Consider the following 72,089-nt stretch of genomic DNA (forward strand, 5'->3'; position numbering starts at 1 on the left):
CTAGGGAAACCTACCAAACCCACGCATTTCTGAAAACTAGACACCCGGCGGCTTCCAGGGAGGTATGGCTTGCGTGGATCCCTCAACGTTTCCTTACCCAGAATCCCCTGCAAACCTCAATTGTTGCTGAAAAAAATCACTTTTTTCACACATTTTGGGGTGGGGAAGTTGTGGCATCACCGGGCTCACACAAATTTACCACCACCCAGCGTTCCCCCAGGTCTCTCAGTAAAAATGGTGCCTCACTTGTGTGGGAGGCCCAAGTACCCGCGGCAGGCAAGGGCCCAAAACGTAGTGAGATGACATCAAAATGGGCCATCGCAAAACCACCTGGTTTTGCAAGGGTGGTCACTTTGGTTTTTGACCCGGTGCTCGGCGGCCATCTAGGGAAACCTACCAAACCCACGCATTTCTGAAAACTAGACACCCGGCGGCTTCCAGGGAGGTATGGCTTGCATGGATCCCCCAACGTTTTCTTACCCAGAATCCCCTGCAAGCCTCAATTTTAGCAGAAAAAATCACTTTTTTCACACATTTTGGGGTGGGAAAGTTGTGGCATCACCGGGCTCACACAAATTTACCACCACCCAGCGTTCCCCCAGGTCTCCCGGTAAAAATGGTGCCTCACTTGTGTGGGAGGCCCAAGTACCCGCGGCAGGCAAGGGCCCAAAACGTAGTGAGGTGACATCAAAATGGCCTATCTCAAAACCACCTAGTTTTGCAAGGGGGGTCAATTTGGTTTTTGACCCGGTGCTCGGCGGCCATCTAGGGAAACCTATCAAACCCACGCATTTCTGAAAACTAGACACCCGGCGGCTTCCAGGGAGGTATGGCTTGCGTGGATCCCCCAACGTTTCCTTACCCAGAATCCCCTGCAAACCTCAATTTTAGCTGAAAAAATCACTTTTTCACACATTTTGGGGTGGGAAAGTTGTGGCATCACCGGGCTCACACAAATGTACCACCACCCAGCGTTCCCCCAGGTCTCCCGGTAAAAATGGTGCCTCACTTGTGTGGGAGGCCCAAGTACCCGCGGCAGGCAAGTGCCCAAAACGTAGTGAGGCGACATCAAAATGGCCTATCGCAAAACCACCTAGTTTTGCAAGGGGGGTCACTTTGGTTTTTGACCCGGTGCTCGGTGGCCATCTAGGGAAACCTACCAAACCCACGTATTTCTGAAAACTAGACACCCGGCGGCTTCCAGGGAGGTGTGGCTTGCGTGGATCCCCCAACGTTTCCTTACCCAGAATCCCCTGCAAACCTCAATTTTAGCTGAAAAAATCACTTTTTTCACACATTTTGGGGTGGGAAAGTTGTGGCATCACTGGGCTCACACAAATTTACCACCACCCAGCGTTCCCCCAGGTCTCCCGGTAAAAATGGTGCCTCACTTGTGTCGGAGGCCCAAGTACCCGCGGCAGGCAAGGGCCCAAAACGTAGTGAGGCGACATCAAAATGGCTAACGCAAAACCACCTGGTTTTGCAAGGGGGGTCACTTTGGTTTTTGACCCGGTGCTCGGCGGCCATCTAGGGAAACCTACCAAACCCACGCATTTCTGAAAACTAGACACCCGGCGGCTTCCAGGGAGGTATGGTTTGCGTGGATCCCCCAACGTTTCCTTACCCAGAATCCCCTGCAAACCTCAATTTTAGCTGAAAACATCACTTTTTTCACACATTTTGGGGTGGGAAAGTTGTGGCATCACCGGGCTCACACAAATTCACCACCACCCAGCGTTCCCCCAGGTCTCCAGGTAAAAATGGTGCCTCACTTGTTGGGAGGCCCAAGTACCCGCGGCAGGCAAGGGCCCAAAACTTAGTGAGGCGACATCAAAATGGCTAACGCAAAACCACCTGGTTTTGCAAGGGGGGTCACTTTGGTTTTTGACCCGGTGCTCGGCGGCCATCTAGGGAAACCTACCAAACCCACGCATTTCTGAAAACTAGACACCCGGCGGCTTCCAGGGAGGTATGGCTTGCGTGGATCCCTCAACGTTTCCTTACCCAGAATCCCCTGAAAACCTCAATTGTTGCTGAAAAAATCACTTTTTTCACACATTTTGGGGTGGGGAAGTTGTGGCATCACCGGGCTCACACAAATTTACCACCACCCAGCGTTCCCAAGGTCTCCCGGTAAAAATGGTTCCTCACTTGTGTGGGAGGCCCAAGTACCCGCGGCAGGCAAGGGCCCAAAACGTAGTGCGATGACATCAAAATGGCCTATCGCAAAACCCCCTGGTTTTGCAAGGGGGGTCACTTTGGTTTTTGACCCGGTGCTCGGCGGCCATCTAGGAAAACCTACCAAACCCACGCATTTCTTAAACTAGACACCCGGCGGCTTCCAGGGAGGTATGGCTTGCGTGGATCCCTCAACGTTTCCTTACCCAGAATCCCCTGCAAACCTCAATTTTTGCTGAAAAAATCATTTTTTTCACACATTTTGGGGTGGTAAAGTTGTGGCATCACCGGGCTCACACAAATTTACCACCACCCAGCGTTCCCCCAGGTCTCCCGGTAAAAATGGTGCCTCACTTGTGTGGGAGGCCCAAGTACCCGCGGCAGGCAAGGGCCCAAAACGTAGTGAGATGACATCAAAATGGCCTATCGCAAAACCACCTGGTTTTGCAAGGGGGGTCACTTTGGTTTTTGACCCGGTGCTCGGCGGCCATCTAGGGAAACCTACCAAACCCACGCATTTCTGAAAACTAGACACCCGGCGGCTTCCAGGGAGGTATGGTTTGCGTGGATCCCCCAACGTTTCCTTACCCAGAATCCCCTGCAAACCTCAATTTTAGCTGAAAACATCACTTTTTTCACACATTTTGGGGTGGGAAAGTTGTGGCATCACCGGGCTCACACAAATTTACCACCACCCAGCGTTCCCCCAGGTCTCCCGGTAAAAATGGTGCCTCACTTGTTGGGAGGCCCAAGTACCCGCGGCAGGCAAGGGCCCAAAACGTAGTGAGATGACATCAAAATGGCCTATCGCAAAACCACCTGGTTTTGCAAGGGGGGTCACTTTGGTTTTTGACCCGGTGCTCGGCGGCCATCTAGGAAAACCTACCAATCCCACACATTTCTGAAAACTAGACACCCGGCGGCTTCCAGGGAGGTATGGCTTGCGTGGATCCCTCAAAGTTTCCTTACCCAGAATCCCCTGCAAACCTGAATTTTTGCTGAAAAAATCAGTTTTTTCACACATTTTGGGGTGGGAAAGTTGTGGCATCACCAGGCTCACACAAATTTACCACCACCCAGCGTTCCCCCAGGTCTCCAGGTAAAAATGGTGCCTCACTTGTGTGGGAGGCCCAAGTACCCGCGGCAGGCAAGGGCCCAAAACGTAGTGAGGCGACATCAAAATGGCTAACGCAAAACCACCTGGTTTTGCAAGGGGGGTCACTTTGGTTTTTGACCCGGTGCTCGGCGGCCATCTAGGGAAACCTACCAAACCCACGCATTTCTGAAAACTAGACACCCGGCGGCTTCCAGGAAGGTATGGTTTGCGTGGATCCCCCAACGTTTCCTTACCCAGAATCCCCTGCAAACCTCAATTTTAGCTGAAAACATCACTTTTTTCACACATTTTGGGGTGGGGAAGTTGTGGCATCACCGGGCTCACACAAATTTACCACCACCCAGCGTTCCCCCAGGTCTCCCGGTAAAAATGGTTCCTCACTTGTGTGGGAGGCCCAAGTACCCGCGGCAGGCAAGGGCCCAAAACGTAGTGAGATGACATCAAAATGGCCTATCGCAAAACCCCCTGGTTTTGCAAGGGGGATCACTTTGGTTTTTGACCCGGTGCTCGGCGGCCATCTAGGAAAACCTACCAAACCCACGCATTTCTTAAACTAGACACCCGACGGCTTCCAGGGAGGTATGGCTTGCGTGGATCCCTCAACGTTTCCTTACCCAGAATCCCCTGCAAACCTCAATTTTTGCTGAAAAAATCACTTTTTTCACACATTTTGGGGTGGTAAAGTTGTGGCATCACCGGGCTCACACAAATTTACCACCACCCAGCGTTCCCCCAGGTCTCCCGGTAAAAATGGTGCCTCACTTGTGTGGGAGGCCCAAGTACCCGCGGCAGGCAAGGGCCCAAAACGTAGTGAGATGACATCAAAATGGCCTATCGCAAAACCACCTGGTTTTGCAAGGGGGGTCACTTTGGTTTTTGACCCGGTGCTCGGCGGCCATCTAGGAAAACCTACCAAACCCACGCATTTCTGAAAACTAGACACCCGGCGGCTTCCAGGGAGGTATGGCTTCCGTGGATCCCCCAACGTTTTCTTACCCAGAATCCCCTGCAAACCTCAATTTTAGCAGAAAAAATCACTTTTTTCACACTATTTTGGGGTGGGAAAGTTGTGGCATCACCGGGCTCACACAGATTTACCACCACCCAGCGTTCCCCCAGGTCTCCCGGTAAAAATGGTGCCTCACTTGTGTGGGAGGCCCAAGTACCCGCGGCAGGCAAGGGCCCAAAACGTAGTGAGGTGACATCAAAATGGCCTATCGCAAAACCACCTAGTTTTGCAAGGGGGGTCACTTTGGTTTTTGACCCGGTGCTCGGCAGCCATCTAGGGAAACCTACCAAACCCACGCATTTCTGAAAACTAGACACCCGGCGGCTTCCAGGGAGGTATGGCTTGCGTGGATCCCCCAACGTTTCCTTACCCAGAATCCCCTGCAAACTTCAATTTTAGCTGAAAAAATCACTTTTTCACACATTTTGGGGTGGGAAAGTTGTGGCATCACCGGGCTCACACAAATTTACCACCACCCAGCGTTCCCCCAGGTCTCCCGGTAAAAATGGTGCCTCACTTGTGTGGGAGGCCCAAGTACCCGCGGCAGGCAAGGGCCCAAAACGTAGTGAGGCGACATCAAAATGGCCTATCGCAAAACCACCTAGTTTTGCAAGGGGGGTCACTTTGGTTTTTGACCCGGTGCTCGGCGGCCATCTTGGGAAACCTACCAAACCCACGCATTTCTGAAAACTAGACACCTGGCGGCTTCCAGGAAGGTATGGCTTGCGTGGATCCCTCAACGTTTCCTTACCCAGAATCCCCTGCAAACCTCAATTTTTTCTGAAAAAATCACTTTTTTCACACATTTTGGGGTGGGAAAGTTGTGGCATTACCGGGCTCACACAAATTTACCACCACCCAGCGTTCCCCCAGGTCTCCCGGTAAAAATGGTGCCTCACTTGTGTGGGAGGCCCAAGTACCCGCGGCAGGCAAGGGCCCAAAACGTAGTGAGGCGACATCAAAATGGCTAACGCAAAACCACCTGGTTTTGCAAGGGGGGTCACTTTGGTTTTTGACCCGGTGCTCGGCGGCCATCTAGGGAAACCTACCAAACCCATGCATTTCTGAAAACTAGACACCCGGCGGCTTCCAGGGAGGTATGGTTTGCGTGGATCCCCCAACGTTTCCTTACCCAGAATCCCCTGCAAACCTCAATTTTAGCTGAAAACATCACTTTTTTCACACATTTTGGGGTGGGAAAGTTGTGGCATCACCGGGCTCACACAAATTTACCACCACCCAGCGTTCCCCCAGGTCTCCCGGTAACAATGGTGCCTCACTTGTTGGGAGGCCCAAGTACCCGCGGCAGGCAAGTGCCCAAAACGTAGTGAGGCGACATCAAAATGGCTAACGCAAAACCACCTGGTTTTGCAAGGGGGGTCACTTTGGTTTTTGACCCGGTGCTCGGCGGCCATCTAGGGAAACCTACCAAACCCACGCATTTCTGAAAACTAGACACCCGGCGGCTTCCAGGGAGGTATGGCTTGCGTGGATCCCTCAACGTTTCCTTACCCAGAATCCCCTGCAAACCTCAATTATTGCTGAAAAAATCACTTTTTTCACACATTTTGGGGTGGGGAAGTTGTGGCATCACCGGGCTCACACAAATTTACCACCACCCAGCGTTCCCCCAGGTCTCCCGGTAAAAATGGTGCCTCACTTGTGTGGGAGGCCCAAGTACCCGCGGCAGGCAAGGGCCCAAAACGTAGTGAGGCGACATCAAAATGGCTAACGCAAAACCACCTGGTTTTGCAAGGGGGGTCACTTTGGTTTTTGACCCGGTGCTCGGCGGCCATCTAGGGAAACCTACCAAACCCACGCATTTCTGAAAACTAGACACCCGGCGGCTTCCAGGGAGGTATGGTTTGCATGGATCCCCCAACGTTTCCTTACCCAGAATCCCCTGCAAACCTCAATTTTAGCTGAAAAAATCACTTTTTTCACACATTTTGGGGTGGGAAAGTTGTGGCATCACCGGGCTCACACAAATTTACCACCACCCAGCGTTCCCCCAGGTCTCCCGGTAAAAATGGTGCCTCACTTGTGTGGGAGGCCCAAGTACCCGCGGCAGGCAAGGGCCCAAAACGTAGTGAGGCGACATCAAAATGGCTAACGCAAAACCACCAGGTTTTGCAAGGGGGGTCACTTTGGTTTTTGACCCGGTGCTCGGCGGCCATCTAGGGAAACCTACCAAACCCATGCATTTCTGAAAACTAGACACCCGGCGGCTTCCAGGGAGGTATGGCTTGCGTGGATCCCCCAATGTTTCCTTACCCAGAATCCCCTGCAAACCTCAATTTTAGCTGAAAAAATCACTTTTTTCACACATTTTGGGGTGGGAAAGTTGTGGCATCACCGGGCTCACACAAATTTACCACCACCCAGCGTTCCCCCAGGTCTCCCGGTAAAAATGGTGCCTCACTTGTTGGGAGGCCCAAGTACCCGCGGCAGGCAAGGGCCCAAAACGTAGTGAGGCGACATCAAAATGGCTAACGCAAAACCACCTGGTTTTGCAAGGGGGGTCACTTTGGTTTTTGACCCGGTGCTCGGCGGCCATCTAGGGAAACCTACCAAACCCATGCATTTCTGAAAACTAGACACCCGGCGGCTTCCAGGGAGGTATGGCTTGCGTGGATCCCTCAACGTTTCCTTACCCAGAATCCCCTGCAAACCTCAATTATTGCCGAAAAAATCACTTTTTTCACACATTTTGGGGTGGGGAAGTTGTGGCATCACTGGGCTCACACAAATTTACCACCACCCAGCGTTCCCCCAGGTCTCCCGGTAAAAATGGTTCCTCACTTGTGTGGGAGGCCCAAGTACCCGCGGCAGGCAAGGGCCCAAAACGTAGTGAGATGACATCAAAATGGCCTATCGCAAAACCACCTGGTTTTGCAAGGGGGGTCACTTTGGTTTTGTACCCGGTGCTCGGCGGCCATCTAGGAAAACCTACCAAACCCACGCATTTCTTAAACTAGACACCCGGCGGCTTCCAGGCAGGTATGGCTTGCGTGGATCCCTCAACGTTTCCTTACCCAGAATCCCCTGCAAACCTCAATTTTTGCTGAAAAAATCACTTTTTTCACACATTTTGGGGTGGTAAAGTTGTGGCATCACCGGGCTCACACAAATTTACCACCACCCAGCGTTCCCCCAGGTCTCCCGGTAAAAATGGTGCCTCACTTGTGTGGGAGGCCCAAGTACCCGCGGCAGGCAAGGGCCCAAAACGTAGTGAGGCGACATCAAAATGGCTAACGCAAAACCACCTGGTTTTGCAAGGGGGGTCACTTTGGTTTTTGACCCGGTGCTCGGCGGCCATCTAGGGAAACCTACCAAACCCACGCATTTCTGAAAACTAGACACCCGGCGGCTTCCAGGGAGGTATGGTTTGCATGGATCCCCCAACGTTTCCTTACCCAGAATCCCCTGCAAACCTCAATTTTAGCTGAAAAAATCACTTTTTTCACACATTTTAGGGTGGGAAAGTTGTGGCATCACCGGGCTCACACAAATTTACCACCACCCAGCGTTCCCCCAGGTCTCCCGGTAAAAATGGTGCCTCACTTGTGTGGGAGGCCCAAGTACCCGCGGCAGGCAAGGGCCCAAAACGTAGTGAGGCGACATCAAAATGGCTAACGCAAAACCACCTGGTTTTGCAAGGGGGGTCACTTTGGTTTTTGACCCGGTGCTCGGCGGCCATCTAGGGAAACCTACCAAACCCACGCATTTCTGAAAACTAGACACCCGGCGGCTTCCAGGGAGGTATGGCTTGCGTGGATCCCCCAATGTTTCCTTACCCAGAATCCCCTGCAAACCTCAATTTTAGCTGAAAAAATCACTTTTTTCACACATTTTGGGGTGGGAAAGTTGTGGCATCACCGGGCTCACACAAATTTACCACCACCCAGCGTTCCCCCAGGTCTCCCGGTAAAAATGGTGCCTCACTTGTTGGGAGGCCCAAGTACCCGCGGCAGGCAAGGGCCCAAAACGTAGTGAGGCGACATCAAAATGGCTAACGCAAAACCACCTGGTTTTGCAAGGGGGGTCACTTTGGTTTTTGACCCGGTGCTCGGCGGCCATCTAGGGAAACCTACCAAACCCACGCATTTCTGAAAACTAGACACCCGGCGGCTTCCAGGGAGGTATGGCTTGCGTGGATCCCTCAACGTTTCCTTACCCAGAATCCCCTGCAAACCTCAATTATTGCCGAAAAAATCACTTTTTTCACACATTTTGGGGTGGGGAAGTTGTGGCATCACCGGGCTCACACAAATTTACCACCACCCAGCATTCCCAAGTTCTCCCGGTAAAAATGGTTCCTCACTTGTGTGGGAGGCCCAAGTACCCGCGGCAGGCAAGGGCCCAAAACGTAGTGCGATGACATCAAAATGGCCTATCGCAAAACCCCCTGGTTTTGCAAGGGGGGTCACTTTGGTTTTTGACCCGGTGCTCGGCGGCCATCTAGGAAAACCTACCAAACCCACGCATTTCTTAAACTAGACACCCGGCGGCTTCCAGGGAGGTATGGTTTGCGTGGATCCCCCAACGTTTCCTTACCCAGAATCCCCTGCAAACCTCAATTTTAGCTGAAAACATCACTTTTTTCACACATTTTGGGGTGGGAAAGTTGTGGCATCACCGGGCTCACACAAATTTACCACCACCCAGCGTTCCCCCAGGTCTCCCGGTAAAAATGGTGCCTCACTTGTTGGGAGGCCCAAGTACCCGCGGCAGGCAAGGGCCCAAAACGTAGTGAGATGACATCAAAATGGCCTATCGCAAAACCACCTGGTTTTGCAAGGGGGGTCACTTTGGTTTTCGACCCGGTGCTCGGCGGCCATCTAGGGAAACCTACCAAACCCACGCATTTCTGAAAACTAGACACCCGGCGGCTTCCAGGGAGGTATGGTTTGCGTGGATCCCCCAACGTTTCCTTACCCAGAATCCCCTGCAAACCTCAATTTTAGCTGAAAACATCACTTTTTTCACACATTTTGGGGTGGGAAAGTTGTGGCATCACCGGGCTCACACAAATTTACCACCACCCAGCGTTCCCCCAGGTCTCCCGGTAAAAATGGTGCCTCACTTGTTGGGAGGCCCAAGTACCCGCGGCAGGCAAGGGCCCAAAACGTAGTGAGGCGACATCAAAATGGCTAACGCAAAACCACCTGGTTTTGCAAGGGGGGTCACTTTGGTTTTTGACCCGGTGCTCGGCGGCCATCTAGGGAAACCTACCAAACCCACGCATTTCTGAAAACTAGACACCCGGCGGCTTCCAGGGAGGTATGGCTTGCGTGGATCCCTCAACGTTTCCTTACCCAGAATCCCCTGCAAACCTCAATTATTGCTGAAAAAATAACTTTTTTCACACATTTTGGGGTGGGGAAGTTGTGGCATCACCGGGCTCACACAAATTTACCACCACCCAGCGTTCCCCCAGGTCTCCCGGTAAAAATGGTTCCTCACTTGTGTGGGAGGCCCAAGTACCCGCGGCAGGCAAGGGCCCAAAACGTAGTGAGATGACATCAAAATGGCCTATCGCAAAACCACCTGGTTTTGCAAGGGGGGTCACTTTGGTTTTTGACCCGGTGCTCGGCGGCCATCTAGGAAAACCTACCAAACCCACGCATTTCTTAAACTAGACACCCGGCGGCTTCCAGGGAGGTATGGCTTGCGTGGATCCCTCAACGTTTCCTTACCCAGAATCCCCTGCAAACCTCAATTTTTGCTGAAAAAATCACTTTTTTCACACATTTTGGGGTGGTAAAGTTGTGGCATCACCGGGCTCACACAAATTTACCACCACCCAGCGTTCCCCCAGGTCTCCCGGTAAAAATGGTGCCTCACTTGTGTGGGAGGCCCAAGTACCCGCGGCAGGCAAGGGCCCAAAACGTAGTGAGGCGACATCAAAATGGCTAACGCAAAACCACCTGGTTTTGCAAGGGGGGTCACTTTGGTTTTTGACCCGGTGCTCGGCGGCCATCTAGGGAAACCTACCAAACCCACGCATTTCTGAAAACTAGACACCCGGCGGCTTCCAGGGAGGTATGGCTTGCGTGGATCCCCCAATGTTTCCTTACCCAGAATCCCCTGCAAACCTCAATTTTAGCTGAAAAAATCACTTTTTTCACACATTTTGGGGTGGGAAAGTTGTGGCATCACCGGGCTCACACAAATTTACCACCACCCAGCGTTCCCCCAGGTCTCCCGGTAAAAATGGTGCCTCACTTGTTGGGAGGCCCAAGTACCCGCGGCAGGCAAGGGCCCAAAACGTAGTGAGGCGACATCAAAATGGCTAACGCAAAACCACCTGGTTTTGCAAGGGGGGTCACTTTGGTTTTTGACCCGGTGCTCGGCGGCCATCTAGGGAAACCTACCAAACCCACGCATTTCTGAAAACTAGACACCCGGCGGCTTCCAGGGAGGTATGGCTTGCGTGGATCCCTCAACGTTTCCTTACCCAGAATCCCCTGCAAACCTCAATTATTGCCGAAAAAATCACTTTTTTCACACATTTTGGGGTGGGGAAGTTGTGGCATCACCGGGCTCACACAAATTTACCACCACCCAGCGTTCCCCCAGGTCTCCCGGTAAAAATGGTTCCTCACTTGTGTGGGAGGCCCAAGTACCCGCGGCAGGCAAGGGCCCAAAACGTAGTGAGATGACATCAAAATGGCCTATCGCAAAACCACCTGGTTTTGCAAGGGGGGTCACTTTGGTTTTTGACCCGGTGCTCGGCGGCCATCTAGGAAAACCTACCAAACCCACGCATTTCTTAAACTAGACACCCGGCGGCTTCCAGGGAGGTATGGCTTGCGTGGATCCCTCAACGTTTCCTTACCCAGAATCCCCTGCAAACCTCAATTTTTGCTGAAAAAATCACTTTTTTCACACATTTTGGGGTGGTAAAGTTGTGGCATCATCGGGCTCACACAAATTTACCACCACCCAGCGTTCCCCCAGGTCTCCCGGTAAAAATGGTGCCTCACTTGTGTGGGAGGCCCAAGTACCCGCGGCAGGCAAGGGCCCAAAACGTAGTGAGGCGACATCAAAATGGCTAACGCAAAACCACCTGGTTTTGCAAGGGGGGTCACTTTGGTTTTTGACCCGGTGCTCGGCGGCCATCTAGGGAAACCTACCAAACCCACGCATTTCTGAAAACTAGACACCCGGCGGCTTCCAGGGAGGTATGGTTTGCATGGATCCCCCAACGTTTCCTTACCCAGAATCCCCTGCAAACCTCAATTTTAGCTGAAAAAATCACTTTTTTCACACATTTTAGGGTGGGAAAGTTGTGGCATCACCGGGCTCACACAAATTTACCACCACCCAGCGTTCCCCCAGGTCTCCCGGTAAAAATGGTGCCTCACTTGTGTGGGAGGCCCAAGTACCCGCGGCAGGCAAGGGCCCAAAACGTAGTGAGGCGACATCAAAATGGCTAACGCAAAACCACCTGGTTTTGCAAGGGGGGTCACTTTGGTTTTTGACCCGGTGCTCGGCGGCCATCTAGGGAAACCTACCAAACCCACGCATTTCTGAAAACTAGACACCCGGCGGCTTCCAGGGAGGTATGGCTTGCGTGGATCCCCCAATGTTTCCTTACCCAGAATCCCCTGCAAACCTCAATTTTAGCTGAAAAAATCACTTTTTTCACACATTTTGGGGTGGGAAAGTTGTGGCATCACCGGGCTCACACAAATTTACCACCACCCAGCGTTCCCCCAGGTCTCCCGGTAAAAATGGTGCCTCACTTGTTGGGAGGCCCAAGTACCCGCGGCAGGCAAGGGCCCAAAACGTAGTGAGGCGACATCAAAATGGCTAACGCAAAACCACCTGGTTTTGCAAGGGGGGTCACTTTGGTTTTTGACCCGGTGCTCGGCGGCCATCTAGGGAAACCTACCAAACCCACGCATTTCTGAAAACTAGACACCCGGCGGCTTCCAGGGAGGTATGGCTTGCGTGGATCCCTCAACGTTTCCTTACCCAGAATCCCCTGCAAACCTCAATTATTGCCGAAAAAATCACTTTTTTCACACATTTTGGGGTGGGGAAGTTGTGGCATCACCGGGCTCACACAAATTTACCACCACCCAGCGTTCCCCCAGGTCTCCCGGTAAAAATGGTTCCTCACTTGTGTGGGAGGCCCAAGTACCCGCGGCAGGCAAGGGCCCAAAACGTAGTGAGATGACATCAAAATGGCCTATCGCAAAACCACCTGGTTTTGCAAGGGGGGTCACTTTGGTTTTTGACCCGGTGCTCGGCGGCCATCTAGGAAAACCTACCAAACCCACGCATTTCTTAAACTAGACACCCGGCGGCTTCCAGGGAGGTATGGCTTGCGTGGATCCCTCAACGTTTCCTTACCCAGAATCCCCTGCAAACCTCAATTTTTGCTGAAAAAATCACTTTTTTCACACATTTTGGGGTGGTAAAGTTGTGGCATCACCGGGCTCACACAAATTTACCACCACCCAGCGTTCCCCCAGGTCTCCCGGTAAAAATGGTGCCTCACTTGTGTGGGAGGCCCAAGTACCCGCGGCAGGCAAGGGCCCAAAACGTAGTGAGGCGACATCAAAATGGCTAACGCAAAACCACCTGGTTTTGCAAGGGGGGTCACTTTGGTTTTTGACCCGGTGCTCGGCGGCCATCTAGGGAAACCTACCAAACCCACGCATTTCTGAAAACTAGACACCCGGCGGCTTCCAGGGAGGTATGGTTTGCATGGATCCCCCAACGTTTCCTTACCCAGAATCCCCTGCAAACCTCAATTTTAGCTGAAAAAATCACTTTTTTCACACATTTTGGGGTGGGAAAGTTGTGGCATCACCGGGCTCACACAAATTTACCACCACCCAGCGTTCCCCCAGGTCTCCCGGTAAAAATGGTGCCTCACTTGTGTGGGAGGCCCAAGTACCCGCGGCAGGCAAGGGCCCAAAACGTAGTGAGGCGACATCAAAATGGCTAACGCAAAACCACCTGGTTTTGCAAGGGGGGGTCACTTTGGTTTTTGACCCGGTGCTCGGCGGCCATCTAGGGAAACCTACCAAACCCACGCATTTCTGAAAACTAGACACCCGGCGGCTTCCAGGGAGGTATGGCTTGCGTGGATCCCCCAATGTTTCCTTACCCAGAATCCCCTGCAAACCTCAATTTTAGCTGAAAAAATCACTTTTTTCACACATTTTGGGGTGGGAAAGTTGTGGCATCACCGGGCTCACACAAATTTACCACCACCCAGCGTTCCCCCAGGTCTCCCGGTAAAAATGGTGCCTCACTTGTGTGGGAGGCCCAAGTACCCGCGGCAGGCAAGGGCCCAAAACGTAGTGAGATGACATCAAAATGGCCTATCGCAAAACCACCTGGTTTTGCAAGGGGGGTCACTTTGGTTTTCGACCCGGTGCTCGGCGGCCATCTAGGAAAACCTACCAAACCCATGCATTTCTGAAAACTAGACACCCGGCGGCTTCCAGGGAGGTATGGCTTGCGTGGATCCCTCAACGTTTCCTTACCCAGAATCCCCTGCACACCTCAATTTTTGCTGAAAAAAATCACTTTTTTCACACATTTTGGGGTGGGAAAGTTGTGGCATCACCGGGCTCACACAAATTTACCACCACCCAGCGTTCCCCCAGGTCTCCCGGTAAAAATGGTGCCTCACTTGTGTGGGAGGCCCAAGTACCCGCGGCAGGCAAGGGCCCAAAACGTAGTGAGATGACATCAAAATGGCCTATCGCAAAACCACCTGGTTTTGCAAGGGGGGTCACTTTGGTTTTTGACCCGGTGCTCGGCGGCTATCTATGGAAACCTACCAAACCCACGCATTTCTGAAAACTAGACACCCGGCGGCTTCCAGGGAGGCCTCACGTGTGTGGGAGGCCCAAGTACCCGCGGCAGGCAAGGGCCCAAAACGTAGTGAGGCAATCAGCATTCCTTCCATCATTTGTTTGCTGTAACACTTTTCGCCCTAAGTGGGATGGGTATGCCCACACATGGGTCCCTTGCTCACTGTGCCACTGGATTCAAGCTAGCCTGGCTGAAGAAGGGTGACATACCCTGAAACCAGTTCCGTGATGCTTTTTTCCAGTCCAGGGAGGACCTGGCCTGGCAGTTTGGTTTGGACTGTTCCCATGGGGCACAGGGTCAAGACTGATTTGCATATGGCTGGATCCAAACTGGGGTGGCGAAGTGGGCAAAAGAACGATGGATTCAACCCAGAACTTTTGACTGGGGGAGAATGTTTGCATTGTCAGCATTCCGTCCATCATTTCTTTGCTGTAACACTTTTTGTGCCAACTGGCATGGGTATGCCCAGACGTGGGTCCGGTGCTCACTGTGCCACTGGATTCAAGCTAGCCTGGCTTAAGAAGGGTGACATTCCCTTAAACCGGTCCCAGGATGCTTGTTTCCGGTCCAGGGAGAACCTGGCCTGGCAGTTTGGTCTGGGAGGCCCAAGTACCCGCGACAGGCAAGGGCCCAAAACATTTTTTGATAAGCAATGTTGATGTCCCCTCACTACGTTTTGGGCCCTTGCCTGTCTCGGGTACTTGGGCCTCCCACACAAGAGAGGCACCATTTTTATCGGGAGACCTGGGGGAATGCTGGGTGGTGGTAAATTTGTGTGAGCCCGGTGATGCCACAACTTTCCCACCCCAAAATGTGTGAAAAAAGTGATTTTTTCAGCTAAAATTGAGGTTTGCAGGGGATTCTGGGTAAGGAAACGTTGGGGGATCCACGCAAGCCATACCTCCCTGGAAGCCGCCGGGTGTCTAGTTTTTAGAAATGCCTGGGTTTGGTAGGTTTCCCTAGATGGCCGCCGAGCACCGGGTCAAAAACCAAAGTGACCCCCCTTGCAAAACCAGGTGGTTTTGCGATAGGCCATTTTGATGTCGCCTCACTACGTTTTGGGCCCTTGCCTGCCGCGGGTACTTGGGCCTCCCACACAAGTGAGGCACCATTTTTACCGGGAGACCTGGGGGAACGCTGGGTGGTGGTAAATTTGTGTGAGCCCGGTGATGCCACAACTTTCCCACCCCAAAATGTGTGAAAAAAGTGATTTTTTCAGCTAAAATTGAGGTTTGCAGGGGATTCTGGGTAAGGAAACGTTGGGGGATCCACGCAAGCCATACCTCCCTGGAAGCCGCCGGGTGTCTAGTTTTCAGAAATGCGTGGGTTTGGTAGGTTTCCCTAGATGGCCGCCGAGCACTGGGACAAAAACCAAAGTGACCCCCCTTGCAAAACCAGGTGATTTTGCGATAGGCCATTTTGATGTCACCTCACTACGTTTTGGGCCCTTGCCTGCCGCGGGTACTTGGGCCTCCCACACAAGTGAGGCAGCATTTTTACCGGGAGACCTGGGGGAACGCTGGGTGGTGGTAAATTTGTGTGAGCCCGGTGATGCCACAACTTTCCCACCCCAAAATGTGTGAAAAAAGTGATTTTTTCAGCTAAAATTGAGGTTTGCAGGGGATTCTGGGTAAGGAAATGTTGGGGGATCCACGCAAGCCATACCTCCCTGGAAGCTGCCGGGTGTCTAGTTTTCAGAAATGTGTGGGTTTGGTAGGTTTCCCTAGATGGCCGCCGAGCACCGGGTCAAAAACCAAAGTGACCCCCCTTGCAAAACCAGGTGATTTTGCGATAGGCCTTTTTGATGTCGCCTCACTACGTTTTGGGCCCTTGCCTGCCGCGGGTACTTGGGCCTCCCACACAAGTGAGGCACCATTTTTACCGGGAGACCTGGGGGAACGCTGGGTGGTGGTAAATTTGTGTGAGCCCGGTGATGCCACAACTTTCCCACCCCAAAATGTGTGAAAAAAGTGATTTTTTCTGCTAAAATTGAGGTTTGCAGGGGATTCTGGGTAAGGAAACGTTGGGGGATCCACGCAAGCCATACCTCCCTGGAAGCCGCCGGGTGTCTAGTTTTCAGAAATGCGTGGGTTTGGTAGGTTTCACTAGATGGCCGCCGAGCACCGGGTCAAAAACCAAAGTGACCCCCCTTGCAAAACCAGATTAACTATTGTTCCAACAGCGTGAGAATTTTGGAGTAAAATTGCAAAGAAAATGTGGCAGACATTTTGAGGTTTGCAGGACATTGGGGATAAAAATATTTTTTTGAATTCACAAGAGAGACATCAACATGAACTCCCATGGGTTTTAGACAATATCTACAGTTGGTGGGTTATTCTTACATGGAAAGTGTACCTTGGCAGAGAAACTAAAGACAAAGATTGCTGCACAACCATCTATTCCTCAAACACACACACATACTGGTTGGATTTGGCACGAGGGCGAGTCATGGTTCAGTGTATTAAATTTTATTAACTAGAGATTTCACAAAAATGAAATGCACTGTCAATAATTAAATTCACAAAAAACAAAACCAATGACTCGCAGCTCGTGAGCTGTAAAGCCACGTCAAGGCACCAACCACTTTACAGGCCATTCACACACCTTTCATACGTGATACAAACAAGACCATTCGCACCACCAGGTACAAAAGCAACACAGTACAAAATTCACCAAAAAGGGACAAGGTACACCCTGCCTCAGAAAGACAAATATTACTGCACAGCCATCTAATCCGCAAGCACACACACATACTGGTTGGATTTGGCACGAGGGTGAGTGATGGTTCAGAAGATACAATTGTATTACCAAGTGATTTCACTAAACATGAAATGCACTGGTAATAATTGAAAGGGCGAGAAACTGAACCATTGACTCACAGCTCGTGAGCTGTAAAGCCACGACAAGGCACCAACCTCTTTACAGGCCATTCATACACCTTTCATACGTGTGAGACATACAAAACCATTCACACCGCCAGCCGCGAGCCCATCACATAACAAAACTCACACCAGCACACAGCGCCATTCAAGGGCCCATCACTTTCACACGCCCACAATCCAGACACAGCAACTACACATGCTGATGGATTGCGTGGAGTGGCACTCAGCTAGCAGTGTGTGTAGTGACCAGCAGAAAGTCACTACTCACACACAGCCAGCCGAGCTTCAGTCCACACACACCGCTAGCAGAGCGCCAGTCCACACACACCGCTAGCAGAGCGCCAGTCCACGCACACCGCTAGCCAAGCGCCAGTCCAGGCACACCGCCAGCCAAGTGCCAGTCCAGGCACACCGCCAGCCAATTGCCAGTCCAGGCACACCGGCAGCCAATCGCCAATCCACGCACACCGCCAGCCAAGCTTCAGTCCACTGACACCTCCAGCCAAGCACCAGTCCGCACACACCACCAGTCCACGCACACCGCCAGCCAAGTACCAGTCCACGCACACCGCCAGCCAAGCACCATTCCACGCACACCGCCTGCCAAGCTCCAGTCCACGCACACCACCAGCCAAGCTCCAGTCCACGGACACCACCAGCCAAGCAACAGTCCGCACACACCACCAGCCAAGCACCAGTCCCCACACACCACCAGTCCACACACACCACCAGCCAAGTACCAGTCCACGCACACCGCCAGCCAAGCACCATTCCACGCACACCGCCAGCCAAGCTCCAGTCCACGCACACCACCAGCCACGCACCAGTCCACTAACACCGCCAGTCCATGCACACCGCCAGTCCACGCTCACCGCCAGCCAAGCACCATTCCACGCACACCACCAACCAAGTGCCAGTCCACACACACCAACAGCCAAGCGCAAGCCTACACACACCGCCATCACATTTAGGATTTTTTTAGAAAAAACAAATCGCAAATAGATACAAATCTTCTAACAGAAAATCAGCAACTAAATACATTGCACTAACACCAACCTTGAAACAGAATCAAATTATCCAAAGAATACAGACCAGGCAGTTCACTTTACCACTCATGAATGCTCCCAATAATTCTTTCGCGTGTGGTACACTCTAAAACAAGCAGGAAGACACAGTGCAGGATGAGAAGGACAGTCGGGGCAGTACATACGACTCTCCTTCCGCGTACCTCTTCGCCAACAGACTCTACATCTCCTACTGGGAAAATCTTTTGAGGGTGTGGGAGGAATGTGATCTGGAAAGTGGCGATCTTTCAATCTAGCAACATCCTCCACCATTCCAACTCTAGGAACACTTGCCTGTTCCGCTACAACAAGGCTGCCTATTACAGACTCCTGGAACTTAGCAAAAGTCATCTTTGACTCAGGGCAAGAATCCTGGAACACAACAAAAGCATTAAACATTGCCAAGTGGAAAAGATGGATAGCCAACTTCTTGTACCAAATGTAAGCCTTACGAAGAGCAGTGTAAGGTTCCAACCTTTGATCTACTCTGTCAACACCACCCATGTGCCTATTATAGTCTAAAATGCACACAGGTTTGCGCGCTTCAGCGACCTGACCCCAAACAGTCACAGGTGCAGTGCTTTCATCATGGATGGTAGTCAGCATGTAGACATCTCTCCTGTCTGAAAACTTCACAGCAAGAAGCTCCTGGCAACGCAACACACTGCACTGTCCCCGCACAAGCTTTTGACAAACAAGTTCTTTCGGTTAGAGCGGATTGTGCCACAAGCAAAAGTGTCCACTTTGGCCAATTCCCTGAACAACCGCACACCAGTGTAGAAGTTATCTACATATAAATGGTGGCCTTTGTTGAAAACTCCTCTACCAAGTTCCCAAACATTTTCTCAGTCACTCCAAAAGTGGACGGACAACCAGGGAGGTTAATCCTAGATTCCTTACCGGTGTACACCCTGAAATTAGACACATATCCAGTCCTACTGTCACACAGCATATACAGCTTTATTCCATAGCGTGCCCTCTTACTAGGAATGTATTGCCTAAAAACCAAGCGGCCCTTGAACAACACCAAAGACTCATCCACTGCAATTTCTTTCCCAGGGGCATAAATCTCAGAAAATCGATCCACAAAGTGATCAAGGACAGGCCTAATCTTAAAAAGACGGTCACAATCAGGGTGATCTCGTGGCAACGCTAAACCATTATCAACAAAATGCATCATCCGAAGCAGAAGCAAATACCTGTCACGACTCATGACTGCCGGAAAAATAGACGTTGCCATCAAGGGACTGCTAGACCAATATGAAGACATTGATGGCTTCCTTAGCAAGCCCATCAGAAAAGTTAAACCCAAGAACTTCTTCATCTCTTCAACATTTGTGGGAGTCCACCGGGTAGCTCTAGAGTAGGGCCTAAGTCTGGCACTGTTGTCCCTCAAAAGTGTTCGGCATACAAATTAGTCTGCTCAACAATCTCTGCCAAAAACACATCGTCCATAAACAACTGAAAAAAATTTACCGGCAAAAAGTTTTCAGTATTCACTCTAGACCCTTGAACACCAGTAAACTCTGGCAATGCCGGCTGCACCATGCCAGGGGCAACCCAGAGGTCATCACTTTCAAGGGGAAGCCTTGCAGCCCCAGCCTGCAGCCCAGATGCCTCTTGCCGCACTACACCAATGGGAAGCCTTGCAGCCCCAGGCTGCAGCCCAGATGCCTCTTGCCGCACTATCGGCACATCAGTCTCCTCCTCTAACACAGGCACTTCATCCGCACTAAGAGTATCTTCATCATCCGATGACTCCATATGGAGAGACAACTCACTGCCAGAATCGTCCCCTGCCTCCTTTCCCTCAGATGCAGAGTCAGTCTCTGAACCATGGTCAGAGGAAAACTCAAACAGCAAACCAACAACCTGCTGAGCAGTAATCCTGCAGCTAGCCATTATACTTACTAAGATAGAAGACTGCACAAACAAGTCAACAACAACCAACAATGTGCAAACCAAGTAAGTAAAGAAATGTGTACCTTTATCACAAAGATCAAAGTACTCAAAAACTATACAATCCAATTACAAGAGACAGCTGCACTCACCAGAAACCAACTCTGCAGTGACACAGCAAAAACCAACGATATGCAACTAGAAAGAAGAAAAAAAAGCAAATTACTCACAGGACAACAAAATACACATCGAGCACCAATGCAAAAAGTTTTTGACTCTCAAAAACCTAACATACTACTATTATTACACCATTTGCAAAAAAAAAACAGGCAGAGAAATCAAACACATTTACATGGTACAAAAAAAAGTCTCTTAACAAACAAATCAAACAGCAGAACAAAACGGCAAACTGAAAAGAGCAAAAGCCTTCACCTAGAACAAAAAAGTAAAAAAAAAAAACATTACAATTTCAATTCACAAAAAATATAACAATAAACATTATAACATGCTATGTCACTACCCAAATGGTCAATCGGGTTGTGTGCCAGGTGGGGCAGAAAACAGCAGGATAAAAAAGGTTACTCAGTCCCGGGGCGGGTGAGCCAAATACATATTATAAAAAATTGCACCCTGGAAGCGAGGGGTCACTTCTATTTTTATTTCAACTAATTCCCTGGTGTCTAGTGGGCTTTTCTGCCCCCCTGGGAGCAGAAACTGCAAAAAAATTAAACCGATCTGCCCCCAGAGGGGGCAGAAAAGTCTTCAGGAAAAATTGGGGGCCCAGGAAGCGACCCTTTCCCAAGGGGTCGCTTCCTACAATAATAATCAGATCCCTGGTGTCTAGTGGGCTTTTCTGCCCCCCCTGGGAGCAGAAACGGCGAAAAAATAAAACCGATCTGCCCCCAGAGGGAGCAGAAAAGTCTTCAAATAAATTAGGGGGCCCAGGAAGCGACCCTTGCCCAAGGGGTCGCTTCCTACAATGATAATCAGATCCCTGGTGTCTAGTGGGCTTTTCTGCCCCCCCTGGGAGCAGAAACGGCGAAAAAATAAAACCGATCTGCCCCCAGAGGGGGCAGAAAAGTCTTCAAAACAATTAGGGGGCCTAGGAAGCGACCCTTGCCCAAGGGGTCACTTCCTACAATAATAATTAGATCCCTGGTGTCTAGTGGGCTTTTCTGCCCCCCCTGGGAGCAGAAACGGCGAAAAAATAAAACCGATCTGCCCCCAGAGGGGGCAGAAAAGTCTTCAAATAAATTTAGGGGCCCAAGGAAGCGACCCTTCCCCAAGGGGTCGCTTCCTACAATAATAATAATATCCCTGGTGTCTAGTGGGCTTTTCTGCCCCCCCCCCCCGGGAGCAGAAACGGCGAAAAAATAAAACCGATCTGCCCCCAGAGGGAGCAGAAAAGTCTTCAAATAAATTAGGGGGCCCAGGAAGCGACCCTTGCCCAAGGGGTCACTTCCTACAATAATAATTAGATCCCTGGTGTCTAGTGGGCTTTTCTGCCCCCCCTGGGAGCAGAAACGGCGAAAAAATAAAACCGATCTGCCCCCAGAGGGGGCAGAAAAGTCTTCAAATAAATTTAGGGGCCCAAGGAAGCGACCCTTCCCCAAGGGGTCGCTTCCTACAATAATAATAATATCCCTGGTGTCTAGTGGGCTTTTCTGCCCCCCCCCCCCGGGAGCAGAAACGGCGAAAAAATAAAACCGATCTGCCCCCAGAGGGGGCAGAAAAGTCTTCAAATAAATTTAGGGGCCCAAGGAAGCGACCCTTCCCCAAGGGGTCGCTTCCTACAATAATAATAATATCCCTGGTGTCTAGTGGGCTTTTCTGCCCCCCCTGGGAGCAGAAACGGCGAAAAAATAAACCGATCTGCCCCCAGAGGGGGCAGAAAAGTCTTGAAAGTATTATGGGTCCCCAGGAAGCGACCCTTGCCCAAGGGGTCGCTTCCTTTTCATCATCAAAGCATCCCTGGTGCCTAGTGGTGGCATTCCTGCAGCACGATCGCGACGCTGTGCGCGATCGTGCTGCAGGAATGCCCTGTATTGAGACATCAGGGGAGAGGAAATACTCTTTCCTCTCCCCCGATGCCTCAATACTTAGAAAATCCCCCCCCGCGGCCCCACCGGAGCACAAAACTTACCTGCTCCTTGCCTGGACGCCTGGAAGCAAATGGCTTCCAGGCGTCCCAGAGCTTCCTGATGACGCCGGCGCGCGCTGTGCGCGCTGACGTCATGGGGAAGCATGGGGGGGCTCGGGGGTGGCAGCGGAAACTCTTCCGCTGCCATCCCCCTCTGTGGGGGCACGATCGATGCCCCAGGGGGGGAGCGCCAGCGCTTCCCCCGGGGGCTGTGCTCATGACGGAGCGGTTCCGTCATGAGCACAGCCCAACCGATGCTCATGACGGAACCGCTCCGTCATGAGCATCGAAGGGGTTAAAGAAATGGCATTGTTATTTACAATGTCAATAGCTTAATCACTCTCAAATGCGAGACCGATTGCATTAGCACCCACACACAGAGCCACACACACAAAGCCACCCACACACATAGAGCCACCCACACACATGGAGCCACCCACACACACAGAGCCACCCACAGAGCCACTCATATAGAGCAACCCACACACAAATAGAGCCACCCACAGAGCCACCTACAGACACACGCAGTAGCCCACTGACCTATTTACATTATGTGCACTTTGTGATCTGCATGGTACATGTTCTTTGCTGCAGGCACATTAACCCTATGTGCTACCTTTCCAGGAGCCAAAACTTCCACTAGACAAAACTCCGATCTCTCTCTAGGAAGAACATTAAACACCAGAGTCATCATGACATTTTTATTGTTGCCAAAAATTGCTGGAGGCCAGGAAGGAGGCAGCAAGCGCTTTTAAAACCTTAATTTACTTGCAAACATAATGTCTCCACCCAAAGTCAGCGTACGGTCACACCGGTTGCACTGCCCTAGAGCTGGCCCTTCTCAAGGGTCCTGTGACCTCAGTGACAGAGTCACTGTTGTTCTTGGCTGTGCTGCTTCATAGGCCTGCTAGCAAGACTGGAGGTGAACTTCAGTATGGATTGTGGTGGACAAACCTTGAAGGTTAACCCAGACTTGCCAGTGCTAGGGTCCACCTGCTGGTGCTAAGACACCAGCGCTTCTAAGGTCTTGCGAAGCCTTCTAAGGTCTAGCATGGGATTGTGCTCTCTCAGGAGAGTCGTCTGGTGGACTGGTTATTAAGGCTGAACCTGGTTCCCCAGTTCCAAATTCAGCAGCTCTGGCCATAGTGCCACATCGTCTCCCCCACTGAACACCATACTGTCCCACTGAGAAAAACTCACACTGCCTTCAACTACAACCCAATTGCTGCCGGCTATAAACACCTGGATGAGGCGCAATTTAAGTGACGCAGTAGACAAGAGCAATATGCGGCCTACAGAAAAAAGTAACATCATCCTGGAAAAAGCAAACACTCCTAGGGGAATGCAAAATTTAGCAAACCATGTGAAATGCAAGCAGGAACAACATTGTTACCTTAACGCTTTTACACTCGCTATTCAGAAATCAGTGAGTGCTTTTGCCTGAAAGGGGCCTTGAATGGTCCCATTTCAATGTCCATTGCTGATATCCTTACAAAACGTTAGCAGTATGGTAAAAAAACCACATCCCTGGACGCAGAGCCGCAGTACACATTTTGTTTTCCAATCCACACTTTGCAGTACCTCCAGGATTGTTGCACTAGTTGCAAGCCCCGGGAAAATAAAGACAAGGAAAAAATAAAAAAATAGCACTTCACTGGCAAACTCTGTAAAAGTGGCGCTAATGTGTTTGGGTGTGAATAAAATCAATCTGGCCAGTTTGCTACCACTGTCTTACTTTATTTATTTATTTTTCATATTTTTAACCTTTTATTCCAGATGCTGCACCTTAGAATTAAAATACGACATTTCCAGCAAAAATTATTTTCTTTTTTTGGATCCATTTCACAGGGGAGCAAATAAAAGAAAGTAGAGGAAAGAGAGTGAGAACCCCATCTTGAAGTCAAGTGAGAGAAGAACTGCCGGGCTAGCAGGTGAGAGGCCTCAGCTTGTACACAGAGCTGCTGTGCCTGAAAGTCGTCTTTGCAGGCATCCCGACAACTCAAAAGATGGCCCCACAACTCGGTGATCAGAGACAGGCAACCTCGCTCCGCACTGCCTTTGCCCTCCCCCTGCGCCCTGCTGGGTGTCACCCCATGTGAGGGTGTCACCCGGTGCGGTCCGCACCCCCCGCACCCCCATAGTGACGCCGCTGTGTCCAGGATCCGTGGGAGGAAAGGTAGAAGTTAGTTCAATAGTTAATAACATCCCGCACCCAAGCTCTGCACGAAGCCTGCCCCACCACATCTCCCTGCTTCCTTGTTGAATTCCCTTGGGGAGGGAAAAACGGCGTCTCAGCGGTGATGTCACCGGCCGTGCGGGGCCAGGCAGACCCAGGCAGGTAGATAAAGCTTTGTACAAACAGGAATTGCCTGTTCTCGGAGCTCCGACTGTCCCTACTTGTCACCGTCTCGGCCAGGTAAGGTGCTGGTGCCTGTGTTTGTAGTCAGGGGAATTGTAACAAAGCACCGAGACGTGGGGGATCAAAGCTCTAGAAGACTTATGAGAGGGTGGGAGAGGACAAGTGAGGAAAAGGAACAAGGAACTAGCGATGTGGAGGGCATGCCGTAGATTCAGGGAGAAGGTTGGAAGTGGGCAGGAGGGGAGATGGGGAAATGGGGGGAGGGGGGGGGATTGGGCCAGGCGAGGGGGAGGAGACAGAAGGTGAGATTTGTGGTGACGGGGCGAGTGAGGTGGAGATAGGAGAGACGGGGTGGGGGAGGCAGAATGAGGGAGACCGTAACAAGGAGGAGAGATGGAGAAACAGACAGGTGGGGGAGGGAGACAAATAGAAGGAATTGATAAAGGCGGCAGGGAGGTGGTCATTGGAAAAAAAGGCAGAAAGGGACGATGCGGTCAAGAATGGAAGAGAGCGAGGGGCAGCGAAGCGAAGGAGCAAGTGTGAGAGACGAAACCGGGTGGAAGGCTCGAGCACTATGTAAATGACAAGAATGGAAGAGAGCGAGGGGCAGCAAAGCGAAGGAGCAAGTGTGAGAGACGAAACCGGGTGGAAGGCTCGAGCACTATGTAAATGACAAGAATGGAAGAGAGCGAGGGGCCGCGAAGCGAAGGAGCAAGTGTGAGAGACAAAACCGGGTGGAAGGCTCGAGCACTATGTAAATGACAAGAATGTAAGAGAGCGAGGGGCAGCGAAGCGAAGGAGCAAGTGTGAGAGACGAAACCGGGTGGAAGGCTCGAGCACTATGTAAATGAAAATAATACTGTTCTGTAGTGGCATACTGTTCTGAGCAGCAGCTACATTAGCACACACTGCAGCAAGGAAGAGGCGACCCCACGTTCCGCTCCGTTCCGACCGCGCACAAAATGGGCGAACCTTCCGTCGGTAAAAAAACAAAAAACAAACACGCCCACCACGCGTAAAAGGGGCAGGGAGTAAAAAATGAGAAAGAAGCGAAAAAACACGCCCCCGAATCTGAAAAAGACGGGGCTTGTAATGACAGACAAAGCTCTTCTCCAATGGCTGACCAGCATTTAAGAGGCCAGCCAATGGAGAAGAGGGGCGGGTTCAAGCCCCACTTCTGAAAAAAGTTAAATCTCACGAGCGAGACTGCGCAAGCGCAGCCTTCGCTAGCCGAGACCTAAAAAAGAATTCTGTCTGTGCGAACAAGTATTTCCCCAACTATGGTTGTTAAAAAGCTCAAAAACGATTCATTCAAGTAAAGAGACAACCAGTGGCCCTTCATAATAAAGGAAGGAATACAAATTCATGCATATTGGCTCTCTAGATGGATTCCCACTATCCCCAATGTTTTCCCTAAATCAACACAGCTCACTTACTTTTGTAAAGAAGAATGTGTCTTCGAAAGAAACCTTGAAACTGTTTAATAGTACTGAGTCAGGGACCAGTTCGAACAGACAACTTCTCTTGCTTGTCTGACTCTCCTTTAACCCCTTGAGTGCCCATGACGAGATGGTCTCGTCATGGGCCGCGGTTGCGCTGTGCCCATGACGAGACTATCTCGTCATGAGCCCCGCCCGCTAATGAAACGCCCGGCACAGGGCGTGGAAAGGGCGGGGCACTCAAGGGGTTAAAAACTCTTCTCACCCTCCCCGCAGACTACATGCATTTTTCTGATGCTCTTAAAAGAATCATTCAGTCAATGATGCTTCTCTTTGAAAAAAGTACTTTTAACTCAGATGATATTCTGGAAATTTAAACAGCAACTCTAAACTCTCTTACTTTGCATAAAGTGTTTTCTTCATCCCTAAAGAGCCCGCGCCAGCTCCTCCGCTAATGCAGAGGTGTGCCGCCCCACTGCTCTTTGAGCAGTGCAAAGGAAAATAAAATAACGCAACATTATTATCAATGTATTTTTTAGTATAGGGCCAGTTTACGGCTGGGCGGGGCTGGCTTCTCGTCAGCAGGTGGGAGGAGGAGTGGTGGGCATTATGTAAGTGCACATGATGATATGACCAGCCAAACCATCATGCACACTTAGCATTTCTCCACCTGACTGTGTTGCAAAGCCAGGTGGAGAACTGTCCCAGGCACTGCCTGACCAGCCAAACGGGCTGCTCAGACCAATCACGACGCTGCTGACATGCTGGTGACAGCAGCGCTGGGATTGGCTTAGAGGAGTCTGGGAGCTGCCAGGAAAAGAGGGAGGATGGAGGCGAGGCAGCAGCCGGTGACCAACAGGCAAGTCATATTTTCTCTTTTTACTACCCCACCCCCCAGCAGCTGCCACTGCAAAGAACATGGAGGAAATTGGACCTAATTCATATAAAGCCTTACAGTGAGGAAAATTATTACTCAAGATAAGAATTTAAAACTAAGAAGGTCATGGGCCACGCAAGCAGGAAAAGCATGCATGAAGTTTAAAAATAAGAAAGATGCTAACAACTCGGGTACTATTTTCTCTCAGCGTAAGCTGTTTTCCAAAGAGCTACAGATCCCATATTAGTCTTCACAACCACTCAAACTAAACCGCTAGTCTGCATTTCTCTTTTTAAAGATAAAAAACAACCACCCCTAAAGCATAGGGAAATCTGATCAAATGTTGGACCTGAAATATAGCCAATCCCAATAAAAACCTACTTGAAGAGTCGTCCTCTAAAAAAAATTGAATACCGAAAACCCCCCACAAAAGCAGAATTACTAGAAGAGGACCAAAACGGATAAGATTCACCCTCAAAGTAGATAGAAATGGAAATACTGAAATTCCACCTGTATTTCTGTGGAAGTAAGCTTAGGCAAAGTTTTATAATATCCCAAAATTCCTTCTATCGCCATCACAACTGTCTCAGGAAGACCTTTAAATTCACAAGCACCAAAATTTAGAGCCAGTCTGTACACGTCGGAGGAGGTTTCACTTTCCCTCAAAGCTCCCCTAGCTTCCTCCAACTCTGAGAAAACAAGCATTTCGCATTATGAAAGTTGGAGCTATTGGTATTGCAAATAAGAATGCAAGTATAATAGTTGCAACTTTTTCAATGTGTGTTAATGAAACTGTAAAAAAGGTTTGTAGTGGCTTAGTTTGCACTTGTGGTATTTGTTGCTAGATATTTTTTATGTGGCATTGGTGTAGCAGTTAAGGTAAGTACTGTTTTTAACATTGGTAATCCAAATTTTTTAGATAAAAAAGGTGAACAATGGATTTTTCTTAAAGCATAACATAGTATAGTATGGTACTTTTGGAAGGGATATTTTGCTGTTTGTATTATTTATATGCTCACCTGTAAAATGTTAGTGTTTGGTTTGCAAATAATGCATATCTCAGTAATATGGTTTAGTAAACTTTATTTTGTAAAACATGCATTCTTTTGTAATAACATTAATAAGTATTTGTATATATTAATATACATTATAATCTAAGTATATGTTTTCTTAATAGTGTTATATGTGTATCTAATTTTAGAAAAGTAAACAATATTAATAAGTTGTCTTTGCATTTTTGCAATTACTTTTTGTAGATCAATAGTTCTTGGTGAAAACAGTTTAAGAACAAGGTATATACTAGACATATTGTATTCTGCTAATGAACAAACTACTGTGGATAGATATGTATATGCATTGTTATATAAGGCTAATCTTCTTTTTTTATATATATTCTAATGCACCAAATTTAAAAAATATTTAGCGAAGGACTTTGCAATTTAGGTTGTTTTGTTATATAAAATGTGAACAAACAATAAAGTATAAGTAAACATTGCAATATAGTATTTACAGTTGCCTAAATTTGTGGTCTACATAATAAGATACCATAGTTGCTTCATGTATTGTACAAAATAGTATTTAGTATTACTTTGCAAAATTTGCCATGCACAATTAAATGCTTTTAGATATACATTTGTATGCATAGGTTGTTGAGACATAGTTATTTTTTGTTTTACATTAAAGTTGCTTAATTATCTGTGTGATACATCCATTAGAGAATAGTACATTAAGAGTTATTGGCAGGTGTGGCATTAATGCATCCCCAAAGTCTTCAGTATCCACACTTATATCCAAGAAATCCATTATAGTAATGCTATGTATTTCCATTGATTGGAAATGTTCTGTTGCTTCGACTTGCACTGTCATAGTGCTTATTTCTTGAAACGTTTTTCCAGTCCATATAGTGTAACGGTTATGTTTTCTTTTGGTGGTTGTATACCCTATGGATAAATGGTTTTAGTAATGGTACTGTTTACAATTTTTCCAGAAAAAATTCCTATATAAATGTAGACTTGCTTGTATTTGGGTATGCCGAGTTGTGTTTAAGATTTTTTCTCCGTTGTATTGATGTACTGTTAAATGTGTTATTTGTACATATTTTCCAATTTCTATAGGGAAGTCCGTTGCTTCTCTCCACAAAGTGATTTTTACAGAGTCGGTTGCATCAGTTATAGTTATGCTTTTTAGTTTTGTTTCCTGTCCTCCGATGAATATTGTTCTTGTTGCTTCTTCCTGCAATATATAATATGCTTTGGTTAATGTTGTATTTACAGAAAAAGTCTTATATATCAATACAATATTATACTGTTTTAAATGCACATCTACAATATATCAAGATTTTTTTTAAGCTGCCTATAAAGTATTTTTGGGGAAGTAGTTATAAGAGTATGTAAGTTATTGTCAGACAGTTTTTAAATTTGCGACACAAAAAAATTACAATACATAATAATATATCTACATTTTAAGACATATGATAAGAAGTGCATGCAATATTATCATATGTTTTGTTTAAGTTGTTACAGTTTGTAAATGTAGTACTTTGACATGTAATGTTAGTATTTGCGCTTATTTGCAATGACATTCATGTTGCCATTGTTTCAATATATATTTGCTTAGCATTTATTATCGAAAGTTATATTTTACTTACCTTTTAGTGGTGTTTCAAAGATGTAGCTTTGGTAAATGTCTTTACATATATTTTATAGTATATTTTGCAGATATGAAAATTACTACTTACTTGTTATGCTGCTGTATATGTAAGGTTTTTTGCGATCAAAAATACATATTTTTTTTCCCATACATGTGATATTAACATGTTTAATGTACATTATATATTGCTGAATAGCATGTTTTAAAATATTGTTATATAAGTATTTATATTATAAAACAAATATGTAATATAGATTAATATTGATGTATAGCTATTGCAGTTGAGATAAGTTGCTAATATATATTTGCTGCAAATTTATTCCGTCTTTGTTTTACTCACCTTTTAATAATGTTTTAGAGGGTGCTTGGCTCATTAATCATTTGTTAGTAGTAGCTTACTTGTTATGTTGCTCTATAGATAAGGTTCTTAGGAACTATATATAAATATTTTCTTTTTTTATGTAACATATACATATGTGTGTGTGTGTGTGTATATATATATATATATATATATATATATATATATATATATATATATATATATATATATATATATATATATATATATATACACAGATGCATAGAGGATTAACATATATTAACTATTGTATTATAGTTGTAAAGAGGCGCATATAAATATTGCTATAAATTTATAGATATGATATAGTAGATATGCTTTATAAATGAATTGCAATAGAAAGTATTTCTTATATCTTTTTTTGTAATTTTGGGTAATATACATTTGTTTAACATTTACAAGTGTAGATTTATTTTACTTACCTTTAATAGCGGTATTAGGGTGTCTTCCTTGTTAATATATATATACACATTTGCAAAAAATACATTTGTTGATATATAGTTGATGTTAATCTATATTTAGTGATCATTTATAATTATAGTTTTATTTTACTTACCTTTAAAGTGTGCTTCAAGATCTAGTTTGGGCAAAGAAATATATCTATATATATTAATTGTTTGCAAAATACTTCTTTATTAGATATTAGCTTTTTATTATAGTGCTATATCTAAAAGGTGCATAGCAATAATTTAATAGTATTATTTATTTTGTTACTTTGTGTCTTATATTTTTATCTACAAATATATATATATTAATGGACTTGGATGCAAAGGAGAGTTGCCAATAAATAACCGGAAGGTGGGCCTGCTGCCGAGTGCGTTCTGTGAAAGCTTCAGGGCATTTTGTATAAAATAAATTCACACGGCGGCCCCCGTCGTGACAGGACTGCACCATCTTTTGACAAAGTAAGAGGCTGTGGTGTAAACTGCTTTTAACCAATACAGCGCAGCAAGCCAGGCATAATGAACTTTCCTGCACATTCAACCTTCTACTAAGAAAAAAACGTGCTTTTATTTAACAAGTGAGTACGAACCCACTGAGGGGAATACAATGCTGCTTCCCTGAACTACATGTTCCAGAATGCCAGGAATGGAGTACAGCCCACTGAGGGCGGAGAAACTAATTAAGAGACATTTAAATACACGGAAAGCAATTTGTACTCACTTGCAAGCTGCCTATGAAGAAGGGACGAAGAGTCTTGAAACGCGTCAGGCAAAAGCTAATTAATGGACTTGGATGCAAAGGAGAGTTGCCAATAAATAACCGGAAGGTGGGCCTGCTGCCGAGTGCGTTCTGTGAAAGCTTCAGGGCATTTTGTATAAAATAAATTCACACGGCGGCCCCCGTCGTGACAGGACTGCACCATCTTTTGACAAAGTAAGAGGCTGTGGTGTAAACTGCTTTTAACCAATACAGCGCAGCAAGCCAGGCATAATGAACTTTCCTGCACATTCAACCTTCTACTAAGAAAAAAACGTGCTTTTATTTAACAAGTGAGTACGAACCCACTGAGGGGAATACAATGCTGCTTCCCTGAACTACATGTTCCAGAATGCCAGGAATGGAGTACAGCCCACTGAGGGCGGAGAAACTAATTAAGAGACATTTAAATACACGGAAAGCAATTTGTACTCACTTGCAAGCTGCCTATGAAGAAGGGACGAAGAGTCTTGAAACGCGTCAGGCAAAAGCTAATTAATGGACTTGGATGCAAAGGAGAGTTGCCAATAAATAACCGGAAGGTGGGCCTGCTGCCGAGTGCGTTCTGTGAAAGCTTCAGGGCATTTTGTATAAAATAAATTCACACGGCGGCCCCCGTCGTGACAGGACTGCACCATCTTTTGACAAAGTAAGAGGCTGTGGTGTAAACTGCTTTTAACCAATACAGCGCAGCAAGCCAGGCATAATGAACTTTCCTGCACATTCAACCTTCTACTAAGAAAAAAACGTGCTTTTATTTAACAAGTGAGTACGAACCCACTGAGGGGAATACAATGCTGCTTCCCTGAACTACATGTTCCAGAATGCCAGGAATGGAGTACAGCCCACTGAGGGCGGAGAAACTAATTAAGAGACATTTAAATACACGGAAAGCAATTTGTACTCACTTGCAAGCTGCCTATGAAGAAGGGACGAAGAGTCTTGAAACGCGTCAGGCAAAAGCTAATTAATGGACTTGGATGCAAAGGAGAGTTGCCAATAAATAACCGGAAGGTGGGCCTGCTGCCGAGTGCGTTCTGTGAAAGCTTCAGGGCATTTTGTATAAAATAAATTCACACGGCGGCCCCCGTCGTGACAGGACTGCACCATCTTTTGACAAAGTAAGAGGCTGTGGTGTAAACTGCTTTTAACCAATACAGCGCAGCAAGCCAGGCATAATGAACTTTCCTGCACATTCAACCTTCTACTAAGAAAAAAACGTGCTTTTATTTAACAAGTGAGTACGAACCCACTGAGGGGAATACAATGCTGCTTCCCTGAACTACATGTTCCAGAATGCCAGGAATGGAGTACAGCCCACTGAGGGCGGAGAAACTAATTAAGAGACATTTAAATACACGGAAAGCAATTTGTACTCACTTGCAAGCTGCCTATGAAGAAGGGACGAAGAGTCTTGAAACGCGTCAGGCAAAAGCTAATTAATGGACTTGGATGCAAAGGAGAGTTGCCAATAAATAACCGGAAGGTGGGCCTGCTGCCGAGTGCGTTCTGTGAAAGCTTCAGGGCATTTTGTATAAAATATATATATATATACATATATTTCTCACCAATTTTCGCCAACGGCCGCCGCTCACTCTCTTCCGGGTGCAATCGCCGCACAGTGGCGATCTGTGAAAATTACTCGAACCAAACGCTTTAACCTCTTAAAGCAGGCAATGCACTCCGAGCCAATAAATTTAAAGATATTTTATTCCACCATACTGACAAACCGGTTTCGGTCTTCGCGACCTTTTTCATGTCAGAGTCCCATTAAAAAATTGTTACTTTAAATACACTGATGTTCAAAACAGAGAGAAAGGACTACTGCACTCGTATTGGCATAGAAAAAAGACCACTGTGATGGTTGTTACAAATACAGTGGCCATCTTATAGTTTCTCGCCACCATTGGCCAGCGTATAGCTCATATTACCATTTTGACAGATCATTCCTAAGGGACAGAAAATAATCATTCACTTCAATAGTACTTTTATCAAATATAATGTTACTTTATAATTCATCAATTTATTTCCTTCCTTTTTCCACCCTTTGGTTACTAGTTAAGAGGTTAAAGCGTTTGGTTCGAATATATATATATATATATATATATATATATATATATATATATATATATATATATATATATATATATATATATATATATATATACAGAGACATAAATATATAATTTATAGTAACAAACACAAGATGAATAAGAATGGGTTATAAAAGATATATCTTTGTAAATTCATCTTGATATGCATTCATGGGAAACTGTTTTTGAATGATATTTTCTTACAACTTATTTTTACTTACTTGTTAACAAAGGTTTCCTTTTATGGTTGCATTAACATTTTTGTATGAAATTGTGTGTGGAATGTATTTTATAGCATTTACAAGTATAGTTATAAGCATTAACATTTGTAACCACTTTTAGTAACAGTTATACATTAGTTATATAAAATAGTTATTTTAATAAGCATTTATTAGCAGTACTGTGATTTACGTTTTTGTGGTAAAACAAACTTCAAAAAGACTTTATTTAAAAGTGATATATTTTAACTTACCTCAGATATTGTTCCGGACACACTTAATAGTGTTTTTTCTTTCGCTTCTCTCACTGTCTTTATGGGGGACAGTGGTGGGGCTGGTGGCTGCAAAATGTATTCAGCTTGTTGGATAATAGCTGGTGTTATTGTAATTGGCGGCATCCTTGATAATTTTGTTTGTTTAGTTATAAGTAATATAGCATTTTTGATGATATAATTGCGAATTAGCATTCCATTTTGCTCTTTGGTTTGAGTATAATAATCTTCATTGTAACAAGTAGCTTTAATAGACCAACTTTGATCTGCCAGAGCCATATGATATAATACTTTGTTTTCTTGTTTGGCATTGCGATAATAGGTTTTTGCTGAACATTTAATAATGTTGACACGTACTGCCTTTTGGTATGGCTTTGCATCTTCTTGTTTCATGTCTTTCAATTCTTGAATGGAAATCATCTGTAAAACAATATGCAGTAGTAAATAAACATTTAATAAAGTAATGTTTAAACAAGATTTGTTAATATACTTGTATGTAATACACTTTTGTTAAATAGCTATCCATATTGGTTTGTGATCACTGTAATATGATTCTAATGTTCCATAATATGGGTTATCTGTGTTTGTAAAAATATGATCTAACAAAGAAATGTAGTCTGTTGTAAGTGTGCTTATTTTTTGAATGCAGTTAAAATGTTCTATCATGTAATTTAATAACAAATTGCTATTGTGTGTTGCTTTTTTAAAATCTATATTAAAATCACCCATTATTATATATTTATAATTGGGGAAAGCATTTAATATGGTTGTTAAGACCTTTAGTAAGGTTTGTATTGTGACTTTTGGTGGTTTGTATATAATTACAAAAAGGTAATGTGTGTTATTGATACATTTTGTAAATTGTAAAATGTCAATTTGCTGCTCAGTTGCAAATGTTGGTTGCAATATGTGGTGTTTGTTGTAATATACTGCAATGCCATGGTGTGTATGTTTGCTATAATGTTTGTCAAATAACATCATATGATAATGGTCAATTTTAAAGATGTCCGGATTTGTGGTTTGTGTATTATTTACTTCAGTTAAGCATAATATCTCAGCATTCAATATATTAGTGTCAGCTAGCATTGCTTGGAATTTTTTTTGCAGTGATCGTATGTTATGTGCTACAATTGTAAAGTGGTTGTGATATTTGTGAATTTGTGGTATTGATATTTCCAATAACATATATGTTTTTAAGCGTGGCATTTCTTAATGCACTTTTGGGTGTATTAGTATTTTAGTCTCATCGAAGTTTTTAATATATATGTTTTTTCAGGATTTTGCCCTGCTAATAGCTACATAATGTAAATGATGTATTTTGCAATTATTAAAATGTATATATAATGGTTCTATTGTTTCACCTTGTGATCTATGTATAGTTCGTGCAGATGATTGGCGTAATGGAAATTGTTTGCATATTATTGTGATAAATGTTTTTGTGAATTGGAAATGTCCTGATATCGGTAAAATAGGTGTCCAATTATCTGAATTGTGAATATGATATAGGTGTTTGTTTTGTTGTCTTGTATGTTTGCCTACTTTGCAATGATCAAATTGTATCCATACTACAATTGGTATGCTATTAGTACTATCTACATATTCAACTATACCTGTTGCACCATTGGTTAAGCCATCATTTACATTAATATTAGATGTTAAATCATATCGTAATTTTATTGCAATATGCAATATGTTTGCTAATCCCATTGTTTTTGTTGAGTCTGTTGGTAATTGTTTTAATATTGTTTGCTTTACTTCTTGACTTAAGTCTGCTGCAACTGTATCTATTGCTAACGTATATACTGCATTGTGTTGTATATGTTGCATCAGAACGTTGTTATTTATTTCATTGACTTCTTTGTTTGTAGACATTATATATGGTATAGTTTGTATAATACTTGGGTGAGGTACAATTTCTCGCAATTTAATATTTGCTATATCACTTTGTGTATGCTCACCTATTCTTAATCTATTAAGCATTTGTGCAAATGGCAAGTCATTTAACTGTCTCATTATTTTTGTGAGTTCATATAATTTGAAATATGTTTGCCATAAGTTTGTACTTAATGGTCCATACAAATGTCTTGAATTGTCAAATATGTATGTGTCAAAAACAGGTTTTAATTGATAGAAATCTCCTATTGCTAGTATAGATATGCCACCAAAAGGTTGGTTAGATGCTTTTATTTCCTGCAATCTATTGTGTATAAAATTGAACATATTTGCACCTACCATTGATATTTCATCTATTATTAGCACTTTTAAATGCATGAGTTGGTTTTGTAGTACGCTTCTGTTTTCATGTGTTAGTTGTTTATATGTTAAAGTTTGTGATACTGGTATTTTAAATGTACTATGTAATGTTTTCCCATTTATATTATGTGCTGCTTTTCCTGTTGGTGCTGTGAGTAATATATATATGTTATCTGGATTTTCTCTTGTTTTAGTATTGTAGTATCGTAATAAAGTTTGATAAAGTGCAGTTATAAGAAAGCTTTTACCTACTCCTGCACCACCCGTACAAAAAGTATAACTGGGTGTGGTTTGAGTTTTAATCCAATCTAAGTGGTGATATATAAAGTTAAGTTGTTCAGGTGTTAAATTCTGCATTATATCATTGTATTCCATTTGTGGTAATACATTATTTATGAATATTTCTTCTTCTGCAGTGCTTCTAATACCTAAATCTAATGATATGTCATATTGTATTTGTTGTTGATATTCTTGTGTGTTATTGTCTATATCATCTACTGATACTGCTGCTATAGGTGATAATGGAGGTGTAAGGATAAGGTCATTATTTGTTGATGCATTACAATTGTTTGCTATTTCAGTTTGTTTATTATACTGATAGTGATTTTCATCGACTTGCTTTTGTACTTGTATCTTTCTAAGTATGTTTGTTTTGGTATAATGATGTTGCTCTCTATTCTCCATGGATAATAAGTCACTTAGTTTGGTAAACCTACAGTAACGGATAATTTTCTGTTGTTTACGCTTGATATATAGTATGTTGCTTTTTTTCCCAAGTAAGTCATCTATTTGAACTTCTTCATCATCTGAACTATAGAAGTTAGTTTCTAAAAGAAAATTATCGTGGTTGTTTTGTAGTGTTTCTTTTCTTTGCTTTGTTCTTTTATTGTACTTTGAAGCATAGTCAGCCAAAGTACATTGTTCTAATGTTTTTGGGCGTTTGCTGTATTTAACAATTATATTGTCAAATTGTATCTTACTTGATGTATCTGGCAATGAGTTAATTGTATGTATGTCTTTCATTAAGTATGTTCGTTTATCTGGCATATTTGTGTTGATAAATACAAATGCCCTTGAACTTTTCCTTAATGGAATTTGCAATATGAGATAAGCTGCTTCTTGTGCACTAATTTCAGTACAATTTAAGAATTTGTTACTTATGTGCTTTAATTGTTCTTTGATGTTTGGATTATGGTACACTTCTTTTGCAGCTTGTGCAATTATTTTGCTTAACCCTCGCTGTGATATACTAATATATGAAACGATATATACAGCACAAGCATAAGCATCTAAAACATACTGTATGTCAATGTTAGCTTGCCATGCTTGTAATATTATATTATTATAGTTATTGATAAAACATTCAGCTGGTGTTCTTTTTAAAAGTATAGTTTTTTTATCTATAATTGATTGTATGCATGTTATATATTGGTTTTCAGTTAAGTGCATATGTTGTAAAAATTCTTCAAATGAATAACTATTAAAGTATTGTGTATTCATTGTTGTATGTATTAACTCTATGTGCTGCTTTAGTATACTATCTGTCTTGTCCAATTCTATTGGTTCTAGTATAACAGTATATGCCATAGGATATTTAGGATACTGATATTTACATGTTCTCTTATGTTTTATGCGACAATTTTTGGTATGCCCATGTTTTTGTAATGGTAGTAAAGCCTCTATACATGTGTTTACTGTCTTACTACATGTTATGTTGCTGTCAATAAAATGTATAACTTCCTCATCTTTTGCTTTGCTATATAGCGGAGCATTATTAATCCATAACAATGCATGTATATGTGGTGATCCCCTTTGTTGAAATTCTCTCCTATAAAAGTAATCAACAATTTTGCCTATAGGGCTACTTTTGTGTAATAATATACAATTAAACAATTTCCTAACTTGATAGTCAAAATGTCGTGCACATGTTATAGGGTTTTGCTGTATTAATGTGCATTTTGTTTCCCAGGACATGCTTTCAAATTGTTCTTTGCTGCATTCATTTTTATTGTTAATGCGCAATAGTATATTAATCAAATGATACCATTTTGTTTCTGCTGCTGATAAAGTGAGAAAGAATGTTGGTATTCCCAATTGCCTTATCATTGCAAATAAATCTTTTTTGCAATTTTCCCAGTATGGAGGTGAACTCCGTATAGTTTTTAGTATTTTGTAGTACCCTTCATTATATTGCAGTTTGCCTTGTAGGTTGTCTTTTATATCTTTCACTGTTATAACTTTGCCATCATTAAAATGTTTCTTTAGTGATATAAATATTTTGTCTTGGATCTGTTTTATATGTAATTTTTTTAGCTTAAAAAATATATTTGTTATACAATTAGCCACCCTTCTGTCACAGCTTCTTAATTCCCATTGACATATTGTACTGTAATGTACTGGTATATGTCTGTCTTTGTTAGATGGTCTACGTTTTCCACCAAATATTGTTGGAAATGCTAGATATTCAGAATCTTTATCTTCATATAAACCACGTGGTGTGTTATGTTCTGCAGGGGCTAAACTTAAAATATTTATATTATCCATAGGCATTGTTTCATTTGTTAATAATGTATCTAAGTTGCCCACTGGTATGTTATCTGTACTACTTGATGTATTATTTGCTTCGGAAGTGTCAATATCACTGTTTGTTTCTTGTGGGGCATATTCCCAATCTGTATTGACTGTTATTCCATATTCTTTGAATAAATTGGTATTGCATGTTACCCTATAGCTGCATTTTTTACTACATTCGGTCTCACATTTTCAAAATGTGTATATGATTTATAGCTTATACTACGTTTTAGTTTAATTGGAATTGTCATATTATCATTTATTTGTCTTGGTAAAATTGTAACAGTTGTCATAACATCAGATGGAACATTAACCCCTTCTGTGCCCATGACGAGATGGTCTCATCATGTAGCACAGTCGCGCTGTGCCCATGACGAGACCATCTCGTCATGGGACCCACCCTTGGGGTAAGCGCTGGCGCTCCCCCCGTGATTTGTTGATTTTTTTTTTTTACTCGGGAGGCAGGGGAAGACCTTCCCATGCCTCCCCCCGCCCCCCTCGCCCGCGTCATCAATGACGTCAGCGCGCGAGCCGCGCTGACGTCACCGGAGGCTTCAGCGCGCGAGCCGCGCTGACGTCACCGGAGGCTTCCCCTTTGCTCTCCGAGGCGCAGGAAGCCATGTGCTTCCTGCGCGTCGGAGAGTAAAGGTCAGTTTTGGGGCTGGGGAGGGGGTATTATTGCATTGGTGGGTTAGGTAGGGTGGGGGCACAATGTTGGGGGGGGTGGAAATGTTGTTCTGTAGGCTCCGCTTTGTTCCTGCACTCGGATCGTCAAAGTGCATGAGAAATGGATCCAAAAAATAAACGGACGTTTTGGAGAGATGCCCTTTTTAGGTCTCGGGACTATTTGTAACGCAAAGTTCTAAGTGCTCATGCTCTGTCTCAGCTCTTGACCTCCCACCACTTCCTGGAGTAATTCTTAACTTCTCTATGTAGCTTCCTTTGGCGAGTGTTCTGCTTGGGTTTTCGGATCAGGTGGAACCCGCTCAACAGAGCCTTTCTAACCCAAACCAGAACGTTACCCCCTCCCTAGGGCCTTTTTACACCTAAATAACCACATATATATGTACCACCTAGGGACAGGGAATTCCTATTATATATATATATATATATATATATCAAGACCTCACAGCCTCGCGATCTCAGACAGACCCAGAACCTCCTACCCAGACGGCAGCCACAGTCTCGCGGTCTCAGACAGACCCAGAACCTCCTACCCAGACGGCAGCCACAGTCTCGCGGTCTCAGACAGACCCAGAACTTCCTACCCAGACGGCAGCCACAGTCTCGCGGTCTCAGACAGACCCAGAACCTCCTACCCAGACGGCAGCCACAGTCTCGCGGTCTCAGACAGACCCAGAACTTCCTACCCAGACGGCAGCCACAGTCTCGCGGTCTCAGACAGACCCAGAACTTCCTACCCAGACGGCAGCCACAGTCTCGCGGTCTCAGACAGACCCAGAACTTCCTACCCAGACGGCAGCCACAGTCTCGCGGTCTCAGACAGACCCAGAACTTCCTACCCAAACGGCAGCCACAGTCTCGCAGTCTCAGACCTCACAGCCTCGCGGTCTCAGACAGACCCAGAACTTCCTACCCAGACGGCAGCCACAGTCTCGCGGTCTCAGACAGACCCAGAACTTCCTACCCAGACGGCAGCCTTAGCCTCGCGGTCTCGAACGGACCCAGTACTTCCTACCCAGACGGCAGCCTTAGCACGAGCTCATCCTATTATCACCGTAGTACACGATAGGGGAATCGGGGTTACTATGTATCAGATCACACAAAGACTATTAGTTGAGCACAACCTGTTCTTTAGTTCGAGGGGCTCTTTTCTCCCTCATTCAGTTACCACTTACCTGATCAGGATTAACATCTGTTCATGTCAAGTTGAATCTGACTAGAAGAATAGGCTATCCTCCTATACAAGGATACACAACACATGCTGACTCACAACAAGCTAAATACTTTATTTAATTGCTACATGCACACTCACAGAATACATCATATATACAACCTGCAAGGAAAGTAAAAGGTTAAGTTATACACTTCAATAAAAAGGGGTCGACATCACCTTAGTCGTATGTAGCCTGTGCTCAATGGTCATCTAGGTTCCCTTCTCGTCTGTGCCTCGGCTTCGCCTGGAAGTCACACCTCCGCAGTCGCGGATCTACTCCCTTCTCCCTCTCCGAGTCACTGGAACCTCTTCCTCATCGGCTACTCTCTCCTCTTTAGATTCAAGTTCATCATCTGTCTATGGACTAGAAGCAAGTGCCCATATCTAACTCAGACTTTCACTAATATAGAGGTGCATTCTCTCATGGAAAATTCCAGCTCGAAACCTGCCGCCCACCAAATTCCTGTACCTCCCCGTGCCAAGGACACGTTCCCAGCCGGCCGGCCTGATGTAGTGTCTTCGGCAGGGGAAGAATACACTCCTTCGATAAGGGCCGGCCTGAACCGGTTCTCTCCGAGCGAATAACACCTCATAACTAAAATATCACCCTTCACCTGGAAATGTCCCAAGCTGCCGGGGCAGAAAGAAAGATGGAGTCTCTCCTGTCTGAGGCCTACCAGGCCTGAATTCAGCACGACTCCATGAAATACCCTCACTATAGGGCAGGTTATCCTTAATACTAACGAATCTATCCCCTAGGCTATGTATGTAAGCCCTGATCTATGGGGAGGAGCACAGGATCGTGTCAAAGTGTCTAATAAATAGGCTCTATTCACTACTCTAATCCTTAGACTTGGATGGAAAGAGACTGAAGTCATATTAATCGCTCTACAACACAAGAAGGCCGGGAAAATCGAGCAGTACATTTCACCCTTGACTTCAGTCTATTATACATCCATTAAACAGAACTAACATCGGTGGAAGAATAATATGAAACAAAACTAACTGATCTATGTCTAGTACCGAGTGTACAGAAGTGAAGCAGTGAAGGGATACACTGAATAAAGCAACAGATAGAAATCAAAACAGCGATAGCAATCAAAATGCCACCTAATGTGTGGCGTAACATATGCACGTCCGGTAACCAATTAAAGAGCCAGTCAAACCAGCCCTGATCAATGTGTTTTCTAACTTCATCCGTTAAGTCATGCAACTTATCTAGGTGTGCACGAATGGATTGTGTATGATCAGATAAGTTAAAACAGCAGAGGCCTTCAAAGTCCGAGCAACCATGTCCATGTTTAAGCAAAAGATAATCAATGGCTGCTCTATTTTGCAAAATGGCCCTACGTTCACCCTGGGCGTCCAATAGCAAGTCAGACAAGACTGTAGAAGTATGATTAATAGATTTCACCATCCAGCAAGCCATTTTCCCAATAGATTTGGCATTATAAACCGCCAAAGCAGGAACACCAATAATTGAAACAGCTAGGCTAAGATATTCAGACTTGGAATATAAATGCAAAGATGAGTCACAATCCTCCTGTAACATCATAGTATCTCGAAGCACACGAGAGTTGGCATTTGGATGTGATGAGAACATCAGCAAACTCAGTCTGGTAATGGCACACGGGCCTCCGGAAATGTTTGCAGGGACATATGGCCAGGAAGTGTTACCACATGAGAAAAGCCATCCGGCAGGTAGCAACATCGCACGATAGTGACTGGGAGTAACTACCAAACTATTGCAAGTCATATTGTTCTGGACTGAGACACATGTGGTCGGTGTCCTCTGAAAACACAAAGTCCGTTCGTGAGTTGTGAATGAAGTGGCGCCTCTTAACTTGAGGCGTAGGCATTCAGAAATTGCATTAGGATTACATGTAAGAAAGAAGCATAGGTCACCTCGTGTGATATTATACGTAATTATTTGGGACTGGATGGGGAGTTGCTCATTCGGCAGTTCAGTGCACAAAGGACAATATACATGGGTAGCAAAATCACCCAGGAAAATATTCGGACGAGCCTTCGAAACGTTAAAGATACTAATTAAAGTCTCCAGTGAGGCGGGGACAGCAACTAGACAAGTCGCTAGAATGTCATGCACAGATCTCATCGGTGTCAAGCAGAAGTGAGGGGCATCAGTCACTCTCTTGGCCAGTAATGTCCAAAAGTTCGATGACGAATCCCACGCATTGAAGGAACGCAACACTCGGGTTCTCAGTTCATCCCGGGTTGACGGGATCCCTTCTCTCTCGCCGAACCAATCCAAAAGGAGTCCAGTTCCGACACATCCTGCAGCAACAATCCAAAGAATGATCTGAAAAAGAACCAAATACAGGCATTAATCATTCTCGTAAATAACATTTATCAGCTGGGACAGCTTCCCAGCTATCTTTCCCTGGCCTCATAACCAAAATGGTATTGTCCTGACCGGTGGCAATAACCTCTGCTTGTTCAGGGGGATTCTTAGGCGATTGCACCCAAACCCTGGCCCCAGGGTTATCCGTAGAGCCAAAGCCTTTCTGGCCACGTACAGTTAGCAAAGTTGGGGCAGTGCCTTTCAATATCTCGCCACTGAAAACAGGCATAATGAGTAATTGAGCCACTCGGTCAGTGCGGTGTATCAGTAAGTCAATCTCACTGCTATTTAGCAGAAGTACCTTAATCTCTCCCTGATAGTCACTGTCGATGACACCTCCAAGTACCTGGATGCCTTTTACAGCCAGCCCCGATCTAGGGGCGATCAATCCAAAATTCCCAGGTGGTATATGAATACCAACACCAGTAGCAATGATGACCCGATTCTTACTCTCCAGAACGGTGTCATCCATGGCGTGCAAGTCTAAACCTGCCGACCCTGGGGTAGCTCTGCATGGAGTCAGAGCTCCGGGAGTAATTTCCCAATACATCACAGTTTCACTGATTACATTAGGCATAGTCTCAACATTTGGGGGAAACAAACGCATAAGTGGAGATTCAGCATTTAAAAAAGGACGATTATTCAGAATCAATAGTGCTTGTGGTAAAAAGTCTCGCCAGTTTTTATACTTGTCATCTGTTAACTTTCGTAATTGGTCCTTTAACAGGCCATTCAATCTCTCCACCAGGCCTGAGGCCTGCGGGTAGTAGGGTATATGAAATATCCATTCAATATTATTTTCCACACAGAATTCTTGTACCAATCTTCCACGAAAATGGGATGCATTATCAGATTGAATTTGGAATGGCACACCATAATACATCATAATTAATTCTAATGTTTTTATGGTATTCAATTGGGTAGCTTGCTTACATGGAAGAGCTACCAGCAAGCCACTATATGTATCGACAATTGTGCAAACATATTGACAATTCCTACTCATGGGAAGGGGTCCGATGTAATCAATCTGCCAAATTTGAGCGGGCAATTTCCCGCGATGTAAATGGCCTCTAACAATTTGGGGTACCTTACGCTGTCTGATATGTTGACAGACGGGACAATGTAAAATAACATTTTTGATTAGATCCAGGGGAATATAAATTCCTCTATCAGCAGCCCACCTGCTAGTGGCCTTCTCTCCAAAGTGTCCTGCCTTCTGGTGTGCCCATTTCGCCAATCCCGCAATATCAGGATCTTGTCTGTCCACCACTGCCTCAGCAATTTTAGATTTTTCATCTACAATGTTATGAAAAAATTTGTCAAGGGAGTCTATTGGAGTGTGAGCATCCACATGGAAGATTGTAACAGTACTCTGTGGGAGCATCTCCCAAATCTCTTGCCATAACTCTTTTCCCCACAATTCTTTGGAATGTAACTTCCAATTATGGGAATGCCAAGTTGGCAACCAAACAGCCAGTCCATTGGCAGTTGACCAAGAATCGGTAAAAATATGACATGTACCAGGTAATTCTTGTTTCAAAACTTGGTAAACAGCGTAAAGCTCGGCAAATTGGCTACTCTTCCCTTCACCAGTTGTGCTCAACAGTTTCTGTGTGACCGGATTATAAGACACCGCCTTCCAGTGCCGTGTCGTCCCAATAAACTTCGCCGACCCATCTGTGAACCAAACATGGTTTCTGTCCTCAGCGGACAAATCATCAAAAGGTCTACCCCACTTAACAGGAGACTCCTGTTCTAAAGGTACGGAACACTCACTCTCAGTCTCAGTCGACGGCGCTTGCGCCACTTGCTCATGTAAAGACGCAACTCCTTTCGGGCCCACACGTGCCCTGTCTTGTATGTACCATTTCCATTTAATCACGCTCGCCTCTTGAGCATGCCCAATTCGATGAGTTTTCGGTGAACTCAGAACCCACTGCATAATAGGAATTTCAGGACGCAAGAATATATCATGTCCCAAAGTCAATTGCTCGGTATCCACCAAAGCCCAATAACAAGCAAGTAGCTGTTTCTCAAAGGGTGTATAACGCTCACCAGCATCAGGTAGCTTTTTGGTCCAAAAACCTAACGGTACCTTACTCCTGCCTTGTTTCTGCCACAAACTCCAATTTGCATAAGGGCCTTGCACAGACACATTCAAATCCACATCACCATCACGTACAGGCCATAGATCCATAGCATGTTGAATTGCCTCTTTCGCCAGACTAAATGCATCTTGCTGTTGCTTATCCCATTCAAATGCATTCTTTTTACGTGTAATTCGGTACAAAGGGGCCAATATTTGACTCAAATGAGGAATATGCTGGCGCCAAAAACCAAATAAGCCAATGAAGCTCTGGGCTTCCTTCCTATTCCTCGGAACCGAAAAATCAAGAATCTTCTGTTTAACTTGAGGGATCACCTCGCGGAGTCCCTCATGCCAATTAATACCTAAAAATTTTACAGCTTGGGGCGGACCTTGTAATTTATCCGGATTGATCTCCCAACCTTTCTCACGCAGACACTCAATGACTCTATCTAATTGTGTCTGAACATCCTCTTGTGTTTCGCCTTGGATCAAAACATCATCAATATAATGACATATCTGAATTTTGGGATGAACTGGTACCTCAGCCAAATGTTCTGCCACCAGCCGGTGACAAATCGTAGGACTATGCACATAGCCCTGAGGAAGACTTCTAAACGTCATCTGACGCCCGTTCCACGTAAAACTGAACTGTTCCTGACACTCAGGGGCAATTGGAATAGAAAAGAAAGCATTAGCAATATCGATGGACGCATACCATGTACCTGGATGTGTTTGGATTCTTTCAATCAGGGTAATAACATCCGGTACTGCAACAGTCAAAGAGGGCGTGTGTTTGTTCAATTCTCGATAATCAACAGTCATGCGCCAAGAATTATCACTCTTACGCACCGGCCAAACAGGATTATTCCAAGCAGAAGTAACTGGAGTTATAACACCTGCATCAACCAACTCCTGAATGGTGGTACTAATCTCTTCATGACCACCCGGAATACGATACTGCTTCTGACAAACCACTTTGGTCGCCTGGGGAACTTGTATGGGGGGCATCCTTAAACGACCAACCCGTATAGGTCTGGACGAGATATAATGCGTCGTTCCAAATTGGTAACACCCATCATCAAGATGCAACGTCATTCCCTTCAAAATATCAATTCCAATTATGAATTCTAAGAGTGGCACCACTAATACAGAATATTCCTTTCTAGGGATTCTACCTATTCTCATTTCAAGCAAAGTTTGAACTGCAGGGGTTTCTTTTCCTCCTAATCCGGTAATAGTAAAAGGCTGCCCTGTAAACTTCTTTGATTTTCCATGAATAAGAGTGGCCTCCGCTCCTGTATCAACTAATGCTCGGGCCCTTTGGATATTACGATGTCTCCAATAAATATCAATATCTACATAGGGTCTATTATCTCTATGAGCCCATCTGTGTACCGGAGCTTGACCTATTTCCTAGTCATTCTTACTGCATTCTGTGTACCAGGACAAATCAGGATAAAGACTCTCACGTTTCTTAGGTATCGGTACCTCCTGTTCATATCCATTCCCCGTACGGAACGGATTCAAGTCTTCAGTATTATACCGTGGGTTACGATCAACCAAGCTGTGACGATTCTCTCTCCTCCTCAACTCAGGAGATTGATCCCTATCATCTCTACGCCTGCTGTAAGCATGATCATTTCTCCCCCTTTCCTTTTCCCCCTCTCTCTCCCTGTCCCGCTCTCGACGGGGGGACAGATCACGTACAGGACACCGATCATCACGACGATCAGAGCGCCCACGGCGATCGTCATCACCGCTACCATCAGAACAACCACGATCACACTCAGTCGTTCGAACACGCCGGGCACCCTCCTTCCGATCCAAGCCCCGTTTGCGAAACAACTCCCACAAATGAGCAGTAGTCTCACCATCAATGTCCTCCCGACGTACACCATCAGCCAAAAGACCAGTAAAGATATCACGTCTAGTAAATTTATATTCACCAGGAGTACGAGTGTCAGACCGGGGCTGACGTTCAGGTTTAAACCACTCACCCAACTCACCGAGTTGGCGCACCGATTCCAACACCGTAGATAGCACATTACCAGTCTGGTTAATCAACAAAGTCATCATGACCTGCTTGTAGGCGACAGGAGAAGAGCGAATGATACGATTCCGCACAGAAGAAGTCAACATCCCATCAAGCAACCTGTCAGCAGTGCCCAGAAAAATAGCCGTTTTCATCACTTCCTCCTTAAGACGTTGTGCAGCATCACGCAAGGTATACCACGGCTTGTCATTGACAGGCCAGTCAGATTCAGTAGGATACTTCAAATTACAACCCTCAGTCGCCAATTGGAGCAAAGAAATTTGACCACCACCATTATAGTTACGAAAATGATCTTGCACAGTAGAATCCAAACTCAAAGAACAAAATTTCAAACAGTCGCCAGTATCCAGCATAATACCGGCAGCGCCCAGTTCATAAAGGCGCACCATCCATGTGAGCAAGGCCTCACCAGTCCGCTGCCGAAAGCGCTGCAAAATATCACTAATTTCTTGTTGAGTAAAATCTTCTAAACAGTCCAAAGAAACACCCTGCGGAGCATTAGGAGATTGCTGCAACTTCCGACGAAAAACCGGATGCGCAGAGACCACGGGACGAGCATCACAAGGAGCCCGAGCAGTACTAGTAGAGGGACAATCAGTGTAAGAAGCATCGATCCCGCCCGAAGAACGAGCATAATCACGGGGTGCACCATCAGAGGTGCGAGAAGCAGACTTACATTCATGACGGGAACGAGAAAACTCGTGCGTAACAGACTCCTCACCCGAGGAACAAGAGGTACTCGAGTCCCAGATATTACCATCCCATTCATCAGGATTCCAATCTAGTCCAGCTTTCGCCACGACCAGACGCACCTTACGCGTCGAAACTCGACCACGCCTGTTCTTGTACTTATAACGAGCAATCCGCACAGCCGCCCTTTCGGCAACCGTTTGGTAAGTGTCAAGTTTGTCAGAAAGCAACTTATTTTGACATCGCAGTAGAGTATTAGAATTCTGAATCTCAACAAAGTGTGCCTCCACATCCTTAAGAGAGATCTGTAATTTCAACAATCTCTCATGCAGAATCCGATACGCAGACAGAATAACCCAACCTCTGCGCCCCAAAGCGGGAACCTCCTCACCCTTCAATACAGGTGCCGTCTGCAAACAAGTAATCACGTCAGCCGGTTCCGCCGACTCCAAAGAAGAGTTCCAATTTTCACTCAGACCAGTAGAGTCAGCCCATTCACGGGCTAAGGCTCCATAAGGCGTTGAATCCCATCCGGGAATATCAACGGACAATTTAAGAGTAGATTTAGATTTCTTAGAAAACATCGCGAAAAAAGAAAGAAAAAGAAACGCAGAGAAAAGAAAGGAAGAGAGAAAGAGAGAGAGGAAAAAAAAAACTATACACGCAAATATATAAAAAAGAATGCAAAGAAAACCACGCACACACCGAAAGCAAACATAAGACAAACAAAACGCACACAGGTTTCGTAAACAGTTCGTGACGCCAAATGTTCTGCTTGGGTTTTCGGATCAGGTGGAACCCGCTCAACAGAGCCTTTCTAACCCAAACCAGAACGTTACCCCCTCCCTAGGGCCTTTTTACACCTAAATAACCACATATATATGTACCACCTAGGGACAGGGAATTCCTATTATATATATATATATATATATATCAAGACCTCACAGCCTCGCGATCTCAGACAGACCCAGAACCTCCTACCCAGACGGCAGCCACAGTCTCGCGGTCTCAGACAGACCCAGAACTTCCTACCCAGACGGCAGCCACAGTCTCGCGGTCTCAGACAGACCCAGAACCTCCTACCCAGACGGCAGCCACAGTCTCGCGGTCTCAGACAGACCCAGAACTTCCTACCCAGACGGCAGCCACAGTCTCGCGATCTCAGACAGACCCAGAACTTCCTACCCAGACGGCAGCCACAGTCTCGCGGTCTCAGACAGACCCTGAACTTCCTACCCAGACGGCAGCCACAGTCTCGCGGTCTCAGACAGACCCAGAACTTCCTACCCAAACGGCAGCCACAGTCTCGCAGTCTCAGACCTCACAGCCTCGCGGTCTCAGACAGACCCAGAACTTCCTACCCAGACGGCAGCCACAGTCTCGCGGTCTCAGACAGACCCAGAACTTCCTACCCAGACGGCAGCCTTAGCCTCGCGGTCTCGAACGGACCCAGTACTTCCTACCCAGACGGCAGCCTTAGCACGAGCTCATCCTATTATCACCGTAGTACACGATAGGGGAATCGGGGTTACTATGTATCAGATCACACAAAGACTATTAGTTGAGCACAACCTGTTCTTTAGTTCGAGGGGCTCTTTTCTCCCTCATTCAGTTACCACTTACCTGATCAGGATTAACATCTGTTCATGTCAAGTTGAATCTGACTAGAAGAATAGGCTATCCTCCTATACAAGGATACACAACACATGCTGACTCACAACAAGCTAAATACTTTATTTAATTGCTACATGCACACTCACAGAATACATCATATATACAACCTGCAAGGAAAGTAAAAGGTTAAGTTATACACTTCAATAAAAAGGGGTCGACATCACCTTAGTCGTATGTAGCCTGTGCTCAATGGTCATCTAGGTTCCCTTCTCGTCTGTGCCTCGGCTTCGCCTGGAAGTCACACCTCCGCAGTCGCGGATCTACTCCCTTCTCCCTCTCCGAGTCACTGGAACCTCTTCCTCATCGGCTACTCTCTCCTCTTTAGATTCAAGTTCATCATCTGTCTTCCCTGAAATAAGTAGTAGCTTTTCTGCTAACGGCCAGGTGCCGCCTATGGACTAGAAGCAAGTGCCCATATCTAACTCAGACTTTCACTAATATAGAGGTGCATTCTCTCATGGAAAATTCCAGCTCGAAACCTGCCGCCCACCAAATTCCTGTACCTCCCCGTGCCAAGGACACGTTCCCAGCCGGCCGGCCTGATGTAGTGTCTTCGGCAGGGGAAGAATACACTCCTTCGATAAGGGCCGGCCTGAACCGGTTCTCTCCGAGCGAATAACACCTCATAACTAAAATATCACCCTTCACCTAGAAATGTCCCAAGCTGCCGGGGCAGAAAGAAAGATGGAGTCTCTCCTGTCTGAGGCCTACCAGGCCTGAATTCAGCACGACTCCATGAAATACCCTCACTATAGGGCAGGTTATCCTTAATACTAACGAATCTATCCCCTAGGCTATGTATGTAAGCCCTGATCTATGGGGAGGAGCACAGGATCGTGTCAAAGTGTCTAATAAATAGGCTCTATTCACTACTCTAATCCTTAGACTTGGATGGAAAGAGACTGAAGTCATATTAATCGCTCTACAACACAAGAAGGCCGGGAAAATCGAGCAGTACAGCGAGTCAAGCGTACAGAGGGAATCCTTTGATTTAGAGGCTCAAGTGCCATAGCAACCGAGCCCTGGAATACAAGTGCTCAGTAAAGGTACCAATCACGGATGCTGTCCCGAGTGTCCTCTAACCACTGCCTGCCTTAGGAACCTTCCGAAAAAGCCCCTCAATGTGCACAACTTTGAAGCTGAACTTTTTTTGCTACTAGTAAAAAATCGATTATTACTGTTATCCTTTCGATATTATGTTGCCCAGGAGCAAATATTACAGAGCCACGTGCTCAGCTGACGGGTGTGATCTCTCGCACCACTGATGCTGCTTTGAAGAAGTGCGTCCATCTGGCTCGAATCACACGCTCTGTGGTCCGAAAAGTACAGCGCCACCAGCAAAAAACAAGCATTTACAATGCAACGGTCTCGGCATTGAGTTAGAGCTATTGGCATTGCTCATGACATTATTTTTGTTTATGTTTTTGTGAAACGGCATTGTCATGAGCAATGCCAATAGCTCTAACTCAATGCGGAGACCGTTGCATTGTAAATGCTTGTTTCTCTCGTTTTCAGTATGAGGGGTGCTGCTAGCGTGGGATGGGGGTGGGGGGCGAAATAAAGTCAGCCATAGGGGTTGTAAAGTCAAGCCAGATTGATTTTATTTGCATCCAAATACACCAGCATCACATAGTGCTACTTTCGTTTTCTCGTCTTCATTTGAACAGCATTGTTGTTCCCCGGGGGCAAAATAAAGTTAGACAGAGGGATTGCAAAGTGGCCAGATTTATTTCTTTTACATCTTGTGATCGGTGGGTGCTGGTAGGGGGGTGGGGGGTGAAACGAAATTATTCAGAGGGGTTGCAAAGTGCCCTGTTTTTTTTTTTTAGTATACAAATACACCAGCATCACAGAGTTTGCCAGTGAAGTGCTACTTTCGTTTACTTGTGTAACGTTGAAGAGCATTGTTGTTCCCAGAGGGGGCGAAATAAAGTCAGACAGAGGGGTTGCAAAGTGGCCAGATTGATTTTATTTGCTTCCAAGTACACCAGCATCAGAGTTTGCCAGTGAAGTGCTACTTTCGTTTTATCGTCTTCCTTTGAACAGTATTGTTGTTCCCAGGGGGGGCTAAATAAAGTAAGACAGAGGGGTTGTAAAGTGGCCAGATTGATTTTATTTGCATCCAAGTACACCAGCATCAGAGTTTGCCAGTGCAGTGCGACTTTCGTTTTCTCGTCTAACTTTGAGCAGCATTGTTGTTCCCAGGGGGGGCGAAATAAAGTAAGACAGAGGGGTTGCAAAGTGGCCAGATTGATTTTATTTGCATCCAAGTACACCAGCATCAGAGTTTGCCAGTGAAGTGCTCCTTTCGTTTTCTCGTCTAACTTTGAACAGCATTGTTGTACCAAGGGGGGGCGAAAGAAAGTAAGACAGAGGGGTTGCAAAGTGGCCAGATTGATTTTATTTGCATCCAAGTACACCAGCATCAGAGTTTGCCAGTGAAGTGCTACTTGCGTTTTCTCGTCTTCCTTTGAACAGTATTGTTGTTCCCAGGGGGGGCGAAATAAAGTAAGACAGAGGGGTTGCCAAGTGGCCAGATTGTTTTTATTTGCATCCAAGTACACCAGCATCAGAGTTTGCCAGTGAAGTGCTTCTTTCGTTTTCTCATCTAACTTTGAACAGCATTGTTGTTCCCAGGGGGGGCGAAATAAAGTAAGACAGAGGGGTTGCAAAGTGGCCAGATTGATTTTATTTGCATCCAAGTACACCAGCATCAGAGTTTGCCAGTGAAGTGCTACTTTCGTTTTCTCGTCTAACTTTGAACAGCATTGTTGTACCAAGGGGGGGCCAAAGAAAGTAAGACAGAGGGGTTGCAAAGTGGCCAGATTGATTTTATTTGCATCCAAGTACACCAGCATCAGAGTTTGCCAGTGAAGTGCTACTTGCGTTTTCTCGTCTTCCTTTGAACAGTATTGTTGTTCCCAGGGGGGGCGAAATAAAGTAAGACAGAGGGGTTGCCAAGTGGCCAGATTGTTTTTATTTGCATCCAAGTACACCAGCATCAGAGTTTGCCAGTGAAGTGCTTCTTTCGTTTTCTCATCTAACTTTGAACAGCATTGTTGTTTCCAGGGTGGGAGAGTGTACCATTTCTGGAGGTACTGCAATACCTGGTTGATGGGTGAATTGGAAAACACAATGTGCACCATGGTTCTGTGTTTATGGATGTGGTCTACCATACTGCTTATGTTTTGTAAGGATGTAAGCAATGGACAGTGAAACGGTTCCCTTCAGGGCCCTCTAGTCATGTCCATAACTTTTCCGGTGAAACCACTCGCTGATTTCTGAATAGTTAGTGAGAGATCGTTTAGGTAACCATGTTGTTTCTGCTTACATTTCACATGCTTTGCATTCCCTAGGAGTGTTTTTTTTTTTTAGGCAGCGTATTACTCTTATCAAGTGCATAATTTGAATTGAGCCACATCCAAGTGTTTATAGCGGGCACCATTAGGTTATAGCTGAAGGCAGTGCGAGTTTCTCTCAGTGGGCAAGTATGGCGTTCAGTGGCGATGTGGCACTATGGCCGGAGCTGTTGAATTTGGAAATGGGGAACCGGGTTCAGCATTCATGACCAGTCCACCACACCACTGTACTGAGGGAGCACATTCCCATGCTACACCGTAGAAGGCCCCACTAGACCTTAGAAGGCTTGATGTCTTAGCACAAGCAGGTGTACTGTAGTGGTGTCAACTTACAAAAGAGTACAAAGTACAAGTAGAGGTATAAAAGTGCAATAAATGGCACACACGCAAAACACAGGAACACACTGGGTAGGCACTTCTACGGGCATGGAGAACAGAATTTCCTATAATGTAAAGACTTCCTTCACACAATAGAGAGGGTGTGAATTAAGTTTGGAAGTGTCTTTGCAGGAGGAGAACTTTGAGGTTAGTTTTGAAGGACTGGGAAGAGGGAGGGGGTGGTCCGGAGCTGAGGCTCAGTTCCAGATTCTCGCCGCGTTGCTTGTAAAGGATTGGGCCATCGATCTTTTCTTTTTGAAAGTGGGAGGTTCAAGCAAAACATTTTGCGCAGTACGTGATGGTCTAGAGCATTATATGCATATGTTACAATAAAGTTTTTTTTCTTCTTTTTATTCTAGTCTAAAGCTTTTCGACGGTGGCTGTTCTGCAGTTTTGTGTAGTTGCATTCTGTTGGTAAGAAATTTTTTGTTGTTGTATTTACACCAAATGAGTAATAATATAATGTCTGAATGAATTTTTTTGTAAGTGATGTCATAATGGCGGCATATTTAGTTAGTGGTTTGAGAATGAAATTCTTTGCGATGTGTTTTGCATAGTCTTATGTGTAATTGCTTTTCTCTTTCTTTTTTAGTGGGATATTGTTGATCCATACTGTGTCTGTACAGAGTTGGTGGTGGTGAGTAGTTTAGCTGCCTCTGGCAAGTGAGTGGTATTGTTTTGGAGTATATTTGAGTTTTTGATAAAGGTGCTTTTTGTTTATTACTTATTTTACAAAGAGTTTGTTGTTGTTGACTTGTTTGACAAGTTACCTTTATTAGTAAGCAATATGGCTAGCCGTAGAATGACTGCTCAACAGGTGGTCGGTATGCTTCTTGAATCTTCCTCTGAGCATGATTATGAGACTGACAGTGCGTCTGAGGGAGAGGAGGGAGGGGAAGATTCTGGCAGTGAGTTTTCACTCAACATGGAATCATCGGATGATGAAGGTACTCTCAGTGCAGATGAAGGTACTCTTGGTGTGGATGAAGCAACTCTCAGTGCGGATGAAGTGCCTGTCTTAGAGGAGGAAACTGCTGTGCCGATGGTGCAAGAGGCATCTGGATTGCAGTCTGAGGCTGCTAGGCTTCCTACTGGAAGTGCTGGACTTTGGGTTGATCCAAACATGGTGCAGCCGGTGTTGCCTGCCTTTAGCGGTGATGCAGGGTGTACAGTGAATTGTGAAAACTTTTTGCCTATACAGTTTTTTCAGTTGTTTATGGATGATGTATTTTTGGGTGAGATTGTTGAGCATACGAATTTGTATGCTGAACAGTTTTTGAGGAACAACAGCGACAAACTTAGGCCCCAGTCTAGAGCTACCCGGTGGACTCCCACATATCTGGAAGAGATTAAGAAGTTTTTGGGTTTGACTTTATTGATGGGTGTGGTAAGGAAGCCAACCTTGGCTTCATATTGGTCTACTAGCCCCTTGTTGGCAACTGCCATATTTCCTGCAGTTATGACTCGTAATCGGTATTTACTTTTGCTACGTATGCTGCATTTTGTTGATAATTCTATGGCGTTGCCACGAGATCACCCTGACTGTGACCGTCTTTTTAAGATTCGGCCTGTTCTTGATCACTTTGTGGATCGATTTTCTGAGATCTATACTCCAGGGAAAGAAATATCTATTGATGAGTCTTTGGTCTTGTTCAAGGGCCGTTTGGTTTTTAGGCAGTACATCCCTAGCAAGAGGGCACGCTATGGAATTAAGCTGTATATGTTGTCTGAGAGTAGGACAGGATATGTTTTTAATTTTCGTGTGTACACTGGTAGAGATTCTACTATTGACCCCCCAGGTTGTCCGTCCACTTTTGGAGTGTCAGAGAAAATTGTGTGGGATCTTGCTAGAACACTGTTTAACAGAGGCCACCATTTGTACCTTGATAACTTCTACACTGCTGTGCAATTATTTAAGGAATTGTATAAAGTGGACACTTTTGCATGTGGCACAATCCGCTCTAACCGTAAAGCTTATCCGAAAGAGCTTGTTTGCAAAAAACTTCAGAGGGGGCAGTGCAGTTCCTTGCGTAGGGATGAACTACTAGCTGTAAATTTTGTGGACAGGAGGGATGTGTACATGCTGACTACCATCCATGATGAGAGTACTTCACCTGTGGCTGTTTGGGTCAGGTTGCTGAAGTGCGCAAACCTGTGTGCATTCTAGACTACAATAAGCACATGGGTGGTGTTGACAGAGTAGATCAGAGGTTGGAACCTTACTCTGCTATTCGGAAGGCTTATGTTTGGTATAAGAAGTTGTCCATCCATTTCTTCGAATTAGCAATGTTCAATGCTTTTATTGTGTTCAAGGAGTGTTCTCCTGCGTCAAAGTTGACATTTCTTCAGTTTCAGCACTCTGTGATAGCTAGCCTTGTTGTTGTGGAACAGGCAAGTGTTCCTAGATTTGGAGTGGTGGAGGATGTGGTTCGATTGAAAGATCGCCACTTTCCTGATTTCATCCCTCCCACACCGGCAAAAGATTTTCCCACTAGGAGATGCAGAGTCTGTTGGCGAAGAGGTACGCGGAAGGAGATTCGTATGTATTGCCCCGACTGTCCATCTAAACCTGGGCTGTGTGTCCCTGCTTGTTTTAGAGCGTACCACTTGCAAAATAATTTTTGGGAGCATTCATGAGTGGTAAAGTTAACTGATTGGTTTGTATTCTTTGAAAAATTTGATTCTGTTTCAAGGTTGGCGTTAGTGCAATGTGTTTAGTTTCTGATTTTGTGTTTGTAGATTTGTATCTATTTGTGATTTGTTTGTGTTTTTATTTTTGTCTAAAAAAATCCTAAATGTGTTGGCAGTATGTGTGGACTGGCACTTCTTTGGCGGTGTACGTGGAATGGTGCTTGGCTGGCGGTGTGCATGGACTGGTGCTTGGCTGGTGGTGTGCATGGACTGGTGCTTGGCTGGCGGTGTGCGTGGACTGGTGCTTGGCTGGCGGTGTGCGTGGACTGGTGTTTGGCTGGCGGTGTGCATGGATTGGTGCTTGGCTGGTGGTGTGCGTGGACTGGTGCTTGGCTGGCGGTGTGCGTGGACTGGTGCTTGGCTGGCAGTGTGCGTGGACTGGTGCTTGGCTGGCGGTGTGCGTGGACTGGTGCTTGGCTGGCGGTGTGCGTGGACTGGTGCTTGGCTGGCGGTGTGCGTGCACTGGCGATTGGCTGGTGGTGTGTGAGTAGTGACTTGCTGCTGGTCACTACACACACTGCTTGCTGAGTGCCACTCCACGCAATCCATATGCTTGTGTAGTTGCTGTGTCAGGAATGTGGGCGTGTGAAAGTGATGGGCCCTTGAATGGCGCTGTGTGCTGGTGTGAGTTTTGTTATGTGATGGGCCTGCGGCTGGCGGTGTGAATGGTTTTGTATGTCTCACGCGTATGAAAGGTGTATGAATGGCCTGTAAAGAGGTTGGTGCCTTGTCGTGGCTTTACAGCTCACGAGCTGTGAGTCAATGGTTCAGTTTCTCGCCCTTTCAATTATTAACAGTGCATTTCATTTTTGTGAAATCACTTGCTAATACAATTGTATATTCTGAACCATCACTCACCCTCGTGCCAAATCCAACCAGTATGTGTGTGTGCTTGAGGATTAGATGGCTGTGCAGTAATATTTGCCTTTCTGGAGCAGGGTGTACCTTGTCCCTTTTGTGAATTTTTTAATGTGTTGTTTTTGTGCCTGGTGGTGCAAATGGTCTTGTGTGTATCACGTATGAAAGGTGTGTGAATGGCCTGTAAAGCGGTTGGTGCCTTGCCGTGGCTTTACAGCTCACGAGCTGCGAGTCATTGGTTCAGTTTTTTCTCCATTGAATTATTGACAGTGCATTTCATTTTTGTGAAATCTCTTGTTAATAAAATTTAATATACTGAAACATCACTCGCCCTCATGCCAAATCCAACCAGTATGTGTGTGCGTTTGAGGAATAGATGGCTGTGCAGGAATCTTTGTCTTTTTAGTTTCTCTGCCAAGGTGTATGTTCCATGTAAAAATAACCCACCAACTGTAGATATTGTCGTAAACCCATGGGAGTTCATGGTGATGTCTCTCTTGTGAATTCCAAAAAGGTTTTTTATCCTCAATGTCCTGCAAACCTCAAAATATCTGTCACATTGTGCCGAAATTCTCACGTTGTAGAAACAATGTCAAAACGTTCTGGTTTTGCAAGGGGGTCAACTGTCTTTTTGGCCCGTGCTCGGCGGCCATCTAGGGAAACCTACCAAACCCATACATTTCTGAAAACTAGACACCCGGGGGCTTCCAGGGAGGTATGGCTTGCGTGGATCCCCCAACGTTTCCTTACCCAGAATCCCCTGCAAACCTCAATTTTAGCAGAAAAAATCACTTTTTTCACACTTTTTTGTGTGGGAAAGTTGTGGCATCACCGGGCTCACTCAAATTTCCCACCTCCCAGCTTTCCCCCGGGTCTCCCGGTAAAAATGGTGCCTCACTTGTGTGGGAGGCCCAAGTACCCGCGGCAGGCAAGGGCCCAAAACGTAGTGAGGCGACATCAAAATGGCCTATCGCAAAACCACCTGGTTTTGCAAGGGGGGTCACTTTGGTTTTTGACCCGGTGCTCGGCGGCCATCTAGGGAAACCTACCAAACCCATGCATTTCTGAAAACTAGACACCCGGCCGCTTCCAAGGAGGTATGGCTTGCGTGGATCCCCCAACGTTTCCTTACCCAGAATCCCCTGCAAACCTACATTTTTGCTGAAAAAATCACTTTTTTTACACATTTTGGGGTGGGAAAGTTGTGGCATCACCGGGCTCACACAAATTTACCACCACCCAGCATTCCCCCAGGTCTCCCGGTAAAAATGGTGCCTCACTTGTGTGGGAGGCCCAAGTACCCGCAGCAGGCAAGGGCCCAAAACGTAGTGAGGCGACATCAAAATGGCCTATCGCAAAACCACCTGGTTTTGCAAGGGGGGTCACTTTGGTTTTTGACCCGGTGCTCGGCGGCCATCTAGGGAAACCTACCAAACCCATGCATTTCTGAAAACTAGACACCCGGCCGCTTCCAGGGAGGTATGGCTTGCGTGGATCCCCCAACGTTTCCTTACCCAGAATCCCCTGCAAACCTAAATTTGTGCTGAAAAAATCACTTTTTTCACACATTTTGGGGTGGGAAAGTTGTGGCATCACCGGGCTCACACAAATTTACCACCACCCAGCGTTGCCCCAGGTCTCCCGGTAAAAATGGTGCCTCACTTGTGTGGGAGGCCCAAGTACCCGCGGCAGGCAAGGGCCCAAAACGTAGTGAGGCGACATCAACATTGCCTATCCCAAATGTCGCATCACTGCACACACCCCTCCTGTCTCTGGGCACTGCTGGGAGGACTCTGCACACACCCCTCCTGTCTCTGGGCACTGCTGGGAGGACTCTGCACACACCCCTCCTGTCTCTGGGCACTGCTGGGAGTGATAGGCACCCACCCCTCCTATGTGTGGGCACTGCTGGGAGGACTCTGCACACACCCCTCCTGTCTCTGGGCACTGCTGGGAGGACTCTGCACACACCCCTCCTGTCTCTGGGCACAGCTGGAAGACATCAGGCATTCCCCCCCCTGGGACCCCCCCTACAGTACATAGCATGTGTGTCACACCTGGACACAATGGTAGAAGTCACAGTCACAAAAAAGGGACACAGTCTGTGCTAGTAGCTCTGCACTCACCTGATACCCTGGTCGCCCATACAGCAGGGGGTACTGTGGGAGGATCACATCCAACAATGCCAGGTTCTCCTCCAGGGTGAATGGCTGTGACCTCTCCACAGACCTTGACATGGTTCCAGGGAATCAGGAGCAGCAGCAGTGTGGTAGAATTGAAATATGTGCAGGCAAGTGCTCCCTCATGGGACCTGGCTGCCTTATATCTGCCTTGCTGGCCTGTTTCATGCACAGGAGTACAGAGTGATTGGTCACTCACATTTGCATCCTATGTTTCCTCCAATCCCTTCAAACCTAGCACAGTCAGTGGGTTCTTATTGTGTTTTTTTCTTCAGCATGATGTCAACCCCACAAACACATTGCAACAAAGTAGATTCATTCCAACTGTCTTCTGCTGTGCACCTTCCAGAACAAATTAACACTTAAAAATTGGTCTCCATGACAACCAGCATGCATGTAGGCCTTAATACTTGTCCCTCATGTGTCCCCTATGTAAAATTGAGCTTCACCCACAGGTACGGTGCGTTACGGGCCCCTAGGGCACCCCGAATGCATAGCAACGGCCCGTACACGCGTGCGTACGTTCACTATCACCATGGGTGTCCTCGCGTATGCGTACTCGTACTGGTACGGCCCGTACACACGCCTGTACGCTCACTATCACTACGAGTACGCATACGCGAGGACACCCTTAGTGATAGTGAACGTACAGGCGTGTGTACGGTCCGTACCACTATGGGTGTTCTTGCGTATGCGTACTCGTAGTGATAGTGAACGTACAGGCGTGTGTACGGTCCGTACCACTATGGGTGTTCTCGCGTATGCGTACTCGTACTGGTACGGCCCGTACATACGCCTGTACCACCACCCAGCGTTCCCCCAGGTCTCCCGGTAAAAATGGTGCCTCACTTGTGTGGGAGGCCCAAGTACCCGCGGCAGGCAAGGGCCCAAAACGTAGTGAGGCGACATCAACATTGCCTATCCCAAATGTCGCATCACTGCACACACCCCTCCTGTCTCTGGGCACTGCTGGGAGGACTCTGCACACACCCCTCCTGTCTCTGGGCACTGCTGGGAGGACTCTGCACACACCCCTCCTGTCTCTGGGCACTGCTGGGAGTGATAGGCACCCACCCCTCCTATGTGTGGGCACTGCTGAGAGGACTCTGCACACACCCCTCCTGTCTCTGGGCACTGCTGGGAGGACTCTGCACACACCCCTCCTGTCTCTGGGCACAGCTGGAAGACATCAGGCATTCCCCCCCCTGGGACCCCCCCTACAGTACATAGCATGTGTGTCACACCTGGACACAATGGTAGAAGTCACAGTCACAAAAAAGGGACACAGTCTGTGCTAGTAGCTCTGCACTCACCTGATACCCTGGTCGCCCATACAGCAGGGGGTACTGTGGGAGGATCACATCCAACAATGCCAGGTTCTCCTCCAGGGTGAATGGCTGTGACCTCTCCACAGACCTTGACATGGTTCCAGGGAATCAGGAGCAGCAGCAGTGTGGTAGAATCGAAATATGTGCAGGCAAGTGTTCCCTCATGGGACCTGGCTGCCTTATATCTGCCTTGCTGGCCTGTTTCATGCACAGGAGTACAGAGTGATTGGTCACTCACATTTGCATCCTATGTTTCCTCCAATCCCTTCAAACCTAGCACAGTCAGTGGGTTCTTATTGTGTTTTTTTCTTCAGCATGATGTCAACCCCACAAACACATTGCAACAAAGTAGATTCATTCCAACTGTCTTCTGCTGTGCACCTTCCAGAACAAATTAACACTTAAAAATTGGTCTCCATGACAACCAGCATGCATGTAGGCCTTAATACTTGTCCCTCATGTGTCCCCTATGTAAAATTGAGCTTCACCCACAGGTACGGTGCGTTACGGGCCCCTAGGGCACCCCAAATGCATAGCAACGGCCCGTACACGCGTGCGTACGTTCACTATCACCATGGGTGTCCTCGCGTATGCGTACTCGTACTGGTACGGCCCGTACACACGCCTGTACGCTCACTATCACTACGAGTACGCATACGCGAGGACACCCTTAGTGATAGTGAACGTACAGGCGTGTGTACGGTCCGTACCACTATGGGTGTTCTCGCGTATGCGTACTCGTAGTGATAGTGAACGTACAGGCGTGTGTACGGTCCGTACCACTATGGGTGTTCTCGCGTATGCGTACTCGTAGTGATAGTGAACGTACAGGCGTGTGTACGGTCCGTACCACTATGGGTGTTCTCGCGTATGCGTACTCGTACTGGTACGGCCCGTACATACGCCTGTACGTTCACGATCACTACGAGTACGCATACGCGAGAACACCCATAGTGGTACGGACCGTACACACGCCTGTACGTTCACTATCACTACGAGTACGCATACGCGAGAACACCCATAGTGGTACGGACCGTACACACGCCTGTACGTTCACTATCACTACGAGTACGCATACGCGAGAACACCCATAGTGGTACGGACCGTACACACGCCTGTACGTTCACTATCACTACGAGTACGCATACGCGAGAACACCCATAGTGGTACGGACCGTACACACGCCTGTACGTTCACTATCACTACGAGTACGCATAGGCGAGGACACCCATAGTGATAGTGAACGTACAGGCGTGTGTACGGGCCGTACCAGTACGAGTACGCATACGCGAGGACACCCATGGTGATAGTGAACGTACAGGCGTGTGTACGGTCTGTACCACTATGGGTGTTCTCGCGTATGCGTACTTACTGACCGTACACATGCCTGTACGCTCACCATCACTATGGGTACACATACGGCAGCACTCCCATAGTGATATGGGAACGTACACAGGCACTCTTAGCAGCAGTACGGCGGTTTTCACACATCACAGTGGTGACAGGCAGCACACAGGAAGGAATAGGGCGGACATACTTGTCCATGGATGGACATCAAGGCATTGTCTGGGCAGTACTACATGTGTGGGGCACAGGTGTGACAGGCTGTGATGTGGCACATTACTCCTGAGTCGAGAAGGCACCAGATGTATGATGAGATGTGTACAGATGTAATGTGTCACGGTGCAATGTGTGCCAGGCATGCCCTTGACTCCTTTGACATGTGTGCATGTCGTACTGCACACTTGGGATGACCGACACTGGCATGGCACGGACACCAACACACGGAAGTGTCCCCTGATGCCCGGTACAGGGGTTACCACACCTGACTTGTCACTACCCACGGTGCACGATGTGACTATGTCATGTATGTGTGGGGGTTTCCCATTGGGTTGATGTTGGAGCACCCTCAAAAGCTGCAGCTGTTGCAGCAACCAACATGTGTCTGTGTGTAGATTGACATTGCACACTGTTCCGCACACCGTGCCACATGTGGTATCGGATGTGAGGTGCGTATGTATACATGGGACACGGAGTAGCGTAACAAGGACATGTCTGCATCCTCTCTATGAATGTGTGGTGAGTCATGACATGTGCACCTTCATGGCAAGGTGTGTGGGCTGTCCTAGTGTAATGTCATGTGACCTGTGGCTCTAGTGTTCCGCTACCAGTCTCTGCAATCGACATCCTACTTCTGCTGATGTGTGGGTGTATGTCACTCCTGTCTTGCGTCTGGCTGTTCACTTGCACTGGGACACAGCTAATCCCATGGCATGGCATGTGGAGGTTCTCAATCTCCGTGTGTAGCTGGGTCTTGGTAGGAGTGTCACCTGCCAGCCATACGTGTCCAGGGCATGTGGCACATACCTGACTCCGTATGTCGCATATGTGTATAGACAGATTAACATGTGCCCAGGACAAATTATTTGTTGTTGTGGTGCACTCACTCTTCCTTGTCACTTCCAAATTACTGCAGAGTGCCGCCTCTTCCCCGACCAATTCCGGACTTGGCTGCCATGCGGGAGAATGATTGTATCCGGTGCTACCGCTTCCCCCAACGGTTGATTCTGGATTTGACGGCGAGACTGGCACCACACCTGCAACCGCTGCACAGGTATCCTACGGCACTGACACCCAAGCTGAAGGTAATGGCAGCCCTACATTTTCTAGCCACGGGTACCTTTCAAAATACCATAGCTCATGTTGGTGGCATGTCCCAGAGCATGTTCTGCCGTGTGCTGCATGATTTCTTAGAGGCCATGTTGATTCACCTGGATGACTTCATACATTTTCCTACCCCTGAAATGTTGACTGGGGTCAAGCGTGGATTCTATGCCCTGGGAGGGATGCCCCATGTCATTGGGTCCATAGATGGGACACATGTTGCTTTGGTACCACCACAGGCACAGGAGGTAGCGTACCGGAATCGCAAGCACTACCACTCCATCAATGCCCTTGTGGTGTGTCTGTCCAACATGGTGATTTCACATGTCTGTGCTCGTTTTCCAGGATCAGCACACGATGCCTACATCATGAGGCGTAGCAGGGTGCCTGAAATGATGACGCAGCTGCGCAACGAACGAGCATGTGTTGTTGGTGGGTACAGTCTGTCTGTCCTGTATTTTTTCGTAGACTTCCAGCACGACCGCTTCTCCTGTTCTAACGATGTCCATGTGCTTCCCATGTAGGGGACGCTGGCTATCCCAACATGCCATGGCTGATCACACCTCTCCCCAACCCCATCACGCCGGCCCAGCTCCGCTACAACACCGCCCATGGCCGGACAAGGCGAGTGATAGAGAGGACGTTTGGCCTGCTGAAGAGCCGATTCAGGTGCCTACACAAGACCGGCGGCGCACTCCCATATGCCCCGGCGAAGGTCTGCAAAATCTTCATGGTCTGCTGCATGCTGCACAACATGGCAGTTGAGAAAGCTGTGCCACTCATCCTGGATCAAGATGACGAGGACCATCCACCCGTGGAGGACTAAGGGCTTGGCAATGGGGCTAGTGATGTGGAGGATGTGGAGCCGCAAGAGGACATCCGGACTCGGCTCATACGCGACTTCTTTGCTTAGTGGTGAGTACCAGTGTCTGAGTGTGCACGCATTGGTCCCCGTGTGGCATGTGTTGTGATGTGTGTCTCCACCTGCATGTATGGCACGTGAGTCAGAGGTGTGTGTGGGTGTGTCACTGGAGTGATGGTGCCAGTGATGGTTGTATTTCCCCAGTCATAATTGTGACCTAGCATGTTGTCATCCATACATGTGTCGAGTAAATGCACATGCAAGTGGCTGTGCTTTTTGTGGCTGACTTCTTGTGTGTCTCTCTTCCCCAGGTACTTGCGCATGCCGTCTGCTGCTTGCATTGTTGTGGCACTGCTATTCCTCATGGACACGTCATCGTGTGCTGACTCAGCGTTACAGGCACGGACACGTTTGGAAGTCTCCTTAGGGTAAGGGATGCATCAGGGGTGTATTGGGTGTGGCAGTTGTTCACGATGTATGCACACTGCCCCTGTCGATGTTTGGTTCCTCTGCAGCCATGTTGCATCACCATGGTACACATGCATGCAGCTGGGTACACCTGAATAGATGGTCAGACTTGTTGACAGTCATCAGTGATGGGATAGTGGATTGTGATGATGGCATCAATGTGTGTAACACTGCCCTCGGACACATACGGTTTGCATTGGCTTGACATGCTGTGGGACTTCCACATCAGCGGATCAATGGTGTATGGCAGGCTCTCCGTGAGCAGCTGTGGGTGTTTAGCTGTTAGCCGACACTTGTGTGCCAGTTCCATGGCTATCACGCATTTGTGCTGCAGAAGGGGGGTGCCAGTGTTGGACCCACATGTTACTCCACATGAAGTGTTCATGTGTACTTCAAGTTGCCTCTGCAATCCCGAAAACATGACTAATAAAGGTGTCCCTATGCCTCCAAGGTGCCTCTTCTCAGTCAATGCTGGTGTGTTGCCACGGTGCATCCAGCATGTCTGGCATGGTTTTCCCTGATAGTGGCTATGTGTCTATGTGTCGAGTAGCAAGATGCAAGCTGTGTGTGTGGGATGAGACTGTGTATTGTGCATGATGTCCATGACTGTGTGGGTATTGTGACATGTGCCATCCCCATGCATCCAACGTTGGCCAGTCCCCCATTATCTGCATCCACCGGACTCAAGCTTGCAGGACATGGTTCTGCCACCTGTCTACACATACCTGGGTGCCCCCCAGGACACTGGACATGATCCCTGACCTCTGCGCATGACTGTTGCTGTACTCAATATGTCTGTCAGCACGGTTGTGCGGCCACCCCCTCAGCTGGTTGGGCCCATCACGGGTGTGTATGGTGCTCCATGTCTGTCTTGCCTAATACACTGTGACCCGTGTGTCCTGTGCCAGACTCAGGCCCCAGGGTGTGGATGGTTGAAGTCAAAAGAGAACTCAGGCATGTTTAGACTTTACAAGACACATGTAAGGTAATAATGCAACCAGCAGGCATCTTCTCTTCATGGTGTGACTTTTTATTTTAGTGGGGGGGGGGGGTATGACATGAGGGGCTTTCCGGGTGTTTGGAATCCAAAGTTCAGTAGGGGAGTTGGTGTCCTTGCCATTTGAAATCCTCAGAGTCCATGCCACAGTCTTTGTCAACATTGGTCAGACAGTGACCAGCAAGGCCATGTGGCAGAGAATATCTTTTGATGCTGTGCTGCTGTTGCTCCAGTGGGCCAGGTGCCAGGCCTGGTCTCCTGGGAGATGGTGCTGTAGCGCCGACCCTCACGGTCTTTTCCGTGGACGACCCGCCCTCCTGCGGGGACCCTCAGAAGCAGGCCGTGACGATGTTTGGGATGCTCCATCGGATGTTTCCTTCTCCTCCTCCTGATCCCTCCCTGTGGGTGGTGATGTTCTACGCCTTCTGGCACAGGGAGGGTTGCCCATGTTGTCGGCCATCCGACGGAGTGTATCGTGAATTCCCGTGTACACCGTCACGAGCTCAGCCTGTCCGTCCTCCATCCTCCGTTGGTGTTGCAGTAGACAGGCATGTAGCTCCGCATGTTGCTGGGCCTGCTGGGTCTTGATCCCCTCGAGGACGGACACAACCTGGGCCATGCCCGTGGTGTCCTGCCGGTATGTGTCCAGGATGTTTCGGACATGGGAATATACCGGATCCCCAGCCAACTGGTCAGGCTGGCGCCTCTGCCGTCCTCCACTCCCACCACCCCTGCCCACTTGCACCTGGCCTGCCCTTGTGGGCACATCGGGTCTCCGGGACCCCTGAGAGGTGGCATTGGCGTTGTCGCCTGCCTCCTCCTGGGTGCCCGGAACACCGTGTCCCTCCTGGCCAGCCTGGCTGCTTTGTGGTGGTGGGGCAGGGATCCTGGGTGTCTCCTGGGATGTGGCAGGAGTGGGGGTGGTGGTTGGCACCGTTGTACCTGACGCAGGTGCTGCAGGTGGTTGGACACCAGAGGGGCCAGGTTGGTCGGGGTCGTCCACAGAGTGGTGAGAGTCGTCGCTGCCGGTGGGATCGGCCTCCCGCAGAGCCGGGTCCTGTGAGTCTTCCCCCCCAGTGTTGGGGGGTGAACCACGAGGTTGACCTGTGTGTGAGAGAGACAATGTTAATTTTGGTCCATGCAACATCCATGTTTCATCAGTTTCAAAGTTGGAACATTTCCTCTGGGAATTTGGATCTGTCTTGCATTCCACTCACAGTGCACTTGTGCATGGGTGTGTCCCTTGGGCACAGCTTTGGCGCCTTTAACTATGTGTGGCACAGTCTTACTTGCTGCGTCAAGTGTGACTGCAGTCAGCAGTGGAGTGGGCAGGTGTGGCGAGCCGTGCATTGGCGCCTTCCGTGTTGCACTGTACGTGGGCACATGAAGTAGTTACACACACTTATATGATGCAGGTAGCTGTCGTTGTGCTTGTGCACAGGTTGTGACATGGCCCTGTGTTTTGCCATGGAGGAGAGGGGGGGTGCTGGCACTGGCCACCCTTGTCTACATGCACGCAGTCCACCTGCTGACGAGCAGACATTCCCACACACCACATGGCTGATTTGCTCTCCCTGTGTCTCCCTCCCTCTCTGTCCCCCTCTCCCTCCCTCTGTGTGTCAGCCTCCTCCCTCTGTCCGTCTCCCTGTGTCTCCCTCCCTCTCTGTCCCCCTCTCCCTCCCTCTCTGTCCCCCTCTCCCTCCCTCTGTGTGTCAGCCTCCTCCCTCTGTCCGTCTCCCTGTGTCTCCCTCCCTCTCTGTCCCCCTCTCCCTCCCTCTGTGTGTCAGCCTCCTCCCTCTGTCCGTCTCCCTGTGTCTCCCTCCCTCTCTGTCCCCCTCTCCCTCCCTCTCTGTCCCCCTCTCCCTCCCTCTGTGTGTCAGCCTCCTCCCTCTGTCCGTCTCCCTGTGTCTCCCTCCCTCTCTGTCCCCCTCTCCCTCCCTCTCTGTCCCCCTCTCCCTCCCTCTGTGTGTCAGCCTCCTCCCTCTGTCCGTCTCCCTGTGTCTCCCTCCCTCTCTGTCCCCCTCTCCCTCCCTCTCTGTCCCCCTCTCCCTCCCTCTGTGTGTCACCCTCTGTCACCTCAGCCCAGCTTCCTGGGCACACACTGTTAGCAGATCTTTGAATGGCCCTTGGCTTGTTGATGTGAGTTTGTTTCTGATCTCCAGGCACCCATTGGGTGTAGTGTGTGTCTCTGCGCTGCTGCTGTGGTGGTGTGTGCTGCCACTCTTTCACAATGTTGGCTGTTCATTAGCTGCTGTCATGTGCAAAACAGTGCCTTCACCCCCATGTGTTAATGCAAGGCGTCCGCCATTTGCTGCCGAGTCTTTCCTGTGTGGGGACACACTGTTTGTCTGGCTGTGACCTAGGCCATATGGGCAGAGGGCATTGTTGTCTGCTTCTGAGTTGCACTATGTGATTTTTTGGGCCCACCCTCCCGCCATCCGGGTTACCGTGTCATGTGTTGGTGTCTTCTGTGGCCTGTGACTTGACATTGTCCAGCTGGGTGCATGGGGCATGGTGGCGCCAGTGGCATGTGCGTGTTCATGGAGTGTGGTTGAGTCATGCGATAGCTTGGGGTGGTTGCATGCCTGTTTGTGAGTTTGGTTGTGGATGACGTTCCCCCCATGTGAGGTGCGTTGTTTGTGTACTCACCCGGGTTTTGGAGTCCTCCTAATCCTGCGACTGCCTCCACCGGCAGTATGGCCATCACCCTCTCCTCCCAGGGATGGTAGTGTACGGGTCTGCGGGACGGCCCTCCTCCAGTGACGTTGGCCTGGTTGTGTTCATCCGTCATCTTGGCTCGGACCCTCCTCCGCAGATCGTACCACCTGGCTTGGCATTCCTGCTTGTTCCTTCTGGTGTCCGCAACAGCATTCACAGCATCGACGACGGTCTGCCACATGGCTGTTTTTTCTGAAATGCTGGTCTGTCTGACCAATGTTCCAAAGAGCTGTGGCTCGACTCTGAGGATTTCATCGACAAGGACCTCCAACTCTCGGTTACTGAACTTTGGATTCTTGTTAGTGGGCATGGTGAGGGGTGTGGGTGTGGAAGGTGGGGGGGGTGGGGGTGGATGGTTGTGGGTGTGTGGGTGTGGTTGTGCAGGTGTGTGTGTGAATGTGATGAGGGGGTGTTTGTGAAGGTGGTTGTGTGAAGGTGTGCAAGTGTAAGGTGTGGTGAAGCTTCTAGTTTGGTGCTGTAGGTTGTCTGTGGGGTCTGGCAGCAGTGAGTCTGTTGCAGAGGCTCATGGTTTGTGTGTGTGGGCCCTTTTTATTGGTCCATTGGTGGGTGTGGCTGTGTTTGAAGTTTGGGTGGGTGTGTTATAAGGAGTGGTGGTGTTTGGGGCCTCTGTTTGTTTTTGGCAGTTGCAGGTCAGTGAATGTGTTGTTTTAGTGGTTGTTGGACATGTTTAGTGGCTTTGTGCCATTCGAATGGTGTATTCTTGTGTTGTTTTGGTTTGTCCTGGTTGTGTACGTGCGTTTTTAGCGTGTGTACGGGGTGTACATGGGCCATTTTGTTGTACAGTGCTGTCCTTGTGTGTGGCTTGGTACGACTCGTACATGCGGTTGTGATGTTGGGGCCTGGGGTGCGCTCCGTACTTAGGAGGTTGTGGTGGGGGTACGACTCTGACGTACACGGGTGTACATACACGGGTGGGGGTACGACTCTAATGTACACGGGTGCACATACACGGGTGGGGGTACGACACGTACAGGGGTGTACATACACGGGGGGTACGACACATACAGGGGTGTACATACACGGGGGTAGGACACGTACAGGGGTGTACATACACGGGGGGTACGACACGTACAGGGGTGTACATACATGGGGGTACGACACGTACAGAGGTGTACATACACGGGGGTACGACACATACAGGGGTGTACATACACGGGGGTACGACACGTACAGGGGTGTACATACACGGGGGTAGGACACGTACACGGGGGTACGACACGTACAGGGGTGTACATACACGGGGTACGACACGTACAGGAGTGTACATACACGGGGGTACGACACGTACACGGGTGTACATACACGGGGGTACGACACGTACAGGGGTGTACATACACGGGGGTACGACACGTACAGGGGTGTACATACACGGGTGGGGGTACGACACGTACAGGGGTGTACATACACGGGGGTAGGACACGTACAGGGGTGTACATACACGGGGGTACGACACGTACAGGGGTGTACATACACAGGGGTACGACACGTACAGGGGTGTACATACACGGGGGTACGACACGTACAGGGGTGTACATACACGGGTGGGGGTACGACACGTACAGGGGTGTACATACACGGGGGGTACGACACGTACAGGGGTGTACATACACGGGGGTACGACACGTACAGGGGTGTACATACACGGGTGGGGGTACGACACATACAGGGGTGTACATACACGGGGGTACGACACGTACACGGGGGTACATACACAGGGGGGTACGACACGTACACGGGTGTACATACAGGGGGGTAGGGCACGTACAGGGGTGTACATACACGGGGGTACGACACGTACAGGGGTGTACATACACAGGGGTATGACACGTACAGGGGTGTACATACACGGGGGGTACGACACGTACACGGGTGTACATACACGGGTGGGGGTGTACATACACGGGGGGTACGTCTCGAACGTTAGGGGGCTGGGGGGAGTGTTGTGCGCGTATGCGGGCACATGTCTCCATGGTTGCTATGGGAGTTCGGTGCGGACGGTGTTTTTTCCATACGGTTGTAACATCGGACGCACGGGATGGATCGTGATTCCTCGGTCGGACTTCACTTTTCACATTTGTACGGTAAATCGTCCGAGGACGTGTCGGACACATTTTCCGATCCGAGGACGTGTGGGGAATAATTCCCAATGCGATTCGTATGGACTTTTTACCATGCGAATCGTGATTGGCAGTTTGTACGGCACTTGTACGATTCGTACGGTAAAAAGACCGGATACGAGTCGTACGGGGAATTTTTTTAACGGATCGTGATCGGCACCATAATGTTATATTGTGTTATGTCATTTTCTAATGTTGTACTTTTTTTAGTTCTTTTAAATGGTTTACAAATAATTGTGTTTGAATTATGTCTTTTTTTAATGGTTTTTTTTGTGCAGCAATTGTATGTGGTGTATTTAATAATGAGGGTAATTCTTGTGCATGCTTTGTTGTATTAGTATTTGTATCATGCGACTGTGATGTTGCTGCTTGTTTAGTACAACATTTTGCAGTGTTATCGAGTTTTGTAAATAAGCTAGTATTATGCATAAATAATGTAGGAGTTTTATCTGTCGTATTTTGTTTCTTTGTGCGTTGAGCTCTGTCAAAGGACTTTTTTTGTATTGTATTTATATCAATTGTTGTTAATTCAAATGGAACATCTTCTGCATTATATAGTTTTATGCAAGCTGCTAAATTGTTAATGTAGTTCATTAGGTCTTCAAACGTTTTTTTTGTAGGACTATGCATGCTCCATTTTGATGGGGCATTCCATTGCTATCTCGACTATGTGAATCAAAAATGAAATACTTATCTTAATTTTTCATTATAAAAATAACATATATATCCATGCAAAGCAAAACTCCAGAATGTGTTAATGATATAGCTAATGCCGCTTGTATATCTGGATATAATGAATCAAAACGTTTAAATATGTTACCATAGTATGGTTGATAAAGCTTAATAGAATACACATTATCCATATGTTGTATATATTTAGGTAGATCATCAGGATGCATCAGATCTTCTTTATTAATGGAGTGCATTTCTGTATATAAAGCATCTCCAAGGTCCATTATATAATGCAAATCATCAACATCCCATATATTTGGTGGTTTGTCATAATTGTGGAGAATAGCAAATGTACTATTTGGCAAACATTGCTTACCTCTAGAAGTCATTGCAAACTTTGCATGACCTTGGTGGTAATTGGCTTGTATTATACTATGCATTTATATTTATTTATACAGACGTGTTCTTTAAAGTATTACTGCTTATATTTGTTTTTTTATATGCTGAATTGTATAGATATGTAGCTTTATATGTAAATTTATATCAGTGTTTTTATTGCAATTATATGAATACTTTTTTATCTGTTTACCTAATTAGTATCAAATATAATTATATGATTTGGTGGAACTATGACATACTGGTATGTATGAACTATCTGTATGTAATTGACATTAATTGATTGTGTAACATAAATCTTACCTTGCTGATAAGTTTTTTATTTCTTTTGTAGGTATCTGCAAATAAAAAGAAGTATTATAAGAAAGTGTTTGCAATTTTGCTTGCATTTATAAAGTTTTATTATATCACACCGCAAGCTATTTTTTAACTGCTTGCGAAGTACTTCTTTACTCATTGTAGCATTTATTAGACAGTAGAAGTGTTTCTAAAAAATAAGTCTTGAAATTACGATTAGATACCACATACTATAGTTTTTTAAAGTAACAATTCTGTTGACAAAAGATAACAAGATATTCACACAGATAGGCAATAAAGAGTGTTAGATTCTAATAAGACTCTTTACTATTGACTTATTCGAGTGTTCCCTTTCAGAACTGATTTTTGCGGCAGAAACGTTGGATTACAGCCATAACTTCTAATGGGGTTGTTTCTCTTTGTGGTTCAAGGTAAAATCCAAGCATGTGAGAAGATTGCTTCAAGGCTTTGGAGGATTGTGGGCAATGGAACGAAGTATGGTTTTTAGCACATCAGAATCAGACTGTACTTGTGTAGGCACACTGCTATGGGTCTGTAAACAAATATGGTAATTGTAATTGCATTATATAGTGCTTACTACCCCTGACGTGACGCTGAGACGCTTTTTAGCAAGCATTACGCTACTCCAGAACCTAAAAACGCTTAGAGACGAATTAGTATAGGAAAATATGAAATTAATTTGAGGGGTGGACATGCGAGGCAGTTATTCGGGTTGAAAAGGATAGCTGAGGAATAGAGGGGTGGCAATCTATATAGCGCTTGGCACCCCGAAGAGGCATCAGAAAATCTTTTTTCCAGGAGTAGCATGCTAGTCCAGAAATGAAATAAGATTAGTGATGAAGTAGTATAGGGAAATATGGAATTAATGTGAGCTGT

Source organism: Triturus cristatus, chromosome 1_1 (genome assembly GCF_964204655.1).
Source record: "Triturus cristatus chromosome 1_1, aTriCri1.1, whole genome shotgun sequence".
Taxonomy (NCBI): Eukaryota; Metazoa; Chordata; class Amphibia; order Caudata; family Salamandridae; genus Triturus; species Triturus cristatus.